Below are 71904 nucleotides of genomic sequence, written 5' to 3'. Positions count from 1 at the left end.
TTAAAATTTAAGGAGTTCTCGCTTAGGAACATGCTGGTTTCCTCCCTTGCCAGGTACTGCTGACACTCACTTCTGAATGATGCCTCCGTGACTCATTGGGGTCATGTTTGGACAGAAATATTGACTCAACGATGGTATTCTCATCATCAAGCTGGGAACAGGCATAGGTTTCAGACTCAGACAAACTTGGAATTTTATCTCAGTTCTAACAAAGCACTGAATATCTGTTAGAGCAAATACTTGCATAGTATATATATACCATGTTTAAGAGACCCGGGGGAGAGGTGCCAATTTTACCCATGAAGAAACTAAAGCACAGAAAGTATTAAGTAACTTTCACTGACTTCAGTCATGGAGTTAGTGAGTCAGGAAATCTCTTCCCTGCACTGCATTTTTCTCATGTATAAAATGAAAGTAAAGCAACTCAACTTGCTGAATTTAGGGGAGAACGTGGGGCAGTGCATACGGAGTGTGACGCACAAGTCCTGGCACCCAGCAAGTGCTGAAAAAAAACCTGTTGCTGTCATTTTGTCCTTTAATGACTTGGTCCTTATGGACTACCTGACAGTATTCCAGTTTCTAAAAGCAATGGGTCACTCACTGAGTTCACTGCGGAGTCTTCCTGCAGAACGCAGCATTAGAAGGAAACCGATGTAATCAGCCTCCCATTAAAACAAAGAAATTAAAAACAAAAAAATCCAAAACCACTGTTGGAACTGTAGTTCCAGCTCAGAAAAAAATAGAACTGCTGCAAATTTGTGTTAGAATAGAGATCTTGCTTCTTGTTTTAACTTTTTTTAAACTTGTTTTAACTGAAGTGTATAAAGCAGCTTGATACTAAAAAAAAAAAAAAAAAAGAAGAAGAAGAAAGAAAGAAAAAAGAAAACCGAAAATTCACCTTTCTTAGACCCTCCGTTTTGAGGGTGGAGACCCATAAACAGGTGACCAGCTGAAAGAAACTGGAGCCCCTGTAGGGCACTGAAGGGAGAGAGAAATACCCTTCTCTTCACATGTACCATTGCTTCTCCAGCTCCTTTCCCCTCTTTTATCCATAGCCAGGTTGCTTAGAGCCGTAGGATAGATTCCCCTTCTCTGACCTAACTGAATTGATGCTTACAACCAGAGCAGCTAAGAAGGTGAGGTGGTTTTTTTTGTTTTTTTTTTTTTTACTTCTAGCGCTAACCTCTAACCTTTAAACTATTAGGGCAATCCCATGACTTACACAGATCTGGACCAGCCTCCTTGTTATCTATTATAAGAATCCATGTGTCCAAAATGCAAAGAACAAGTGAAAATCAATTCATTCTGTTAAGTCATTATTTAGAAAGAACATAAGATCCGGGACCACAGTAGAGATGTAGTAGGCTGTCATTCTTGATTCTCAGAGCTTCTTGGGCAGTGAGGTGACCTCCCTGCCGGTCCAATGGTTTCAGGATAGATACTTTTCATTTCCTTTCAGCAGGCATGTCTTCAGCCCAGATTATTCCATTAAGCATTTTATAATGTCCTCCCCTGTAAGAATGTTTGCCCTTCTTGGTTGCTTTCACCAGGTGAAGCATTTCCTCCCAGGGATCAAAGTGTTATCCTTCAAGTCTTTCCTCATGTGTCTGCAACTCCAACCTGCATAAGTAAGTAACAGATGGGAAGGTATCATGAATACACCTTACTTGTGAACCATGAAATTATATGGTTCATTCATAAACCCCCTGGTGAAACAGGCTTTTATGACTCTAAGCTGGAAAATTTGAGGGAATTTCCACTTAACTTCAGGTTAGTTTCCATGGTTCTAATCAGTACATTCTAGCTGCATGTGGTTATCTCTATTTTTAAAACAATACTCTAAATCACTACCCTTGTAAATATAATACAAATTTACATGGCAGTAAAGTCACATTGAAGAATTCTTCACTTCTCAAAATAAATCATGTCTCCTTTTTTATTTTAAACAAATGATCTTTTTTAATGTCTTAAAAATATTCTTTGTTTTACAACTCCAAAAAAAGCAGCAATTTTACTAACCTGGATTTTGAAGACTCATTTTATCAGCTAATTAAGAACATAAGAAAAATAGGTGTTTCATATATTTATATTTATTTGATGGAAATATACCTTGTATTTTTATTTGCTTCCTGCCATAAAATACACGAAACTTCTGACACTTTCTTGAAGATATGGGAAAATAGCTTATATGTCTATGGTCTTTTTTTAAGATTCAAGTACAAATGTTATATTAGTTTCAGGTGTACAACATAGTGATTTGATATTTATATACGTTACGAGAGAGATGTGTACCACCGTAAGTCTAGTTACCATCTGTCACCATTTAAAGCTCTTACAATGTTATTGACTGTATTCCCTATCATATACATTATATCCCCATGACTTATGTACCTGAAAGTTTGTGCCTCTTAATCCCCTTCACCTTTTTTTCTCTCCCCCACATCCCCTGCTCTCTGGCAGTTACCCATTTTTCTTCTCTGTATCTGTAAGTCTGTTTCTGTTTTGTTTATTTGTTTTTTAGATTCCACATTAAAGTGAAATCATACAGTATTTGTCTTTGTCCATCTGACTTGTTTCATAACACCCTCAGCTCCATCCACGTTGTCACAAATGGCAAGATTTCATTATTTTTTATGGCTGAATAACATTCTATTGTGTGTATATATATATATATATATATTACATCTTCTTTATCCATTCATCTATTGATAAGCACCTATTGATTGCTTTCATATCTTGTCAATTATAAACAATGCTGTAATAAACACAAGAGTGCATATATATTTTCAAACTAGTGTTTTTATTTTCTTCAGGTAATACCCAGAAGTGGCATTGCCAGATCATATGGTAGTTCTATTTTTACTTTTTGAAGGAAACTCCATACTGTTTTCCATAGTGGCTACCCCAATTTTTATTCCTACCATTAGTGCAGGAGAGTTCCCTTTCCTCCACATTCTGACCAACACTTATTTGTCTGTGGTCTTTAAATAAAGAGCAAATGATTATCTAGGCTCAAAAGCTCCCATCAGTTAATCAGTAAATGTTTACTGAGGACCTACTGTGTTCCAGACACTCTTCTAGTCACTGGGGATATATCAGCAAATAAACTTATGTCTCTGCCTTCCTGGAGCGTATATTCTAACTTGTTTTACCTAATGGATGAGGAAGATCTAGGAAACAAGATTTTGGTTCTAACATTTATTGTCCAATTTATTTTCCATTAACCATTTCACTTTTCTTAGCCTTACGGTTTTTCTTCCTATTAAATAATTGTTTTTAAAATACCTTTTATCCACCTCATTTGAGTGTTTTGAAATTGAAAACAGCAGGGAGGGAATTCCTTTTTGGTCCAGTGGCTAGAACTCTGCACTTCCATCTCAGGGCACATGAGTTAAGTCCTTGGTTGGGGAGCTAAGATCTCATAAACTGTGTGGTGCAGCCAAATTAAAAAAAAAAAAAAAAGACACTTAAAAATTTAAAAAAAAAAACAGCAAGGATACAGAAAGCCATGTACACAAAAGAAGAGAAGAGGCAATTATGGGACTCACTGAGGGATAAGCTGTATTGTTTACCCTCAAGCAGGTGTTAGTCTTGTGCAAGGAGAAAGCTATGCCATGAGACATATAATAATCAATTACTAACCTGTGTGCTGCTGACTTTAACTGCAACTTGGAGATATCAAGGAGCACTAACTATTGAGGGACGATTCAAGGAGAAGGTGAAACTTGGATTGATTCTTAAATATTGTTGGAATTCTGCAGAGAGTAACAAAAGTCAGATACGGGAATGGGAATGCTGGGAACTGGAATAATGTAATCGATGTACAGTTATGGAAACTGGTTGATAAGGACTGAGAGAAACAACCCGGCAAAGGACATGGAGAAATATTTTGGGAGTCTTAAAGTCCAGACAGAAGGTTTGATACAATACAGTGGAAGTCTCAAGCATGGAGGGGAGATGTCCATAGTGCTGTCTAAGGTCTGAGCTACATACTGAGTCTACTGTAAGTTTCCCTCAAGAATAGGCATGTCCTGACATTGTCAGCCTCTCCCAGGGATCAGAAGCCTTCCCTTTCCAGACCTAGTGAACTTCTGAAGTCTTGGGAGGAGAGGAGAAATATATGCATCCCTGGTGCACAAGAAGGAAACTAAAATCACTATACTTCGGGGTCCTCCACCTGCAGCTTTTTGGGAAGAACCAAAGGTATAGCGTAAGTCTTGACTCAACCTCCCTCAACAAATAAACCTAAAGAATAGCTTGGTCTTTGGCCATGTACTCATTCCATAAGGCCTGCCAAACTTGAAAGACTTAAGATTAATTTAAGTTTGATATCTTTAAAAAGTAAGTGCCTGGAGAAACTGTCTTATCGAGAATCTCACAGTAACATGGTCAATCAGGAAAAGATTTAACAGAAAATCTGAAATATCAATGCCTTAAGTAAGATAAAAATTACTTCTCTCTTAGATAAAAGGAATCCAGAGGTAAGCAGCCCAGGGTTGGTATGGTGATGCCAGACATCAATGGCCCAAGCTCCTTCTATCCTTCAAATCCACCATTCAAGCCCTGGTTTCCATTTTTAAGATTCAATTCATGGTCCAAGATGACTGCCACCATACCCACATAGCAGGCAAGAGAAATGAAGAAGACAGAAAAGACTAAATGTACTCTTGCAGCCTAATCTTTCTTTGAGCATCCATCCTGAAGTTTCACTGCATGTTTAGTTCACTGGTCTATACATATATGACCTTCAGAGGCTGGAAAAGACAGCCTCTCAGCAAAGTTTACTCCTAGCAAACCTGAACTCATTAAGGTTGTAAAGTAAGAAAGTGAATAGAAAGTCTAGAAATGCATTAGAAAGCAAATATAAAGACTTTACAAATGAGAACAGATCAAGGTGAAAAATAGTGAGAGTGATGGTTACAGTAGTTAAAAAGTTAGATGCCCAAGTATTTTTCCCAGGGTTAGACAAGAAATCAAAACAAGGACCAGCTGCCAAAACTGGGCTTTTTCTTCTGCCTTATTGATTGCTGATGGGTATGTTAATATACACTTCGCCATATTCTCCAAATACTAACCATCTAGTTCATTTGCTTTTCGTATATCCATTTGAGAACAAACAGCAGATATAATGCTGCTTTATCCTGGAAAACTTCAGTGTGTTTCCTAAGTGTGATGGTATTCTCTTCTTTCATTAAGTTTTCTCTTTTCTTTTCAAAAAAATTTTTTTAATTTTCTTAATTGTTAAGATCGTTTAAATTTTTAATGGAGTATAGTAGATTTACAACATTGTGATTGTTTCTGCTGTATAGCAAAATGAATCAGTTATACACAGACATATATCCACTCTTTCTTAAAATTCTTTTCCCTTATAGGCCATTACAGAGTACTGAGTAGTGTTACCTGTGCTATACAGTAAGATTTTATTAGTTATCCATTTTATATCTTAGTAGGTAAAGGTATTCGCTTACAAAGCCATAACACAACTTTCAAAATCAGGAACTTAATATTGCTAAGATACTATTGATAATCTATAATCTTATTTAGATTTCACCAATTATACCAATAACGTCTTTTAAAGTGAAAGAAAATATCAGATTAGGCACCACATTCAGCTGTCTTATCTCTTTAATCTCCTTTAATATGGAACAGTTTCTCCCCCTTTTATTTCATGAGCAAGTTATTTTGTCATATATCTCTCAAATTGTGTCCCGTGTTCCTTCCTGATAAGGTAAAAATAACTCTACAGTGGAGATTGGGGCAGACACCATTTGAGCCAATCCATCAATGTTGATAGCACCAATCATGGCACAGGCTGACCTCAGTCACCTTCCAATAGCATGCAGTAAGAACATGGAATTTCTGTGCCGTGCTGTGCTTAGTCATTCAGTCGTATCTGACTCTTTTCGACCCCATGGACTGTAGCCCTCCAGGCTCCTCTGTCCATGGGATTTTCCAGACAAAAATACTGGAGCAGGTTACCATTTCCTACTCCTGGATCTTCCCGACCCAAGCATCAAACCTGGGTCTCCTGCATTGCAGGCAGATTCTTTACTGTCTGAGGCAAAACATTCAAGCAAAATGTCTTCACTTGCATTCTACCCTTGCCTATCTGTCACAATTGCAGGATGAATCAGGTGACATTAAGTCACAAGGACTGGGTTTTACCATCTTATTTACTTCAAAATCTGGAGAGTTTGCAACAAAAGGGTGAGTGCTACAAAGACAACTTTTTTTTTCCACTTAAAATCACATATAGGTTTCAAGACTCCCACCATCTCTTCATCCTTTGTATCTAACCAATTATGTTCTCACTATTTCTTTGTATGTACATATGTAGACCCATAACCTTGAAAGTTGAAGGGAATATTTAGTTCCCATCCTATGTTTCAGAATTTGAAAAAAAAGAATATTGGTTATTGTGTTATTTTTTTGTCCAATTCTTCGAAATTGGTATAGACATTTTCACTTGTATCTTGTGCTTAGTCACTCAATCATGTCTGACTTTTTGAAACCCTTTGGACTGTAGCCTGCCATGCTCCTCTGTCCATGGGATCTTCCAGGCAAGAATACTAAGAGTGGGTTGCCACTTCCTCCTCCAGGGGATCTTTCTGATCCAGAGAACCAAACTGCAGCTCCTGTGTCTCCCGCATTGCAGGTGTGTGCTTTACCCTCTGAGCCATTGGGGAAGGCCTTCACTTGTATTAAAAGACACAAAAAATTTTTTTAAATATTTGTTTGAATGAATTTATCTTTTCCCATGAATGCTTAAAGTATAACATTGCTATTATTTGCATAGAAAATGCAAGCTATATTTTTCCCATTGTTTAACAACAAATTATGCCAAAATTCAAATTTGCAGAGCCATATTGGAGAAGACTCTTGAGAGTTCCTTGGACTGCAAAGAGATCCAACCAGTCCATTCTGAAGGAGATCAACCCTGGGATTTCTTTGGAAGGAATGATGCTAAAGCTGAAACTCCAGTACCTTGGCCACCTCATGCGAAGAGTTGACTCATTGGAAAAGACTCTGATGCTGGGAGGGATTGGGGGCAGGAGGAGAAGGGGATGACAGAGGATGAGATGGCTGGATGGCATCACTGACTCAATGGACTTGAGTCTGAGTGAACTTCGGGAGTTGGTGATGGACAAGGAGGCCTGGCTTGCTGCGATTCATGGGATAGCAAAGAGTCAGACACAACTGAGTGACTGAACTGAACTGAACTGAACTGATAAAGTTTCATTCCTCATGAACCCTAAGCCACATGTTAACAAAAAGAAACATTTCCTTTATCAGTTTTTGCTACTTATCTTCCTTTGCCATATTTCACTCATTTTACTTTTTCCATTCTGTATCAGGGATTAATCTGAAATGTTTGATTTTAATTACAAATCCTCTTTATACAAAAACTTTTAAAATATGACTTTAGTATAATTTATTCCTAACTTCAAATCTTGTAGATAGGAAATGTCAAGGACATAACAACTTGCTTTTGAAGATTACAAAAGCAATGATTCAGGGAAGAGGCAAATTAGAACCACTGGAAAAAAAATCAAAGAGGTGAAAACAAACATAAACCAGTAAGTAAAAATAGAGCCAGATTTGCTTTGCAAAAATCTACTCCCTAATGACAATAGTCCCTGCATAGACCCAGGAGCATCTTTGAATCTGGCCAATCCTCCTGATTTCCTTAAGTAACAAAGATGAAAACTGGGCCTTTCTTATGATAGTTCGACTAAAGGTAGCCCCCCACCAGAATATTATGGTAAATTCGTAGACTATATTTTTTAACCAAAATGATTCTTTTTAAACATATTTTTAATAAACCACATAATGAAATTTCATACCTAGGCTTTAGGATTTTGTTATAGTGTCTCTAAAATAGTCAATATTATTTTAATGTAATGAAGTAGCATTATTAAAACAAGTGTGGTATTATTACTCCTTTTTAAAAATCAGCCCATATATATAATGTTTGAGTGAGATACACCTTTGAACAAAAATATTTGACTACATCAGTGAGCCTATTAGCCAGCATCCTATGCACATTTCTGGTCACCTGGGAAAATAGATAATTTTTTCCCTTTTTTTCATCTCACTGAATGAGATTGCTAGCTAGATGAAAAATAAACTATTGAATCCACTGTAGAGGTATGGACATCCATTTCTGTCTGAGAAGGGCACAGTCCCCTGCTGGAGCCCCTCGAAGCTCAGACTGCCTTCTGTCTGCCTTACTCTGAAAGACTTCAGGTCCCAAGGTCACGAGGATCAAGTTGAATTAGATTCATCTAGAGTCACTTCGTTAGCTTTAGAACTCCACCTTCAGGTATAACCATGGAAAACAATCTATCAACCAAGGGCATATTCCAGTATCTTTCACAGGGTTTCTCAGTTGCTGTTGGGAGGGGCTATCTTTATATTTTCAAAATTCCTGGGCACCCATTCCTCCTCTTCGTGTTTTTCCTTCTCCTCTGCTTCCCCTAAGTTTTAGCTGCATATTCACCTTCTCCTAGAAATCCTTTCTGATTAAAATCATGTTCTGACTAGTACTAGCTTTCCCTTCTATCCTTTTTCTCTTTCAGACTGAGTCAGACACTTCCATATATAAGTGGGTTTCAGCCTTGTATGCACTGCTTCTCAATTAAGTACATATTCCCAAAGGATGAAGGAATCCTGCTTTGATTTCTACTCATCTCCAGATCATCCAGTGTCTGCTACAGTACATGGGATAACACCTATAACACATACACTTAGAACTTTGCCTGGCACAGAAAAGCACCTAGTAAACGTTAGCCATCCTTATCATCATCTAAGTGCTGACGAGTCTGGACATGACTGAGTGACTGAGCTGAACTGAACTAAAGTGCTGATGACCAGTAGTAGGTATCTCATGGACATTTAGGGGCTTTTTGTTTTTTGTTTTTAATGGCCACACCATGTGGGATCTCAGTTCCGTGAACAAGAATAAAATTCTGCATTGGAGTTGCAGAATCTTAAGTGAGCTCAACTAATTACTGTACTTAGCTTAGGGCATGGGACATGAGAAGATCTCAACAGGTGGCAACTATTACTTACTAATAGGAGGTTACTAGGGAAAAGGAAGCCATACCTCAGTCATTGTGGAGAGATTTTAAGAGTAGAAGAGCTCACAATAGCAGTTAAAGCATTATTATTGTTAGTTGTCAAAACAGGTACAATCTAATTAGCCCAAAGAAAGTAAATGCAGAGTAAAGGGCAAATTTATTGATGGCCAATCAGTCTTTGAGTCTTTCTGCCAAGTTACACCAAAAAATTGCTAATGCCTTCCAAGTGTCTGTCATGGGACCGTTTCACAGGAACAACTGAGTTTATTCTCAAATATAAGTGTGTAGTACTAGAAATATGGGATTCCTTGGTGGCTCAGACAGTAAAGCATCTACCTGCAATGCGGGAGACCAGGGTTCTATCCCTGGGTCGGGAAGATCCCCTGGAGAAGGAAATGGCAACACACTCCAGTATTATTGCCTAGAAAATTCCATGGATGGAGAAGCTAGAAATATATTGGTATAATAGTCATTCCAAAAGTAATGACTCCCTTCTTCTATTGAAGGAAAAAATGATGCCTGGAAACAATAAGTTCACCAAGTAATGTCTGAAGAATATTTCTGAAACCCCCTAATTTCAAAAGGCTAGAGCTGATGTGTTGGTTCCCTTCATATAAAATATGGCTTGGGAGGCCTCTCTTTGTAGTCAAATTCATTTTTGTTGTTCTTGGACTCCTTTGGGTAATAGGTCGCTTTGCAGCCAACATCATCACATGTAAAATTGTATTCCTCGTTTTCTACTACTGTCCTCATGACTGGAGCTGAAATGAAAAGTATTTTCAAAAATAACATCAAGGCCAATGATTAAAAAGAGTTGCTGTCCCAAACAGTACATGGAAGCAACTTAAAATGTCCATTGGCAGACGAATGGATAAGGAAGTTGTGGTATATCTACACAATGGAATATTACTCGACTATAAAAAGAATGCATTTGAGTCAGTTCTAGTGAGGTGGATGAAACTGGAGCCTATTATACAGAGTGAAGTAAGTCAGAAAGAGAAACACCAATACAGTATATTCACACAGATACATGGAATTTAGAAAGACGGTAACGATGACTCTATATGCCACGCAGCAAAAGAGACACAGATGTAAACTACAGACTTTTGTACTATGTGGGAGAAGGAGAGGATGGGATGATTTGAGAGAATAGCGTTGAAACATGTATGTTACCACATATAAAATAGATGACCAGTGCAAGTTTGATGCATGTAGCAGGGCACTCAAAGCTGGTGCTCTGGGATAAGCCAGAGGGATGCAGTAGGGAGGCGGGTTCAAGATCAGGGGACACATGTACACCCTGATTGATTCATGTTGATGTATGGCAAAAACCACCACAATATTGTAATTAGCCTCTAATTAAAATAAATAATTTTTTTTAAAGGAGCTGTTGTCCCATGAAACAAGGTTAAGAATAAACCAAAGTCAGACTTGAACTCAAGATTTGTGAAAATCAGAAAAGCTGGTAAAGATGTTAAGTCCTGGAACATACCCTCTTTAGCATCACCAAGTAACTGCCTAGTTGCTGCCTGACCTAGCTCTCTCCATGAGCTGTCATTCAACACTGAGTCACAGAATACTTAGCCTGGATTGTGAGGCCCAGGGAGGTGAAAAGACCAGGTAGTGAGTACACTGGTGTCCAGGCCAGGACTAGCCTCCTCTTCAGTTCACAGTCCACAGCTCTTTGCTTTCCTTGGGCCAAGTGTCAAAAATTACGACGATGATAAGAGATGTGACCTTGAAGACAGACTTCTGCTAGTGTTAGTAGTTCAGTTGTGCCTCTTTACAACCTCATGGACAGTAGCCCACCACGCTCCTCTGTCCATGGGATTCTCCAGGCAAGAATACTGGAGTGGGTAGTCATTTCCTTCTCCAGAGGATCTTCCCAACCTAGGGATCAAACCCGGGTTTCCTGCATTGCAAGCAGCTTCGTTACTGTCTGAGTCACCAGGGAAGCCCAGGCTTCTGCTGCTGACTGTGTAAACAAGACCTGGGGTGCTCAGGCTGAGACTTCATGGGACACAGTCACCACTGGCAAAATATGGAACAGTTCCTCCTATTACTAAATGAAAGTTCAGGGCTCATAGAGCCTGATAGAGAACAAATAGATCCCACACACACACACACTTCATGGCAAATAGATGGGGAAACAATGAAACAGTGACAGACTTTATTTTCTTGGGCTCCACAATAACTGCAGATGGTGACTGCAGCCATGAAAGTAAAAGACGCTTGCTCCTTGGAAGAAAAACTATGACCAACTTAGACAGAATATTAAAAAGTAGAGACATTACTTTGCCAACAAAGGTCTGTCTAGTCAAAGCTATGGTTTTTCCAGTAATCATGTATGGATGCGAGAGTTGGACCATAAAGCTGAGCACCAAAGAACTGATGCTTTTGAACTGTGGTGTTGAAGAAGACTCTTGAGAGTCCCTTGGACTGCAAGATCAAACCAATCAATCCTAAAGGAAATCAGTCCTGAATATTCATTGGAAGGACAGATGCTGAAGTTGAAACTCTAATACTTTGGCCACCTGATGTGAAGAACTGACTCATTGGAAAAGACCTTAATGCTGGGAAAGATAGAAGGCAGGAAGAGAAGGGGATGACAGAGGATGAGATGGTTGGATGGCATCCCCAACTCAATGGACATGAGTTTGAGCAAGCTCTGGGAGTTTGTGATGGACAGGGAAGCCTGGTGTGCTGCAGTTCATGAGGTCGCAAAGAGTTGGACACAAATGAGCGACTGAACTGAACTGAACCCACACACATACACACATAAATGCATTTCATTTACTAACACTAATCACAGTTTTTGTATATTAAAATAAAACAAAACTCTTAGAAAGAAAAGCAAAATTTGTCAGAACTAGGGTTTCCAAACTCTAGATAGGGTGTGATAAGTTATTTAAGGCTTTACATTAGAAAATAAAATAACAATGTAGTTTCATCACAAAAATCACAAACTCTTATCCTATTTCACTTCCTTTGCCAGACAGAAAAATCTTTCCAATTAACTTCCTTCTCTGATTTACCTTTATAACTGTATGCTGCTGCTGTTGCTGCTGCTAAGTCGCTTTAGTCGTGTCTGACTCTGTGCGACCCCATAGACTGCAGCCCACCAGGTTCCCCCGTCCCTGGGATTCTCCAGGCAAGAACACTGGAGTGGGTTGTCATTTCCTTCTCCAATGCAGGAAAGTAAAAAGTGAAAGTGAAGTCACTCAAGCGTGTCCGACTCTTCGTGACCCCATGGACTGTAGCCCACCAGGCTCCTCCATCCATGGAGTTTTCTAGGCAAGAGTACTGGAGTGGGGTGCCATTTCCTTCTCCAGGGGATCTTCCCAACCCAGGGGTTGAACCGGGTCTCCCATAGCTTCAAAAGTTGAAAATATTACCTAATGGAAGTTTCCATTTTGATTCCTTGGAAGCTTTCAGATAGTTTTCAAGCTGAAAACTCCATATTTCATGTATTGACCAAAATTTTGAAGGAAATTGGTAAGAAAGAAATTATTAAAAACATGCTGTCCATACTTAGTTGGGCTTTAAAATATTTTTTCACTCTTTGTTTAGGTTGTGATCATGGCATTAATAAAAACATTTTACATACAACAGGAAAAGAATATATTCCATAATTTCTTGAGAAATAATGGTGAAAGCAATTAAAGAAAGATTTTAAAAGAATGACTTTTCTGGGCTTCCCTGGTGGCTCAGCAGTAAAGAACCTGCCTGCCAATGCAGGGGGCTTCCCTGATAGTTTAGATGGTAAAGAATCCATCTGCAATGCAGGACACCGCAGTTCAATTCCTGGGTCGGGTAGATCCCCTGGAGAAGGAATAGGCTGCCAACTCCAGTATTCTGGCCTGGAGATTTCCATGGCCTGTATGGGGTTGCAGAGAGTCGGACACGACTGGTTCAATCCCTGGGTCAGGAAGATTTCCCCAGAGAAGGAAATGGCAACCCACTCTAGTATTTTTGCCTGGGAAATTCCATGGACAGAGGAGCCTGGCAGGCTACAGTCCATAGGGTTGCAAAGAGTCAGACACAACTTAGCAACTGAAAAACACAAGTTGGATAAAATAGAAAATAAAAATAGTAAAAAAAAAAAAAAAAGACTTTCCATTATTGTGTGTTTGTTAAACTGTCTAAAGATTTTGTTGTGGTGCTGTCATTGTTTAAAATTATTTATTTATTTAATATACCTTTTTGTGAGTTGATACAGTATTACTGTAGCATGGGGAGGAAAAAGATTTGCCTATCCAAAAGAATCCAGAAATAAAAGTTACTGTTCGTTGTTTAGAATAACAAAGCACTAATAAAAGAGTTTTGAAACTGGCTCCAAGAGAATTTGGTTTGGAGTGTGGTCACTGGATAAATCCTTGGCAAAGGATTTATTACTTTTATGGATCAAACAAATGTCCCTCAAAAATGATTACAAATGAAAGCTTAAGTGCCCTTCATCCACATGCTAAATAAATTTCCTTTTATAATTCTATAAAACTACCCCCCAGAAATCCAATTAAATAAAGAAAAAAGTGATAATGACAGAAGCAAAAGAGTCAGAGACTGACAGACCAATAATATTATTGAGTATAATTATTAGGATATTAGTTCTACCAGTAGACATTGGGTAACATACACAGTATCTGGAAACCCGGGCTGAGTGAATGTGTGCAATCCCTCAATCAGATAATAGTCATACAGATGCAGAAATGACAGGATCTTCTGCATATACCTCTCAATGCGTCCTTTACTGCCAGTGATTAATCTGTTACACTTGCAATAGAATGTCAAGCTGAGCACATGGAGCAGAATCACAATACTTTGGCTTCATTAAGGACCTCCCACCCAGTTCTATACAGTTGGTGTTACCCCATCCCTGACAGAGGTCGCTCAGGCTAAGCTTACATCCTGAAGGGACAGGCAGTTCACCACAGTCAAAGCTGTCTTTTCCAGTCCTTTAAATTTTTAGAAAAAAAATTTTCTCACATTGAGTTTAATCAGTCTCCTGGTAACATCGCTCGACTGACCTTTATCCTATATCTTTACAGGAAAAGGGCATGATTTCACTTAAAATGCTTTGAGCACATCTGGGTGTACCACTTTGCTGTATGCTGGCAATGTAAGAATGAAAGAGACAAATATCAACTTCATCCTCAGTCTACATCTTCCTCAAAACCAGCCCCAAATACTGGAGGATAGGGTTTACAATTTTTAAGTTTTCTCTGTTCTAGGATGACGATCCCAGTCTCCTCAACTCTTTCTCCCTCAACATGATGTCCAGGACTTTCTTTAATCCGGTTGCTCTCTTTTAGGGACATTTGGGTTTACAAATGAGGTCTTAAGCACATCATCCCTGATCTTTACTAATGCAATCTGGGATTTCACTCACTCACTGTGTTTGTCAGTCTCAGTATGTTGCTGGGCAAGATGGTTATGTGTTTTTTGCTGTGCTTTGTGGCTTGCATGATCTAAGTTCCCCAAGCAGGGATTGAACCCACACCCGTGGCATCTTCACCACTGGATTGCCAGAGAATCCTCATACTGTACGTATTTTCATGTCTTCCTCTGTCAATTTCTCATCCTCCCCTTTAAGCTTATTTTTATTTTTATCTTTGTTAAATTATAGCCTTGAGGATTTTTTTCAGAGTATTAGCCTGTCAAAATATTTTTGAAACCTCATTCTGTAATGCAAGGTACTGACTCTAATGAGCACATCTTCTAACTTCTGAGTCACTAATTTTTAATATTAGAAAGGATAAGGCTAAGGACAAGAGTCCTATAGCAAATCATTGAAACAACTGTCTCAAATTGGTTTCTATTAGTCAATCAACCTCTTTGGGAGAGAATTATTCAAATAGCTGCAAATCTGGGGTGAAAATGGTAGTTACAACATACCAATTGATTTCCTTATGCTGGAGGCCATGATAACCATTTCATAAGTATTATCTTATTTAATCATCACAACCATGCCCATGCAAAGATTATTGCTATGCACGTTTCATATAAAGAATGTGTCTCATATATAGAGGTATGTTTCAAGGGTTTCATACAAGAAAATTATGGCTGAGAGAGGTTATGTAATTTTCTAATATCCAAGACAGCAAGGGATGGATCTGACATTCACAAATGTCCGTCCCACTCCAAAGCTCATTTCCTTAGTCTAAAGGCACACTGCCTTCACACAACATGGCATCACTCAACTCAGACTGGAGAGCCAGTGAGAAAGTTTTGAAATGTCTCTGTGAGCTCCAGATACATTATGGCCCTGATACTCAGTCTAGTAAATCTATAGCAAAAGATGTGCAAACACATGGAAGGATCCGTTCTTCCAGAATCCATGCTGGCCCCTAGGGGTGCCCTCTTGCCCTTCTAGACTGCAGGACTAACCATGCTGACAACTTAAACTATCATTTTTCTGTGGAAACAACAGCATGATTCCCCACCTGTAGTTTCTAGAGCCCCTCTTTCCCCCTCTTTCTGAAAAATAAGTTTTTTTCCAGCTTCTGCTATTACATATTCTTCCCATTTTGCATACATTTTCAAAGGTAACTGACCATAATTTCAAGATCAAAACTGCAAACTCTTGACTATATTAGGATGTCATTCTTCTAGACTTGACACTTGATCTCTTTCAAAGCGCCTATTAGGTACTATCAAAATGATTGCCTCTTCCTTCAAGTTTTATTCTTATCCTTTCTTCATTTTCTTCTAATATGATTTTCCTAAAAACTTTTGTGCATGTGAGCTAAGTCACTTCAGTCATATCTGACTCTTTGCGACCCTATGGACTGTAGACCGCCAGGCTCCTCTGTCCATGGGATTCTTCAGGCAAGAATACTGGAGTGAGTTGCCATACCCTCTTCTGGGGGATCTTCCCGACCCAGGGATCAAACTCGTGTCTTTTATGTCCCCTGCATTGATGAACAGGTGGGTTCTTTACCACCAGCACCACCTGGGAAGCCCACGTGTAAGACTAGTATTTATCAAAAGATCAGGGTCAGTTCTCTTAAACTCTCCCCTAGATGGCCTCAGAGAGTTCAGATTTTGCTGTAACATGTTCAGAAAGAAATACTTTTGTTTAAAAATTTTCATTAATTACCATTAGTTGCTTTTATAAATGTCATTAAGTCCATTTCTAAGGAAAAAGAACATTGATATCATTCATTAACTTCACCTAATTTTGTAGATGAGAAAATTGAGGCATGGAAAGATCCAAGGACTTGCCCAAGATGACATAGCTGGTAAGTGAAAGAATCTGCTTACATTAAAGAAATAAAAAGTCATAGAATACATGTAATTCTCCATTTTTCTCTCCATTTTTCTCAAAGTTCATGAATGAGAGTTTTAGGAAATAGTTCCAGTGTAATGCTAATTTCTCCTGAATGTTCCTTGGACTTAAGAGACATTTCAGCTCTAATGTTATATACATCATATGTGTTTACTCATGCTTTAAAGGTTAGATTTCTGCTCTACATCTTTCCATGTCTTTATTTGCAAATTTTTCCTCACAGATGTGTATTGGTCTATTGGTTGCATTTTGAAACCAAATTGTTTAGTGTTCTCACCCTTTGAGATTGCTCCTTCTTTAAGCAATAATATGGAAAATATTCACAATGATGGAAATACCTGTCCCCCTGCATTTGTCACGCCAGGGAAAATGAGCACCTCTCACATTTTGTATGTGAAATATCCACTGGTGTTGGAAACAATTGTTCTCTGGCTGTTTGCACCATTTACTCCAAGCCCTACCCCATGTTCCATTCCTTAACCTCTTTATCTCCAGGAGATAGAAATTTGAAAAGTGTTCCTTTCTGCAACTTCACAACCCCACAATTAAACAGAAAAGCCTGAGGACATCCGAACATCCAAAATAGGCAAGAAAATTACTGCTGCTCCTCAAAGTCCAAGTTTCTGTCGTTACAGTGATTTTCATCCTTACAAGTGATTTCAGTTTAAACATCACTTTAGAAATTCACAATATTGACATTGATTAAACATTATGGTTAAAGCAAGAAAAGCTGTTTCCTTTCCAGTGTTTGCCTCCATCTGTATAATCATGAAGAATCATTCTAGAGGTCATTCCACCCCCGTTTAATTTTTAAAAAAGAAAACCTTTATGCAAACATTATTTTGCTCTCTCATATCGAGATCACTGACACTTACGTGGTATCAAAGTCTTATAAATCTAAGGGCAGGAGCTTGAACTGTAGTTTCACACATTCGATAGTAAATTTTCCAAATTGATGTTAAAAATATATAATCAAGATTCCCTTAATATATGGTTACAAGAAAGCTTCCAGATAGAAATGTGGTAAATAAAAAAAATTAGTCAGACTATCACAGTAAAACATGCACCTGTAATGCCTGATTTGGTGAGCGATTATGCTTTTTGATGGGTAAGAGGTTGAAGTAGTATTTGGGTATGTGAAAGTAAGTCAGTGCTCCTTTTTCTTGCTTTCTTTTGCCTGTTTATGAATCCAGGACAAAAATAACTCTGGAGAAAAGTGATAGTCCAAAAATATTGTCTCCTTCATTTTGGAGGAAGGGAGGAAAGAAGGGTAGGAGGAAGAAAGACAGCATCATAGCAGAGTGGAGAAAGTGCTGAGTACTACCTAGGCGGGAGGTCTAGGTTGGAGTTCTCACCCTTACTTTCTAAGCAGGCAATTATGCACATCCCCAGCTGATGAAAGCCTTCATTTTCTTTACACCCAGTTCGGGGTTTTGAATTGAGGACGGGAAATTAAATTGTTTTGCAAAGTGACAGTATGGAATGGATTCCTTCCCATGTGTGATCCTAACGAATTCTCACCTGCATTCCCATTACACAGCTCAGTACGCTCGCTCTTAAATAGTTTACTCCAACACCCAGGATGAGAGGGATCCGGGTCCTAAAGTGAAACGGGAATCCTAAATCTTGGTGTTCCTCCATTTTACTATCTTTGTGGCCGACAGCGTATTGTGTAAAAGAAAAGGCAGTCACAGGGAGCTACAGAGAGAGAGAGTTTATGAAACCTTAAATCACAGGTGCCAAGGTGAGTAATAGGGGAAGGAAGGAAGTCGGAGAAACTTGGACAATTCTTAATTAGATTTTTAGAAGAAAGAAGTGAGACATGAGAATAGTTGATTTAATAAAATATTTTTCGGTGACATTAAAAAAAAAAAAAAAAGGTTAGAAATCTACTAGAAAACCGCCAGCAGAGGGCTCCATGCTAAGAGCATTCACTTCATGTGTGGCTCCTACATTTATCGGAAAATAGTCCCTCTCTCTGAGACTGAGGAAAGGGGAGTAATATCAGCCGTCCTTTCTGCTGTTAAAAACGGAAATAAGTTTAAGTGAGAGTGGAGAATATGAATCTGGGATGTCTCCAGAGCGCTTCTACTTAGACTAGCATGTGCCAGCCTTGAAAAAGTAACAAAAACAAATATATATATTTATGTGTGTGTGTGTGTAAAGCATGATGAAATGGAAAATGAAATGATGATGAAAATACATATATTGGGTCGTTTATCTTCCCTTCGAAATCAGAGTTTGTTTTGCCTTTGCCTTTATTTTGTTTTGCATTTATTGAGTCCTTGTGGGAAGCTTTTCCTGCATCACGTGATTGGAGGTTAAAGCGAAATGCAATGGAAAGTTAGAGAGAAGATGGCTCAAGTTAGGAAATTTTTCTTAGAAGAGAATGAGCTTTTATTTGTACATACTTGAGGCATTTGGAATTTTTAGATGCGGAAAAATCATTTCTAAAATTAGTAGATATGATAAGACTTGAACTTTTAAATGTCCTCAGTAATAACAGGTTTCGAAGAACCGAAAGAAATCTCTCGAAAAAAAAAAAAAAGCTTTCGTGCAGAATTTGCTTATACAAAACCCCGACAGAGGGCGCTGTTGCCCGTTCAATGACTTAGGGAAGGCTTCCTAAAAAAATTTCCCTTGCAATTTCAAGGATTTTTTGAATAATGCCCACGTTGAAAAATTGACTCGGACTTTAATGATAAATTATGTATTTCTTTGGGTATCTCTTACATATATGTATATATTTTAAAATTTATGCTTCATTCCTAATAAACCAGATTTCCGTTTTTCTGAAGAATTTACATAAATTTCAACAAAATATTTCGACATTTCTAATTTTTAAAATACACAATTGTACCACAAAATAAAATTACACATGGAAAAATTGAAATTCTTTATATACGGCTATGTAAAATAGTTACCCTAACAACGTATTATGTATCTTTAAGTAGTTGTTTATATAAAAGTATCCTTCTCAGGCTTGTTTGTTTCAAGCTTTAGAGTTTATTTATTTTAGACTAAGCCATGATATACCAAAAAGAGATTAAAAGGTGTTAAAAGCATTTAGAGAAAAAAAGTTAAGATTTTTTTCCAAGTGCTTTTTATTTGGGTTGGAATGATCTTTAAGTAAAAAAGATAAAGGAATTATTGACTTGAAAGGGAAAAGACAGCAATTCCCATTAATAAATTTTGTCTAGAGAATTTTAATTTCCAAGTCTATATTTGTCTCGGACAATATTGATCCGAGATTGGTTTTAGTTCTGGAAAGTCTGGAAAGAGAAGGTAAAAGCCCGTTTCAAGTCCCATCACACAACAAAATTAGGAGGAATGCCTGCCCATATCCAGACTAGGTCCGGGAGCAAAGAAGGAAATCGCTCAGGCTCCTAGCCGAAGATTTGTACAGATTTTGTATAATTTAAGGTGTTAATATTTAAAGTAGAGAAGAGAAGGGAGAAAGGAAGTGGGGAGGAAGGAGTCAGGAAGGAAGGAAGGAAGACAGGATGGAGGAAAAAGGAAGGAGAGATGAGGAAGGGAGGGAAAGACAACATAAAAATTAAACTGGAAATGAGGAAAGGGTTCGTTTCTGAAGTTCCTTTTGATGCACCTTCTTCGAGTTTCTTTCATGTGACTTATCTTTTTAAAAAATAAATTAAAAATCTGCAGACTTGTTCATTCTGCACGATATGAAGCGTCTCCCCGGTTTTGATCGAATCGATATCCACCGCGATTGTCCGGAGCCCTCTCCTCCGAGCGCAAGGCAGCGCTCGGCAGTCCAGAGGTTTAGAGACAATCGCCCTTTGCAGATTCACTCTTATCAGGTTTAATAACTTCCACCCCAAATTGCCCTGGTCCCTCCTCATTCCCTCCTGTCATTTATTTTCTGCCCCAGGGGCAGAGAGCTTCCACTGGACTTCCCTTCTGGCAGTGGGAATCCTTCCGCACCCTGGACGGTAGTAGAAAAATAGAAGGGGTGGGGAAGGGGGCAAGGAGGTGAGCGTTCGCTTCGGTGAAATTCGGAAACCGTGTGCCTTAAAGGGCGCCCATTTTCGAGGTTCGGTTAACTTTGTTCCTGTTGATGTTTATGTTTTTCTTAAAAAAAAAAAAAGCTATACAAATCACCTTACCAAGGAAAATACACTCAAACGAACAAACCCCCACATATCTTAAAGTATTTTTCAGTATCTTCTTGAAAAACATTCTGCTTAAACCTTCCAAAGGTTCAGGTGACCATTTCTTGATTCTCCGTGATTAAAACCACTTAAAAGTTATAGACAACAAATGCAGATATAAAATATCCCATCCCTCTGCAAAGAAGGCTTGAAAATAACAGTGCGTGATTGTACACCTATGTTGCTTCCGACATCTGAAAAAAAAAAAAAAAACTTCATAAAATGGAGACTTCAGCCAAAGAAAGAATGGCACATGGAATCCGTTGAAAATACAAACAACCCTTAAAGGATGAGCAGGACAGATTTAGGTGGTTATACAGTATTTAAGTTTGTAAATGTGTTGGGCAGAATGACTAGGAAAATATAAGAAATGGTCATTGTGGTGAGCCAGCTTTTTTGTTCTACAGTGACTAAGGTACAGTGAAGAGAAAAAAAAAAAAAGTTGTGCAGCCATCAACACAGGGAGATCACCCTTAAAATCCCCAAATCCAGCTTTCAAAAGCTTCCTGCTGAACAAACAAGAACAGGAGATTTTGTATTTAAAAATCTCAGTAATGGTCCCCTTTTAAAATCTGCATAAGAAAATGGGGGAACTGTGGGCACCCTGGTTTCCCCAAATGAACTGTAAAGATTTTAAATCAGTGGGTACAATGATTCATCATTTTCAATATAGAGGTTTTAAAATGTGTATATTTATATTAATCATGCTGACCAACTCTCTCTCTCCTTTAAATGCATGTTTAGAGTTTGTAGACTCTTCGTGACCCAGGGGTGCTTATATAACTAAATGTGGGTGTCTGGGTGTAAATACGTGTTTATGATTTTTTAGAATATATATGTCTGTGGGTTGCATCTAACTCCAGTGTGTGTGATCATGTTTTTCTCTCAGCTGTGGCTTACTTCTCCAGCCTATTGTTTGAGACAACAGATATAAGTTGCGATGGGAGAGGAGCGTCGGATTTGGTGTGTATCCCCCATTTCCAATTATAGATGGATCATTACAGACAGCGGAGTCCTGAGAAGCCAGACATCTGCTCCTCACATGAATGCACTCACCTCCTAGAGACCAGGCTGCCATCATGCTCTGGAAGCTCGTGGAGAATGTCAAGTACGAAGATATCTATGAGGTGAGCCGACACCCCCAGATGCATCTTAGAGCTTTGCAGATAGAGAATTTGAGCTTCTTGACACCCCAACTCATCTATATTTTTAAGCTATTTGCTTGTAGATTTCCGGCCGGTTTTCTCAGCTTTCTCTAACTTTTCGAAAAGCTGGCTTGGGGAGACTTCGACATTCTGAAAAGGGACTTTAAGGTGGAAATCTGACTACTTTAACCTAGGAGATTTCTCTGATTTTTGGTATTTTATTTTTCTTTCTCTTTTCCTCGCCCCTCCTCCCTTCCTTCAGGATCTGAGGAGGAACGGGTGCTAGTGAATGTGGGCAGAGAAAATAGAGACCAATAAAGGCAGAGGCTCCTCGTTTTCAGTGTGGGAGAGAATTAGACTTTCAAGCCTCCTTCGCAACAGACTCGGGCTTTGAATTTTTATTTTTAATAAAAATTTTGAGATCGATAACAAACGGATCCAAGTAGCGCACGAAAAATTAGAAAGAGGGTGGTCAACGGACAGACGGATAGATGGATGTAGAGAGAGCGCAAGCCAAGGAGCCGTAGCAGACAATTTTTTAAATTTCCTTTTCTTCTTTCATGTTTCTCTTCTTTGAGACTCGGGGCGTACAAACGGCCCCATGTCTTCGCATTTTTAACGAAATTTTCTACCCGGGCTGAGTGCGCACGGTTCGTTAGCGCTGAGGCCAAGGGGACTCCCCCTCGGATGGAGATGCTGTCTGCAGCCCCGCGGGCGTCTGCCTCCTTGGGACCGGGCGCGCGGGCCGTGCGCTCGGGTCTCGGGCGCCGACGGAGCGGCGGGGCGGTGGGGCTGCGCGCGGGACGGGCGGCCGGAAGGAGCGGGGACAGCGGCCCAGGCCCGCGGAACTTCGCTCCGAGCGCACCAGCCGGGGAGCCCCCGAATTAGGGGCTAAGGGGGAAAGGGAAAGCGAAGATTCCGAGGAGACGTCGAGAGAGGGAAGCGAGAAAGAAAAGCTTGGAGGAAGGTGAAAGGAAAGGAGCAGAGGAATTGGGGGAGGGGGAGGTGGAAGCCGGCGAGCAGGCGGTGGCTGGAGATCGGGAGGGAGTCGGAGAAGGGAGGTTGAGAAGCCAAGGCTCGGGCGCTCGGCGCGGGAAGCGCTGGGTCGGACGAAGCGGTCGCGGTGGAACGCAGAGGATCCCCACCCCGCGGGGGACACGCCACCCCGCCCGCTCCGGGACGATCCCAGAAAGCCGGACGGGGAGCCGCCTTGCGGACCCTGGGAGTGGGCTCCTCCCGACTCCGCCGGCCCAGCCCCGCGACCCAGACCGCGGCTCCGAGGAGCCGGCGCGAGCCTTACTGCCACTGGTGGAGTTTCAGAGGCAAAGCCCGGCGCCCGCGCCAGGAATCTCCCAGCTCTGCCCAGCCCCGAATCTTGATTTTGGGGTGTGTGTGTGTGTCTGTGTGCGTGTGAGAGAGAGAGAGAGGAGAGAGGGAGAGAGGAGATTCGTCTTTCTGCGCAATGATGACTTGGGGCTTTCCTTTCCTCTTTGTGGTTGTGTATTGACTGTAACGAGAGAGCCGCGCCTCCGCCTGGTGGGGTTTGTTTCGGTTCGGCCTCCTTTTCTTTCTTTAACAGCCGGGATAATGGTCAGTCGAAGGGGCTAGAACAGTCCTAAAGAATGTGAGCGCCTAAAGTGGGCTTGGCGCGGGCTAGGATGGGACCACGGTGTAAATAGCTCCGGGTATACAGAGGGGCTTCACTGGGTTCCGAAAAGTAAGCAGGATAAAACTCGTTCTAAGAGTCCAAAAGTAGACTAGCTAAATGGGAGGGAGGAGGGAGGAAGAGGGAGGGGTGGAGTGGAAGGGGGAAAGAGGGGAGAATAAAGAGGGTGGGAGAGAGAAGAGACCGACGGAGAGAGACAGGAGATACTGCAGGTACTCCTATCTGCCTAATTTTTCTGCTCAAAAAAATATAAGAGAACGCGAAGCCGGTGGAAGGAGTCTATTTAAGTCGGGAGGAAGGTTGAACTTTAACAGAAATGGCAGTCAGGCCAGTTGAACGGGTTCCTGAAACATCCAAAAAGGTTTTCTGTTGCCCCTGGCTTTGCCTGGAAAGGATAACTTTAGTGTACCTGAAGATTGATTGCATATATTTTAAATTGAAGTTTAAAAAAATCACAGACTGCAGGAGCACTAACGAAGGAAAGGCTACACAAGGGATGGAAAGCCCCCCATTCTCGCCTCTGTCCTTTAATAAATAAGCATCATCTCCAGTATACTGTGAAAGTCTGTAAACGTCACTGTAAACAGCCGGGCCCACCGGTTCCTTTGCTCTTCCCTCCAAAGGGGGAGGCAACGCCTTTTTATTTTGTTTTCTAATCTGCACGCCAAGCACCTAGGGCGATCAGTTCTTCCCATTAGGAAAGTCCCTCTCCAGGAACCTAGACACCTACGGTTCAGCACAAGACCCCAAGGATGCTCTCTTCTTCACCGTCTGGTCCAGGGGATCAGGGGCTGCTTTACGCGCGTCCCCGGCTCAGTTAATTGAAGTTCTGCCTCTTTCCTGCTAAACTTTTTCCCCCGGTCTGCCTTGCCAGCCCCCTCGTCTGATTACATCTAGTAATTCTCCACTGAATGAACGTCATTTACAATAGTAGGGGAGCTCTGCGCCCGCTGCTGCTTCACGCTCCATTTGTCCTCCATTCTCCCTTTAAAGTACTCGTGTAATATTAATAGTCATGAATATCAATTATTATGAGGCGGTGTAGGCAAGCGGAGGGAGGAAGGGGCGCCCGAGCAGTCTGAGCCCAGCTTCGGGCGGAAGAGGACTGCTCCTGGAGCCCCGAAGAACCGCAGAAGAAAAAAGGCCAAAAAGACAAGCAAGAGGCCGATGAACAGCTCTGTCTGTGTGTGACAGGCGTCGCCAATCTCGTTTGGGGGTGGGGGGGGATTTTTTTTTTTTTTTTTGATGGCTTGTCCTGGAAACACCTCAAGCTCGGCTCCTGTGTCCAGCTCGTTTCTCTGCTGGACTCCTTGATTTTTTTTTTTTAAATCATTGTTTGATTTTGAGCAGTAACCAGGCTTTTTTTTCCAGATGTTAGTCCACACCTATTCATCCATGGTGAGTCTGGATTCACGTTGTACCAGAATTGCATGCTCTCTCCTCTCACTGTCTCTCTGTCTCTTGTGTGTGCGTCTCACTCTCTCGTCTCTGTCTTCCTTCGAGCGCCTTTGGCTTGGTAATTTAGCACCATAATTGGAGGAGGCTGCAGCTGCTTCTCTGCATTGTGTGTTCGTCTGAGCTCCATGAGTCAGCTGGGGAGTAGGGGGAGGCCGAACAGAAAAACTTTTTATTTGCCATTGCAGTTGGGAAATTTAGGTGACTGTTTCTCCAGAAAGAACCATGGGGACTTTACCATGGCATTTCCAGAGAGGAGAGGGAGAAACACTCACGCACACCTACCCCTTTCACTGAGTTCAGCAGTCCACTTAGGACCAACACTAAGTTGTCTAGGCCTTTTGTTTTTATTTTTTGGTCCCCCCCCTCCCAACCCCAGGTCTTTCATCTTCACACCCTGAAGTAGGGACAATATTAGATATTGAAAAGCAATCTTAGAAAGAACTCCTTTGAACCACAATTCAACTTAATTTAAGACGGACTCAGGATATGACTTTTGAATGAGATCCATTTCAACCCAACACTACATAAATTATTTAATTCCTCTTGGGGAGGAAGGGGTGACTGGAAACTCAGATCAGGCAGATTCCTAGGTGTCCTGGAATGACCAGGTGGTGTTGGGGAACTCCTGGCCAGCGGGCTGTGTTGCCAGAAAGGCAGAATTTGCTTTTGAACGAGAGGAGCAGCACAGAAAATAGTAGAAGTTTTATTTGTTATGCTCTGGACCTCTGGACGAGTTAGAAAAACACAGTCTAATAAAACACCCAGAAGAACAAATACCGTGTATTAGACTCCTGTATTTTTCATTAGGGAATTGATCATTTCCCCCTCCCCCATACACATTGTTACTTTACTCTCATCCCTTTTGCCAGCTTTGCACCCCAACAGAAGGCTTAGATGTTGGTTCAGTGGGTGAGTTGCCCCCATGTTCCCCTAAAGCCTCGCGTTTGGAATTGCTGAAATCATGTACCCTCTAAGTCAGCTTGGGAGGCTAAGTTTCAGACTCTTGTTTCCCCTGTCCTGGGAAGAAGATGCCCAAGCCGGGTTTCTCCATCTGTCGCTTGTGTTTTTTGTTTTTGTTTTTTTTTTTCCTTCCCCTTCTCTCTCTCTCTCTCTTTCCTCTCCGCTCCCAGGACCGGCACGATGGCGTCCCGAGTCACAGCTCGCGGCTCTCCCAGCTGGGCTCGGTGTCCCAAGGACCTTACTCCAGCGCCCCGCCGCTGTCGCACACCCCGTCGTCAGATTTCCAGCCGCCCTACTTCCCGCCCCCCTACCAGCCGCTCCCCTATCACCAGAGCCAGGACCCCTACTCCCACGTCAACGACCCCTACTCCCTGAACCCCCTCCACCAGCCCCAGCAGCATCCCTGGGGGCAACGGCAGCGGCAAGAAGTGGGTTCAGAAGCCGGTTCTCTCCTGCCCCAGCCTCGGGCCGCCTTGCCCCAGCTCTCTGGCCTCGACCCCCGGAGGGACTACCACTCGGTCCGCCGGCCTGACGTGCTCCTGCACTCGGCACACCACGGCCTTGACGCGGGCATGGGGGACAGCCTCTCGCTGCACGGCCTCGGCCATCCCGGCATGGAGGACGTCCAGGTAACGGCACACAAGCAAACAATAAACAAGTAACAAACGCCCAGGGATGAGGGACGGGTGGGGAGGGACAGCTCTGTCTTTTGGGGGGGTGGAGGGGAAGGTAGTTTGTATAGGGGCAGCTGGACGCGATGTGTGTAACTGTGTATTACCTGTATGACTCTCTAGTGGCATTTTCTGGGGTTTCGATGACGAAAGCTAGAAGTGTGAGAAGTGAAAGAATGAAGGAGAAAAGTGTGCATGTGTTTTGCTAGTTTGGGATCATCAGAGTCAAAGCTAGGTGTTTTTGTCTTGCTTTAGCTAGGGGACTCCTTCCTGTTCTCTTGGCTTTGTGTAACCAGGCCGGGTGCCCTCGCAACCTATCCCCCTGGGTCTGGCCCCCTGACGTGGCAGGTGGAATCCTGGCTGCCTGGAGGCTGGAGCTGCAGCATGGAGGTGCAGGGACCTCTACAGAGGTTCTTGCTCAATTTGCAAAGACTCTGTTAAGCATGACAATGCACACTGGAAGAAAAACTTGTTATTTTGTCCAAGCCAGGTCTTACTTTGAATGTCCCATAAGCTGTAGAACCCTTTTCCAAGAGAACTGAGCTCCAGAGGCAGCATCTGAGCAATGGAAGATTTATGGGGAGAGACCCAGAAAGTCATAATTCTGTTTGGGGGGTTCATGAGGACACATACAATTTTGGAGGTTTTTTGCCCCCTTTTGGACCATGAAACGGCAGTGGAACGACATTCTCTACGTCCTTCCCCAGTCCTTCTTTCTGCTAGTACCCTCCTCTCCCCAGTGTCACCAGTTGAAGAAGCATCACATGTTTGTTTCTTAAAACAAAAGGCTCCAAACACACCCCCATCCCATCACTATCCTATCTGCAACCTACACAATGGAGCCTGATTTGGTGGAGAATACTTGGTTAAATTAAACAAAGAAACATCAAAGAAATGATTTCTGAAAACTAGGTGATTCTGAGCAGATCTCCTTTTGCTCTTTAAATAGTCTCTGGAAAAGATAAATATGGTTGAAAGGTTTTCAAGTGATTCTTCAATCTCATTGGCATGGCTGTCTATATTACACACCATTATAGACATACATCTAAAGCTAAGGGACATGAAATGGGAAAGAGAAAGGGTGCATGAGTCCCTTCTCTTTACCTTGCTGAAGAAAATGTATTTTGAATAGTTAAAATGTGGCGATAGAATTAAATGCTGTCTGTGTCTCGTCTGTGATGGTTTACTGATTTAAGGGAAATTTAGTTATTTAGTATTTCCAGAAATAATGGAATCACCTGAGTTGTGGCTGGATTAGCCATAGTCTTAAGTGGTAGTTTTGTTGATTTAACCAAGTTTAACTGTTTCTGTCTTGGAGGTATTGCTCATTTCAGAATATCATATGAGAAAGGAAATATTCAATAGTGTGTGTGTGTGTGTGTGTGTGTGTGTGTGTGTGTTTTAACGCGTTGGGGTAATACTTGTCTGGGGGGAAAGTTTTTAAATTAACCTTTGTGGGTATGGTTCAAAGTGCTAGATAATGAAAGTGGATCAACTCATCAGCATTGCTGTTGGCAACGCTACATTGGCTGTATCACTACCACTCTGCAGGCGGGGTGGTCAGGCTACTAAACCCAGAGACTGCACCCAAAGAGGGAACAGATTTCTTTGCTTTTAGTCATTTTATTGTATTTTAAAGATAGAATTGTGAGAACTTTGGAGGGTTTGGTCAGATGCAAGAGGCAAGAATAAAACAGGTCAGGTTGGTGTGTGTTTGGGAGAATACCCTTGTCGAAGTTGCGGCTGGAGCTCAGACCCGGGAGGTGGAGAGAAACCAGAGCAGAGAAAACACAGGCCTGGGGCCCTGGCTGCTCCCCGCCCACCCCATCTCTCCCCGTCCCTCCCCCGGAAGCATCTCAGCAGGTCCCCTGGTGAGGTGGGGAGGCCCGGGAGACTTTCTCAGGGTCGACCCTCGGTGTCAGAGGTCAGGAGGAATTCACCCCGAGCCTTCCCAGGAGAAAGGGAGGATCTCTGTCTCCCACGCGATGACAGGCCTCCTGACGCCGGGTGTGCTTGACAAGACACGGGGCAGGTGACAAAGAAAGACAGGGGAGGAGATGGACCAAAGATGAGACCCCTGAATCCAGAGGCTGCGCCTCCTCTGTTCCATCCCAGAGGCTCCGCTTCTAAGTTAGGGATCAGGAGTGCAGGGGACTCTGTGGCAGGAGCGGCTGGCAGTTTGAGCGTTTCCCATTTCCTGCCTCTGCGGTATGGGTGGGCTGCGCCCCGCCCCCCATCTGTAAAAAGGGACCAGAGGTGCCTCAGCCTGGACCCCAGTCACTTGTTCCACCTCAGGGGCCTAGTGTGTGTCCGGGATCTATGTCAACCCAGCCGCGATCCGGCAGATACCAGGGAGCTGCCAGGCCAAGGAGGGGGGAGTGGCCTCTCAGCCAAGGGTCCTCACCTGGCCCAGGGTCGGAGCAAGATGTTGTGTGACCTAGACACACACGCGGGGCCACCGCCCCGATCGTGAGAGAAGCAAAGGAGAAGAGCTAATTAACCAAATGCTTCTAATATTTTTTAAATGAAACTATAAAACCCTGTCAATTTCTATTTCAATTTACTCACAGGGGCTATTAAACCAGCAAATCGCTGTTTGGGTTCTGGTATGCTACATTTCACCCATTGTGTGTGTGTGTGTGCGTGCGCGCGCGCACGGGCAGGCACGCAGGGAGTGGGGACAGTGTTAAAAACTCAGAAAAACAGCATCAGAAAGAAAGAGAGCTGGAGATGATACTTAGTTTGGAGTTTGTTCAGTTGCTGTGAACACCTCTTTCCTTCTGGTCTTTGCTCTCTAACCTCTCATCACCTCTCCTACCTGAGTGTAAACATATGAGGATGTTAAGTCAAAGCCCCTACACACACACACACACACACACACACTCAAACACACCCTACTGTCTTAAAGCAACCCCTGGTATCACTTTTAACTAAAGAAGTCTAGTAATTACGAGTCTGAGTTGTTTTTCCGAGCTTCCGCATGCAGTCCTAATTAAATCTTTACGATCCTCCCTGTGACGATTAAGCGCCAGCATGCTGCGTGAATATCCTGTACAAAAACCCAGCAGGCGGCCGTAATTAGATAGAAAATCAGACAAGAGCCTTCTCATTAACTACCACAACTACCCCACGTCGCTGATGAGGCGTATATACATATTTACGTACCGACGTGAGGGTGAGGTGTGGGGGCGCACGGTCCCGGCCCGTAAGATCGCGGGTCTGCCCGTCCACAGACACAGGCGAATATTTCTGTCCTGCGTGGACACGTCGCCACTGTAGACACGTGAGCACAGAAAGGCGTGAATCTTGTGTGTGCGCGCCCGGTGTGCATGGTGGGGTCTCCTGGGAGTTCCGAACAAGTTACATGAAGCATTTTTTTTTAAGCTTTTTCTTTTTACTATTTCTTTAAGATGGAGATGGCATGTTGCAACATGGAAAATGGTTCTTAGGGGGAATAACAATTTTCCTCATCTTTCTGAGAACAGAGGAGTGGCTATTAAAAACGAAAAGAAACAAATTAACATGCCCCTCCATGATTAGATCATCTCGTTTCTAATGTGCTGCTTGTTTGGGGTAGACAGTCTCTTCCTTGTGATGAACACACACCCTGTCTGGGGATGCAGCTTGAGTGGGTGGGAGGTGCTGTCTAAACACAACCTCCCTCTCAAGCCCTTTGCTTTTTACTGCTCTGTAGAGAGGGTGACAGATTGGTCCAAACTTAGGTTTGTAAGGATCAAGGAAAGCGGCTGGACATTGCAGGAAAGGCTAACACTGATTTTCACTGGGGAGTAGAGGGTGGGAATCCACTACTTTTGGATGCCCTGGGATGCACAGCTAGAAGCCTAGTGCATCCTGACAGCAAGAATATCATTCTAACAGCCATTTCCCCTCTGAAGTGCAGCCAACATCTAGGGTAGAAATTTTCCTTCTCTGGAATGCAACTGGCAAGAAAGGTGACTGTTCTTTGCCGTGACCCAGGTGCTGCTCACCGGGAGATCCTGTGTGTGTGTGTGTGTGTGTGTGTGTGCGTGTCTGTAGTTACTGCCTTCCTAACAGGTGTGCTTCTTGTTGGGCAGTAGCAGTGGAAGGGGGAGCAGATTGTCAGGTTCCTCGGAGGGACTGTCCTGCAGCAGGAAGCTCACACAGCACTGAGATGTGTGTGAACCGCAGTGGGTGTGCGGTCCTGACGGCCTGCAAACGTTTTCTATGTGTTGCTGTTTGCATTCCATTCCAAATTGCTCAGACTTTAATTAAAATCCTATAATGTAAACTATTATGTATTTGTAAAATGACTCTGGGGTTAAGATGTGCTGGGATAGCATAGAAAACAGACATTGCTCTGACTAATATTGGTGGAAATCTTTCAGCAGCTGCCAAATTTTCACAATTCATAAGAGCGAATAATATAAGTTTATGTGTCTATGTAATATCTATGTTTAATATAATCACTAAACCAATCCTGCATCCCAGATGCCTCTACAGTTTCTTCTTTCCTCTTCTTCCATTGGAAGAATTTATAATTTGGGTGAATTTCATTTCTGTGTCCATTTGGAGGTAATAATAATAATAATAAAACCTCCCTTTGTGAATTAATATAAATGGAAATAACAGAAACTCCAGTTTGGAATGACATGATTTATGTGTGCGATTCTTTAATATCCAGTCGATTTGAATAGTGATGTTTTTATATTCGCAGTCAGTTGAAGATGCCAATAACAGCGGCATGAATCTATTGGACCAGTCTGTCATAAAAAAAGGTATGGATTCTTCTCCCCCACCCCCTGCCCACCAAAGTAAGCAAAGTTTTCCTGTGCATTCATGTCTTTATGATGCGTTTTCACTTTGAAGGACTTCATTGTTTTATAAGACACCAGTGTTTGTTCACAATCATAGGACAGTGGCTATCTGGATGAAAATGCCTGTTGGGAAGAAGGGATGGGGGTAGGGGACTGAAGGCAGAAACTCTGATGAGAGAGACAGAGACCATTGCCATTTTTCTCACAGTACATTTGCTAGCAGTCCTAGATACATCATAAATAATTGAACTACCATTATGTGTGGTTGGGAAACACTGCTTTCAAAAATATGAGGTAATTATTTCATTGATAACTGGAGTTTGTTGAGCCAAACCCTATGCCATTGGGGCAGCTCCTTCTCTCCTTGCTTTTGTATTTTGGGGTGGTAATTTTGTTTCCAGTTCTCTGTGTTTTACCAGTTGTTTCTTCAGACTTTTTTTTTTTTTAACTGTGCCAAATGTGTCGCTAAATATGCTCTTCCTGAGAAACTGAGCTGGCCTCTGAACATTTCTCAATCTTCCTACATATGCATTCATGATTTAGTGTGACTGTGGAATCACCCCATACTGGTAAAGGGCATGTGATATTAACAAATGTTTGCAGTCTCTTGTACAGCTGTAAGCAAAATAATTAACTAATTAAACTAATTAAATGTAATTACAATAACTCATTTCGGGCGTATTGCAGCTGCTTAATTTTTCCCCCTCTTCTCTGACAGTCACTGAGAGAATGCCTGGTGATTAGTGTGGCTGCCAAAAGGCCCGAATGTCACTCACATGCCACAAATTTAGGAGCTTGAATGTGTAAACAGTGCAATCTTTAATTATCGCAAGAACCGGTATTTGGAGCTACAATTTTAACTACTGTAACCCTTTTTTTAATCGATGCTGGAAAAAGGCCTGTCCTTCTGTTTGGTGTCAACAATCCCTAGCTGCAGTCACTTCTGATTCATTTGAGCCAGATGACATTCACAAAAACAATTAAAAGGGAAAGGATGGTTTGAAAAGTAATGCAGAGTCAAGCCGGTAGAGTATGAGGGTTGTGAAGGAAGGATTGCAAGCAGGATGAGGTGTGTTCAATTTTCTGCTCTTACAAAAGCAGAAAAAGTCACTTTGAGAGGTGGGAAGTGGAGAGGGGAGGCTGTACTTGAAATGATGCCATTTGGCTTTTGAATGTAATATCCTGAAGAAGACTAGTAGGGTTTGGAGTAAAAGTATTTAAGTGTTCCTCCAAATGTCTCCGACTCTTCCTTAGATAGTATCGTTTCGGATTTTTAATGCCAGGGTTTGGGTTTGCTGGGACACTTGGGCTTGCGCTTTGATTTGCAAGTGCACTGACAGCTCACTTTCACCATTCCCTCCTGGGTCTTCTCTTCTGGTTAATTGCTGGTTGATGGGATGGGAGTGGGGGTGGGGGTTAATATGGGGGAGGAGGAGAGGCGCTTCTTCATTGGCTTTCTTGGTTTCTTTTCTAGTTTCTGTCCCTTTTCATGGAAAGCTAGAATCCCTTAGCTTAGAGTTCTCTATGGGAGCTGAAACAGCATCGGGGCTGGCGGTGGGGCATGCCCAACTGATGACCAATTAGAAATATTACTAATAGGCCAATAAAAATATTTAGAACTTGCCTAACAAAATGGAGCTGAAAATATTCTTAGATGTGGGATGCTTTGGTTTCAGGGCTTGGGTATGTTTGTCAGTGAAATGTGAATATGTATGTATATGTGAGGATCTCCAGGAATAAGAAAAGGAGAATATTGACTAACGTGGCGGTTTCTGGTTTTGGAAAGATGGACTACTTTTTATGCCCCCCCCGCAAACTGTTTTAAAAATGCACAGCCTAACACATCTAAGTGGCACCCTGGTCGTTCTATTGATTTAAGGAGTGTGGTATGAATATGAAGTGTGAGGTCAAGTCCATTATTTAATATTTCAGGTATTTGCTTTATTACATGATAGAAAGATCCTAATATTATATTTTTATCTTTAGAGAGCCATGGGCAAAAGTGGAATAAATGGTTGATTTACTTTTCTAGATCACTATGAACCACTTAAAATAAGGTTATGGATTCATTAGCTCTTTCCCTGCCCTCTGGTCTCCCGTCTTTGCCCCTCCCCCACCTTTATGAGGAAGAGATTAATTTCATAAAAGAGGAGGTGAGAACGTTTCCTGGACGAAATATTCTAAATTTCAACAACTGGCAAGGGACCTGGTTGCTTTATTTGTTTTCTAATGGGCTTTTAGAGAGATTTTAAAAGGTCTACCTTATTAATAAAGTGGCAGCAACTGGCCCAGGTTTAGGTTTCTCCGCCTCTGTGTGTATTTAAGGGAGAAAACTTAGACATAAAGGATATATGTCTCTGTGTGTGTGCGCGTGTGTCTCTCTAATTATGCAAGGTCTCCGTCCTAAAATTTAACCCTGTCCAGGTTTTCACCCGTGTTGATATCACCCCATTGATTGTAGGCTAGCTCTCTTGTTATGTTTGCTATCTGGGCTTAGCTGACATTTCTGAAGTAATTTAGTTAAGAGGAAATGAGTTGTTCCCAGTAGAGAGAGCAAACGAGTGGAGTGAAGGTAGCCAACGTGATAAATGGCTCTTTCATTTGAAGATCTCCAGAGCTCGTTTACGGCTAATTTTCTGTATTGGCCCCCTTTGAGCTATTAATGCAATCGGCAGGGACTGGGGCCCCTCTCCTCTTAGCTGCCCCATTAGAGCTCCCATTAAGCCAGCAAGTCTCAACTCCATGGCAGGAGTTGGGGGCGGGGGGAGTAATGAAAGGTGCTTTTTAAACTCTCCTAATCTAAACCGGCAGAGGGTGGTTAATACGATTTGAAGGGGGCTGGTCAATGAGCAATCAATAAAGTAATAATGAGAAGGATTCGGTACATTAACAGTCTAAAAATCCAACGAGACATTAAAAAATCATTCTTAACTCTCAGTTCCATTAAGATTAGGAATCTGGGCCGGGCAGGGGGTGGGGGTGGTGCCCAGCTCCTATAAATGATCACTGCCACTCTCCTACCAGACTAAAGAAGGCTCACCTAGGCTTTCAGAAAAAGTTTTTGGTACAATTAGAGGCCAATATGCAATCGACTGGACATCTTAGACAGCAGAAAAAGATGCTGGGATTTCTTGGGATGACTGGCATGGCTGGAGTCCAAGGCCCAAGTGTTGTGACTATGGGGCATTTTCACTGGTCTTAGGGATATCCTGTTTGGTTAGTTTCAGTTCAGCCTCTTGGTTCTCTCCCACTTTTTTCCCGTTAGTTCTGGCCCCTTCCCCACATACACACTTTGATTGGTGTGGATTTTCTCTGGGTATGAGGGGAAATAGAGAAATTGCCAATTTCAATTACAAGGGGCTCTGTTGAGATTCCGCCTTCTGACCTAGGAGGTCAAAGCACCCAGAGTCTGTCAGAACCTTTGAGAAGGCAATGAGTTTCCTCTCAAAGGGAGAGGTTCACGTTTTCAGAGCTGACTTGGGTCCCCATCGGCCTTTATTCAGCTAGAGACTCTCAGCTACATTCCAGCCACCCAGGGAGTAATCAGAGTTCATAGAATTTCAAAGCTGGAAAGGTTAGACACTCTTCTCCAACTCCCACCCCCACCTTCCAGTGAGGAAACTGAGATGGAGAGAAGACAAATGATTTTCTCAAGGTCCCACACACTGAGTTAAATGATGGGATCCAACCCAGTTTCCAGCCTCTTAGGCTTTGCTCCTAAAGGATGCCAACACTGGATGTTTGTAGTTTTCTTATGTTCTGGCTTTCTCTGTGAGAATCCTTTTATGTTTTTTCTTTAGGATTTCAGTGCTCATGATTATACACATGCTCTTATATACATATGGAATAACATTTAGCCCTCAGGTAGATGAGAAGCAATGTAAGTATGAGGAAAAGGGTGATCTGCTGGTGAGAAGTAATTATTTCAAGCAATGCTCCACCAAGTGAAAGTGAAAGTGAAGTCACTCAGTCGTACTCTTCGCGACCCTGTGGACTGTAGCCCACCAGACTCCTCCATCCATGGGATTCTCCAGGCAAGAATACTGGAGTGGGTTGCCATTTCCTTCTCCAGGGGATCTTCCTGACCGAGGGATCGAACCCAGGTCTCCTGCATTGCAGGCAGACCCTTTAACCTCTGAGCCACCAGGGAAGCCCCAAAAGATACTGCGAATAGCAGAGGTTGCCATATTTAAGTCCGAGCACCTTTCAGAGGGACTTAGGCTTCAGTCCATTAGATGGGTTCATTTCTTCCTTCTCTCCCACCAACAGATCAGAACCACAGAAGACCTGCCTCCAGTCAAACACAAAGATATCAGAGCTGTGATTTCATACTTAAGTGTAAAGAGTAAAGATGAAACGCTACCTTATTAACACTTTAGCTCTATAGAGTCCACTAATGAATAAGATTTTCTCCAATCGGTTTTCCTTCTACTCTCTCAAATTAAACTCCAGTCCCTGTAATGAAATATTGATCGATTTTTAAACCTCTGTTCTTCTGCCCCCATATAATGCAAGTTAAAAGGGAGGGGGGCAAGTTTTGTGGGTGTTACGTCCAGAAGTTGGCTACACTATCCAACTGAGAACTGAAGAGGAAAAAAAATCCCACCCAGTTTTAATGTATGCACAGAAAATTGTAAACATGTAAAGAACTGAAAGCTTCACGCTGAGTTTTGCTATGCTCCATTTCCTTACCATTTCCTGCTGTCGCTTTAAACCTATCTTAGTCATCTCTGGGTTCCGTGAGCAGGAGCAGTGTGCTCATAATTACTAACAAATCAACCGGGCCCTGTTGCTCCCTGGGTTTATTGATAAGCTGGAGGAAAGCAGAAGGGAAAAGACAAAGAGAATAAAATATGGGGTTAATCAGCTGAGGAAAGCAGGTGTGAGTGGAGGGGAAGGTAGATTTTAACAGTAGGCTGGACTTAGAAGAGTGTGAGACAAGACATGTGCAGAGTCTAGTTTAGGAGACCATTCAAAGGCCAGCATTTAGCACCTGAGGATGAGAAAGTGGAGGGTATGAACAAGATTGATACTTAAATTCAAAAATAGAAATATAACCTGAAGTGCTTCAGCTCAAACAGTCTTGTTGGGCGGGGGTGGGGGAAGAAGGGGAGTGAAAAAACATCACCACTTTCTCCTTCTTTCTCCCCCTAGACAGCAGAGTGCTGAGGAATGCTGCCTGGGTGGGTGATATTTAGGTGATAATATATATGCAAAAAGTACAGCCTTTGAGAGGGAGCTATGGACATTCCCCAAAGGAAATTGCTCTTGTCAGGTAAATCAGGCAATTAACAATAGTGAAATTGAGGGCAGGCTATAAAATGTCTCGAAAGGCCTGGCTTTTCAAGAGATTTGGCACCTGGGACTGTGAAAAGCAGGCAGAATTCCAGTTCTCAGCAGATATTCGGTTATCCAGTATGGTAAACAGGAATTAACTTACTATTTTCAAGTTGCTTGGCCGTGGGGGATGGTTGGGGGGGGGGTTCTGTTACAATGTTCTTTCTAAACACAGTAGGATTTAAATGTTTAAATGTTGCTGAATATCAAAGACAAGGCTTTTTTATACAACTTATTTCTATAGTTCATACCATATTAAAACTACAAAGGGCCATCTGTATTTTGCAGAAAAGTTTTCCAAGGTTACCATGATCATACATTATTTGTTTATAGTGCCTGCATATGAATCTGAAATACAGAAATCAGGACAGTATTGAAAAAAAAAGACATACTGAAATAGATGTGGATATTGTGTAAGAGAATTAAATGCCAGGGTGTTCCCACCCCAATCATTATTTTTTAAGTGACTTTAAATCCATATTTTACTCACATTTCCCTCAAATGGGAAGCACTTCACTGTGATGAAGGGAATCAGAAAGAAAAAAGCCCACTTTGTAACTGCCCCACCACCGTGACAGTGCAGAATATTCACTTGGTTACCTGACATCATTCATTCAGCCCCAGGAGAGACTATATAGACAGATCAGAAATTCTAAAATGTCTACTAAGAAGTAAAAAAAGGGAATGCTTGTCTCCCTGTCCACTTTCTTCAGAAAACCCTTTTCTCCAGGCATTTGTAAAGAGCCAAATGCAATTCAAAGAAATAGATTTGAGACCTACCTTTTAGGAGTCCCTAAAATATCATGAAGGTCTGAATGCTGGTATCTGTGGTAGAGAGAATAAGCTGTTTCAAGAACACTCAGGGCGGTTAGTTTGTTCTAGTAAAGGGAGGTTATATAACTTGCTTGACATGTGGGGTTCTAGGTTCCAGGGAGTAGAAAAAGCATATCTTTCTCTTACCAGGATTATAGAGTGAGACAGAGTCTTTATTAAAAAGGAAGAATTGAAGCATCCAGAAATTGAATTGAAGCCAGAAACATTGCATGTTTCAATAAGTCCCCTGGCCTGGTGATCACTGGAGAGGTGCTTGAGATCCCCATGGAAGAAGCTAAGGTTTAGGGCAAGCCAGCAGGGAGTGTTGCCTGCCCAGTGGCCTGCAGAAAGAAAATGGGCATCAGCTGTGTAGAAGTCCAAGGGAGGGAGACTGCCAGGGGACTAGGAAGCTGACCGTTCACTGTTCCTGGCTCCCAGCCTCTTGTTCTACCAAGCCCCGCCTCTTCCTAAGGTGCAGATGACACTGAAACACAATTAAACAGAAATACAGGCTGGAAAGCCTGAATGCGCCTGGGTAGCAGTGGCAACCAGCTGTCAGCTCTTATTAACTTCTGCATAAAACATACCTTGAGTGCGGTTTGTTATCAATTACTTGCCGAAATGAAACAACTGGGGCAAGGCAAGACCGCCGCTCACATGAATTAGAGTGATTGGTTGATTGATCAGGGCACCTGTTGTAAATCATAACTGCTCCAAACAATCACCAGTCGGGCGCTTTACGTTAATTTGTAAACAAAATTCATGTCACCGCGGAATTGCTTTCACTGGAGAGGCGCATTTGGGTTCATTTCTAAATGAATCTGTTGTTAGGATATAGCAAAGAATGGGATCCACTGTAGAGAAATGAGCAGCTCTTTTGGGCCCAACTGCCCCAATTTAATGGTATTATTACTTGGCTGTTCTTGGGCAGAATGACTGATGGGGCTCACCATCCTGATCTTTGCCAGTGATGACCACAGATTTGTATCAAATAGGAGAGGAGGGAAGGGTTCCCATAAAGACCATTGGTGTTACTATTTTATATCACTGATAGGGAGCATCGCCTTCAGGTTTCGGCACCAAATGTGATTATCAGGAGACAGATGAGGACATTAAGATTCAGAGAGGTTTAGTGAGATGTCTAAGGTCACACAGCCAACACGTGATGGAATTGGATTTGTCTGGCTTCACAGCACAATCCAAACTCTGGGTTGCGTGCTTTTCCTGATTTGTGTAGTGAGCGGGACTGTGGCAAGCCACTCTCACATGTCCACACACTTGGGGTAAGTTTCCAGAGGTGATGGCTTTTGCATTTTGTTTGTACACAGAGCTCTGAACGCACCTCGGAACCATGGGAACAAACACTTCCTCCTGCAGCTTTCCTCTTGGCGCCTGGCCTGTGGCCTCGCCCCTGCGCAGGCAGCGACACATTCATTCTATCGGCGGTCACTAGGATCGAAACCCGGTCACCTTTATGGCATATTTTTTTTCTCTCTCTCTAGTTCCGGTTCCTCCCAAATCTGTGACTTCTCTGATGATGAATAAAGATGGCTTCTTAGGAGGCATGTCCGTCAACACCGGCGAGGTGTTTTGCTCGGTCCCAGGCCGTTTGTCTCTGCTTAGTTCAACTTCAAAATACAAAGTAACTGTGGGAGAAGTTCAGAGACGGCTGTCGCCCCCCGAATGCCTCAATGCGTCTCTCCTCGGCGGCGTCCTCAGAAGGTAACCCACCACCCAAACCACCTTTTAATGCCGCGCGGTTGCCTAGCAACCGAATTCTGTAGCTTACAGCCGCCACCGCCGCCGCCACATGCTCCGCGCCCAGCTCGCGCTGCCTTGCCCTCCCGCCAGCCTTGCGGGCCTGGGGACCTTCCACTTTTCCCTGCCCTGTACCGGGCGCCCCTCTTCCTACTCCCAGGACACTTCGGGGCATTCTCTACCTTGAATGGGACCCAAAATCTGCACACACTTACCTAAAATAGGAGTATCATGGCGCAACCCCCTTCTCACCTGCAATGTGCTCCGATCTCTTATTTTGTTTTAAAGTGCACTTGGCGCCGACTAAGTTGATCCTGTCCCACTAATGCATTGTACCCCGCGGTTTGAAAAGCTTTGTTCTAGACTTGTGTGACTTCCTTTCCTCAGTACCACTACCAAAAATAACAATGACACCATTTTAGAAGTATAGACGGGTATTCCTTGAGGCCTTTCATATGCTCCCCAGTGTTGGAGAAAGACAATCCATAGACTCCTTGTGGAAACTGGGGGAGAAGTTGGCTTTTATCTTAAAGATTCAAAGCCTCCCCAGAAGTCCCTGCCAACACCTGAACTCTTCTCTTAGTGCCTCTGATATGAAGGTGTGACATTGCATGACATGAACTTTTCAAGTTAGCCTATCTTTGGAGTTGAAACTCCCCTTCTTTCCTAAAAGTGGCCGGGTGAACAGCACAGCAAGAGAAGTCAGAGAAGGTTTTTTCTTGTATTTTTAGCACATAAAGGGGGATCACTGGGAAGAAGTAAGGGTGTGACCCACAGACATTTTCCACTTTGAGTTCTTTTGCTCTGCTCTACTTTTTAGTTCAATTTCACATGAGTCTTTTGAGCTCTACAGTGTAGAAGTTTCTTTCAATCAGCCCTAGAAATTGAGGGTGTGTGTGTATGAAACTTACTATGAGATTAAGTGAGATGATCAATATAAAGTGCTTATCATGCAACTAAACTCCTCTGGTGCTAGTTTTACTGTTATTATGATTGCTAACATCATCATTAGTTTCATGTTTCAGTCTTCCTTCCCCTTTTAACCCAACTCCATTTTATTGTGACTCTTGACCTCTTACTCTCAAAGCCCACCTGTTTGAGGCTGAGCCTTCTCCTTTCTGAACCACCCAGTTCTTCCCGTCTTTCGGCAAGGTTGTACTTGCCGGCTTTGGCTCACCTCTCTGGCTCCATGACCAGGAAAGAGCTGGGCTTGTGCACGTGCAACTTCTACCTTCTCTGGACCCACAACCTACACCCTAATTATTCCCATCTGGTGTCATTTTTTACTCTCATGAGATAAAAGAACGAGTCGATTTTTTTATGCTTTGTATTGCAGAAATTAAGCAAACCTCAGCAAACTATCAGCAAATAACCAAAAGGAAGAAAAAAAAAAGTGCTAACCTCAAGTTAAAACCTCTTCAAGCTCCACTGGGCTTTAGATTGCTAAATCTAAACTTTGTTTCAGGAACACTCTGAGGTTAATCAGAATGTTAATTCTTGCAATTTCAGAGCCAAATCGAAAAATGGAGGGAGATCTTTGCGAGAAAGGCTAGAAAAAATCGGTTTGAATTTACCCGCCGGCAGACGCAAAGCAGCAAATGTCACGTTACTCACCTCCCTGGTGGAAGGTAAGCAAGACGTGTGACCATTTTACGAAGTGGCAGAGTTTAACTGTTGGCTGAAAGCTGACATTTTACACGTTTCACGATTAACTGGAAATCATTGCATTTGTTGTGCCCTTATGAGTTGGATGTCAAGCGTTTGCTTGAAAAGTTCAAAGGTCTTTTACTTAGAGGGAGTGGCAATTGTCCAGAGGCCAAGGGATGTGTGCACGGGTCCCTGAGCTCTGGAGAGTGCTCAGGTCTGGCCTCCAAGCCAGTGCAGGTGCCTCCAGGTGCAGGACATGGTACCTGAAACAACCTCTAACAAACTCAAGAATAACTCTGTAACCAGCAATCCCTTCTATACTCCTCTCCTTCCCAAATTTTACCTCTGAATCCTCAGTAGTAGTAAACACACTGTTGATTTGTGAAATTATTGTTGCATTCATGATCTCTAATGGTTATTTTAAAACTCATGTCACTTCCAGGGCCCCTATCTCCCACTGATTACCTGGGATTTATTGAAATAGAGCTTCATAAGACCAGTGACCTAGGAGAAATACGGGTTGGGGATGAAGGGAATGGGAGGGGGCAGTTAGGAAACATGGAGGGGAGTCATGTATGATCTTCAGTTGTAAATTTAAAGGCCCATACTTATAACAAGCACATTCTAGTTTGCTCATCATTTTGGGATTGGAGATGATATTTATGGTATGTAATAAACAGGACCTTCTCCAGAATCTAGAACAAGTGGATTTGCATTTGAATTTGTGGGTTGTGGAAGACACAGGAAATACAGCCAGAAGGGCCTAATAGAGGAAGTTGTAGAATCTTCTCTAGAGTCTAACATGCAGGTTTTGGTTTTTTCTTCTATTTCTATGGATACGATATTATGACACTCCTTCAGGGAGTTAGTTTTTGGAGCAGGGGATCTTAGAATATTTAGGCAGCAACCATAAAGTCATCACATTGACAGGCATTGCACTTTGCCATCTTTCAGGCAAAGTTGCCTGGCCCAGACTTCCAGACCACACTTATTAGTGGTTGCCTCTCAGCCTGGGGGTTTTACTTTTTGCCCTTTAGCATATTGCTAAAATCACAATCTTCACTTTGAAAAGCAGTCAAGGTAATTTCAGCCCAAGACAGGGATTTGGGTGGAAAAGGAAAGGAACTGGAAAACCCACTGAAATGCCAATATTCCATTGGCAGTTTTCAGTGTTATGAGTTGTTGTAAGTTGGAAGTGTTTGGTTACTATGCTAATGATGATTAAAAGTAGTCATGCTCCTTACAAATAATGTGGCTATGGGATAATTCAGCACATCTCTTTTTTATGTTAAGATCTTCCCTTAAACCCCTAAGGCTGTGTTTTTAAAGGGTAATAATGCTTTATTCGAAAGGGGTTTCCACGTAAATTGAGGAGTCTCTCAGCTGTCCAGGTTTTCTATAGCTGCTGTGTCATCTTTGTGCAGTAGAAAGTCCTTAACTAGGAGAAGGATGGCAGGAACTTCTGAAGAGGAGAAACCTGAAACCTACCTAGCAGGAAACTGACAAGGAGAATAAATATTTCATTGCTGGATAGACACTGATCCATATATGATTTACATATTCTTTAATATATGTGGACATAGGCACACAGGGATCTATATTTGTATGTATTAATTATAGGAAGATAAAAAAGTTAGGAAGACTTAAATTTTATTTAAAGCAGGAGTTAACATGTTAGATGCTTAAAAAAGGGGTGGGGGGGCATATCTGGCTTGAATGTTCAGCACTGTCTGTCTAGGGGCAATTGCAGGGTGGCTTCCAAAAGTGGCCCACCTTTCCCTTAGGGCTGGGGTGTGGGAGACCCGAAACTATTCAGGGGATGCCTAGCTAGGATTTGACTGGAAGCGTGATCAAGGAGAGGCTGGAAGGAGCAGCAGGAATAGTTTGTTCCATCAACTTTAATCATGGCCTGAGAACCATGTTCATCTGGGCATCTGTAGCACCTTTGCTGCTGCCCCCAAGACCTGTTTTGTGAACAATAACAATAGACCAGGGAACACCTCCTAATCTTGGGAAGGTCTTGGGTGCTGATTATTTCCTCTGCGGCTGTCTTTTCAGGAGAAGCTGTTCATTTAGCTCGGGATTTTGGGTATATTTGCGAAACGGAGTTTCCCGCCAAAGCTGTTTCTGAATATTTGAACCGGCAGCACACGGACCCCAGTGACCTGCACTCCCGGAAGAATATGCTGCTGGCCACCAAGTGAGTGTCCTAAACTCGTCCCTACCCCCAACCTGCGCAGCCACCTCGTTTGGGAGGAGGCGGTGGGAGCTCCCAGCTCAGTGGCGAAAGCCCCTGGATTGCTAGTAGGAAGCCCTCCCAGCTCCGCCCCGCTGCGTGTGCCCACCCCTCAGCGTTGGTTAGGGCTGTGTGTGTGTGTCAGTCTTCTCTGTTTCCTAGATTCTGAGAAGGATGGCTTTATTAATCGGAATCCAGGCTTTTTAACAATTCACATCCCCAGCCCTGGGGGTGACAGGCAGACCTTTGCGGGGTGGGGCCTTATTCCAGTTCTTTCTGCATCCCTGGATGCTTGTTTCTGCCCAGGTTGCACATCTTCCTGTCCTCCTCACACAGCCACGTGTGCTTGCTCAGGGTGTCTGTATGTCACCCACGTGTACCCATCTCTACCCTCAGCTCTAATTACTCTCTTTCCAACGTTGCTGTTTGGCATCTTCCACAGACGTAGAATTTACTACAACTCCAGAGGGGAAACTAGTAAATCTCTGGCTAAATTTAGGTCTAGAGCTCATTTGAACTTTTACAGTGGGTTTTCTATTTATTTGATTTACTCCTGTCTTTGGCTTCGATGTCATATTGCTGGTGTTTTATGGCCGGCTCAGGCCTTCAGTGGGCGGCGCTGCGTGCGCCCGCACGTTTCTCTCGCAGGCGCGGCCCAAGCAGCGGCGCTCATTTATTTAGTGCTCCAGGACGCGGTTTGTTCCGTTGACAGCGTAATTTAAAGAAATATATGGAAGGCTGAAAAATCATTTGCTCAAATTTGTCCAGATGTTTTTGAGACGTGATTGGAATTTGATTGCCCCTTTCCGCAGGGTCAAAAAATATTAATGTCCCAGAACTTTAATTGCTTACAGACCCCAGTTTGGGCTTTGAAGATTTAAAATGTTTGACTCTAAGCATTTGTTCTCCACAGTTCAGAATTTCCTTTTTGGCACTTTGGTAATGAGTACAAACTTCAGGAAAGCCTTTAACCATCCCTTCCAACGATCAAAACCTGGCACCCACCTCTTTTTTAGAAGGTTTTCCTTGATGTACTAACTAGCAATATAATAGATCTTTGTCAGTAAATTGCCCTCCTACCCCTTGCCCTTGGTGGCTAGCAGCAGGGGAACTGTTTGGTGTTTTATAAAAGAGTAAAGGTACTTTGGGGAAAAAATAAAGCCAAACTGGATAAATTAGATAACAGGACTCCACAAACAACTCTGTGGTTTCCCTGAGGAGTGCTTGTGGCTTCTCTTAGGCCAGCATTTCTTAACCTGAGGTGAGCATCAGAATTGTCTGGGGAGCATTTCCAAGATAATTATTCGTGGACCTAGCCCCAGGCTCCCTGAATGGGAACCCATTCAGGGAGGGTGAGGGTGAGAGTGGAGGCCTGGATGTGTTTGTTTGAACCCCACAGGTGATTGTGAGGAACTTCTGACTTAAGAAACTGCCCTATTTAGGTCAAAACTGTTACCTGTTTCTTCCTGGTTGGGATGATGTATGCCTGCATTTTGAACAGAGAAACCAGTGAGAGCATGCCTGGTAGTGTCTTCTACCCATCAGTCTTAAAACCAAAAACCTTTTCTGGCTGTTGCAGGTGGGGGAGGAGGTGTTTTCCACTCCTTTGGCTGTTACTTCTCCTGGGAGTAATCCCCTTGGAATAGGTGCCCCAGAGTCATTCACAGGAGCCTCCAGGCACTGGCCGTATTCATCTGTTGGCCAGGCCAGGTGTCACCAGGTGTCAGACCATTCCAGGGAGGCCTGGGATTGGAGTTCTGTAGTTTTTCTTTTCTCACCACCCTGGAGACCAGGTGGAGGAAGGCTGACAGAAGCCTGCCAGTCTGTGAAAGGCTATGACCTTTGGGATGCCACGCCTCTGACCACGGCGAACCAAGCCTTTTGGCCTTCAGGGCTAAAATCCTTTTGTCCATCTCCTATATTAAAAATTTCTCAAGTAAGTTCAGTCGTAGTTAGGCATGCAAGATTTCTAAGGCTGGGAGATTTGGGTGCCTTGAGGAATTAAAAACCTTCAACAAATAAAAATCTTCCCTCCCTGGAGTCTTAACCATCTACCTTTAGGTTTTATTTAAACAATGTGGGACTCCTTTTATATGGACAACAATCCTGTTGTACAAAGATCTTCCGTAGCCTACACTTTAAAAGAAATGGGAAAAAAGGGGAGATGGTGGTGGTAGGAATACCTCCCTTCACAAATACTGCAGGTAAACAGCTTTTTGCTTTAAATGGAATCAGCATTCTCTCCTGGAATAAACAGTTGCTTGCCCTGGGCCATGCACAGCTCCAGCAATCTGCTTCTGTGAGAGGGACAGGCTTGTGGCCCAGGGCTCTAAATCTTTCTGGGCTTTCTGAGCCTGATCGCCAAGAGGTTGGAGAGGCAGGAGAGAGGAGGGGGAAAGGGCTTTAAAAAGAACTGTCAGGTAAGAGCTAAAAATGACTGAATATTCCAAATCAAATGCTAAAAGCCTAGCGATTTTCCCAAAGCAGGGTTTATGCAATTTCCTGCATAATGAAGGGGTGGGGGGGGGGTGGGAAATGGGCAGGGGAGGGGGCTGCCGAAAAGGCCAGGCTTTGGGATGGAAGGGGTGCCTCACCTCCCCACCCTCGCTTTCCTTGCAGTCCCAGCTGCTCGAGAAGGCCGGCCGAGCGCTGGGAAAGGAAACAGAGCGGAATAGCCCACATTAGCCTCGCTCCCCGGCTCTCCGGTGACCGGGCGCCTCTGGGCTTGTGTGAGCAGTCTCCTTTCTAATGCCAATGACAACGACATTGAGGGTGGTGTTTGTTTGTTTGTTATTGTGGTTGTTGTTCCTCTCCCGCCCCATTTGCAGGCAACTTTGTAAAGAATTTACGGATCTGCTGGCTCAGGACCGGACTCCGATCGGGAACAGCCGGCCCAGCCCCATCCTGGAGCCGGGGATCCAGAGTTGCCTCACGCACTTCAGCCTCATCACGCATGGCTTCGGCGCCCCGGCCATTTGCGCCGCGCTCACGGCCCTGCAGAACTATCTCACCGAGGCGCTCAAAGGCATGGACAAGATGTTCTTGAACAACACCACCACTAACAGGCACACGTCTGGGGAAGGCCCAGGTAGTAAAACTGGCGACAAGGAGGAGAAACACAGGAAATGAAAAATTAAAAAAAAAAAAAAAGGAAAAATGTTTTAAATACAAAAGGAAAACAGAAACAAATTTTAATTTTAGCTTTAAAAATATTGGATTGGCTTTGGAAGAATTATATTAGGTAGATACACATACAATCAAAATTTTAACAAACAAAACTAAATAACTTAAAAAAAAAAACAAAAAAACAAAACAAAACTGAGGCGTACCACGGAGCAACAGTATCGGTTCTCAGTGTCTATTTCAAGATACACTTGGAGACCACCGTCCGGATTTTCCACTTCGGTTCTTTCGAGCTTAGTAATACTGATAATAATAATAATAAAAACATGATTTTTTTCCCTTTGGAAAATAAACGTAAGACTAAACATGAGAAAACGCTAACTTATTGGAAGAAAATCGGAGAAACCTTGTCGGTGTCAGTGCTTTGAGAGCTGGTTGACTGAGACGCACGAACTTTTTAAATTTTTAATATATTTTTAGGAAACTGGCAGTCCCCGCCTTTCCACCTCACCTCACCCCTCTCCCAGCCACCCTTTTCTACGCTGCCCTTCCTCCCTCTGGCTGTCACGGGAATCTTCTGGGATGAAAAGGCTTGTGGTTAGCCCCCAGGCACGGTGATTGCGGTCCCCTCGATGCCCCCGCCCCGCCCAGCGTCCTTAACTCACCGGTGCCCCAGCTCCCGGGCCGTTTGCATAATTAGGGAGGGCGAGGGCGGGCGGGGCGGGAGGCCCTCGGGGACGCTGGTGGTGGCTGCAGCTCTGGGGCCGGCCGGCCGGCCGAGCGGAGGCTCCCGCGGCCGAGGAAAATCCGGACCAATAAGTTGATTCAGACTCATCATCAGTTGCTTTCAGAAACCTTACTAGTTCCCAGCCTTGCTGGCATCTACCTACAGAGCATCTTGTATTTGTTATCCTATTTGTGTCATCTACCAATTTTAAGAACAATAGTAAAAGCAAAACACAATATGAATACGTTGATTTATGTAATTCCTTCGGAGGGGTATGTACCATTTCATTCTCTTCTGTTTTCCAAAGCTTTGCCCGCATGGTTTATGAGCTTCTTCAAAGAGGACTTGGGCTTCCTACACAATCTATAAGGTACAGAGAAAAAAAAAATCCGATCCCTTTTTAATCAAAGCCTGTGTGTCAGAATTCTGCAGGTGCACTTCTTTAAAGAAGCTCAAAGGGAATAATTTAGAAAGTGGCCAATAAGAGATTGAAGCAGCTTTGAGTCTAGTGGTTAACAGATACTTCAACATGGAATTCCGGAGGAGTGGGGAGCAGCTAGGTGAATTTTAGGGGAGAGGAGTAAGGGTTCTTGGAGCCCAATATTTTAATATTATTGACTCGCTTTTAAAATGGATTTCATTTCCTTGGGCTCTTTGGCAATTTTGGGAAAAGCAGCAGCTTTGCGGATGGTTGAGTGGTCCTGGGAAGAAGAGTGGTGCAAGCTCCTGTGTTTCAGCAGCAATTACTTTCTTACAAGATGCTTTATAATGTCCCCCCGCCAAGACATGCACTTGTTTTGACAATAATGGTAAAATAATGCAAAGTGAAAGGAGATGTACTTCAGCTTTGAATGTTACCGTCTGGATACACTGGGGCTATTCCTGGTGGATAAAGTCTCATGCACTTAATATCTCTCACTTCTGGCAGCCCAGCTCCTTTCTTGGGCTTTACCTGAGCAATATCATGAAATAAAATCTGAAATCCATTGTTCCCACCATCCCCAAAGCAGTGAGAAATCCCCAGGGTATAAGTGGGTGAGATAGATCTGTAAAATAAAATGTGAATGAACGCATCTCTTTAAACAAAGTAGGCATTAGGAGCTTTGCAGCGTCTCTTGAAGATAAAGCTCCAGAGGTCTGTTCTGCAGAATTTACAGTTAGGGCCCACTGGGACTCTTAGGCCGGCACCCCTGGGGCCTTGGCCTGGGGAGGGGGAAGGTTGAAGGGTGGGACTTAGGAACCTGATGAAAGTTTTGCGCTGACATGTTTATGGGGGAGGGAGTTAGGGACCTGGTTTTAGGTCACCAGGAGGGCCCAAGCAACGGTTGATGTCAGACCCCAGTCAATCCACTGTCAGCTCCTTTGAGGACTTCTGGATGTGCAGGGCCCAGCCATAGATGAGTTGATAAGAGTACAAAGGTCGGGAGCTAGACTTCGTGGAGCGTATAGATGCTCCATCTCTTCCTAGCTTAGAAGCCTGCGCCTTTGTCCGAGGGCCTGGCCGCTTGCATAAGACGTGTTCTGATTGCCAAAGGCAGAAAGGAGAAACCGCACTGAAAACCATCGTCTCCTTTCCTTGCAGGGCAACGCGCCCCACGCGTGTGACGTGCGAGAGACGCGATGGATGCGCCTTGCTCTTACTGTGCAGGTCCCGAGAGCGTGGGGGCCACTCGCGCCCAGTCGTGTTGAGGACATAGAATCAGCCGCTGGAGGGGCCGCGGGCCGCGCGGGCCCTTCCCGCTCTCGGTCTCACCCTAAGGGCTAAGGCGACCGAGAAAGCCCGGTGCTCCAGTAGGTAATGGGGCGGCGCCCCGCGGGCTGCAGGCTAGAGGGGTCTCAGTGCTGCTCGAGCCCCTAACTGCCAGCGGCTGCCCGGGGCGCCTGCTCCCCGAGGGCGAGTGGCCTAGAAATGTCCAGGGGATCGGAAGCTTACCCCGCCTTTGCCAGGATGAAAACTCTCCACCCTCAGGCTCCTAAAGGCGGTCATGGGTAGGAATTGTCTTACTGGGCTGCGCAGCCTCCTTCGTCGCCCTTCACCCCTCTCAGTGCGCGTTCCTCCCGCCCGGGCTGAACAGAGCCCTTGGCATCCCTTCCCTGCAACTCCCCACCCCACACCACACACACATGGATACAGCCCACTGCCCCCTTTCCCTCCCTCATTTCTCCTTTCATGTATGACTCCCGCCCTCTTGCTTTCGTTAGGCCTGCTACGTTTATCTGATAATTGAGTTATTAAAAGATTTGGTTTCCTTGGGCCCATAAATCAATAAACAGTGGGATTAACACAAGACTTTGTCTTTTAAGTCAAGGGAAACGTTTAAAACAAGCCCCTTTGAGCCTTGTTTTCAAACTAAACAGGTGAGTCGCAGCTCTCCCCTGCACCCCTGCCCTCTTAAGACACTGGATCCAAACCTCTTAAGTGCCCTGTCCCAAAGTAAGAGCTAAAGGTAGGAAGGAAGAGTCGGGATATGACAGCGCTGCCTTCACACTTTCCACTCTGTAAGTTCCTTTGGAGGTTCTAAAGGTTTTCTGACCATTGTCTGTCCAATCCTGCCTCCTCTTATATGTATGGTGGCTCTCCTGGGAGAAGGAGAGAGAGAGAGAGAAAAGAAAGGCTGTTTTGAGTGAGGATTTCATCATCCAAGTGATCATTAACTTCTCTCCCAAACTGGGAAGGTAACTTTCTCCCTCGCAGTTAGCTTGCATTTTCTTTTCCTTCTCTCTGACACCGCATCCTTAGCTTTCTCCACTTTCAAAGTTTCAAAGACATGGCTGTTTTATTTTCTTTGGCTAAGGAAACCACTTTCTCTCAAGCAACTATTTTAGATCCTATGAAAACTTTGTTCAAATGGAAATCCTGAAACCCCCAACTTATCTACACGCTGTTCCTCCTGTACAAAGCCTTACCTAAAAGGGCAGTTCATTCCTACTTAGCGTGTTTATAGACAACTTGTCATCACATCTGATATTCTGTATGCATAATACATTATGTGGAAAGGAAATAAACCATCTGATGTTGCCTCAAGAGCCCAAACAGTGTTTCCCCTCCTGTGCCGATGTATGTTAAATTATAGGGTTAAAAAAAATAACAAAATTCATTTTGTTTTCTTTTAAAAAGTAGAATGAACACCATTCTTGAAATGCCAAAATCGACTCCTCTGTTGAGTTGATCTCTCACTCACTAACGTTGTTTTTGACACACAATTGAGAAATATCAATCTATTGACTCTTCAGGAGAAGAGCTCTGGAGGGTATCCATGTTAAGTTTGTATATATTTATTTATGCTTAATTTAATGGGAATGTGTAAATATGGCGAGCAAGTAGTTTGGGATTATTTATCTGTGAATCTATACCTCTGTGAATGGGTGGTTAAAAAAAAAAAAAAACCGCTTGACCCTAGGTAGAATCCTCTCTGAATTTTTCTGTTCTTTATAGACAAGCTGTTATGGTAATGGGTAGAAATTGGTTTATTGTCCAGTGTTGATCTGATTTACATAAATAAAAGATTGTTGTGTTTTTGTTGTGTTTTCATCTTCAGTTTCTTGAACATACTGTTTAATTCTACAGACAGAAAGAGTATAGCCAAGGTTTCCTTTTTGTCCCTCACTCCATCATATAAACACAGGCAGTGTTTTCCTTACAATAAATACAATAAATTTTGCTTCTCAGAAAAATGGACACTTTTGTTTTCACTAGGTGTTTTTTTTTTAATTCCAAATTGACACTATTCTCTATTTTTTACCGAATTTGCAATAAAATCTCGTTAGTTGCATCTCTTGGCTTATTTTGCCCTTTAAAAAAATCAAGTTGTCAAATTATTTACTTCCTAGATAATTAAAAGACTCTGTGTCCCAGGCACTATGGATCTCTGGGTCCAAATAAAAGAAGGTGCTCCCCTCTTGTTGCTAGTGAGATGGCATTCTGGCATGATGTTCTTTGAAGGAGATGGTGCAAGAGAGTAGCCCACCAGACCAGGGCTCTTGTGCCTTACACCTTGGGATCTGGGGAAGTTAACTGGCTCATTTCAGGACTGAACCCCACCCTGACCTCACCAGCAGTGCCAGGCCCTCCGTATAAATAAGCGAGGAAAAGCTCCCTTGACCAGAGGAGGAAACAGGGTTCCTACCTTAGGCTCAGAGGATGACCAGAGAAGCCAGAGCATTTCTCATTTGGGTTAATGGGCTACAGCCCAACCCTAATGGGCTGCAGTAATCAAACATCTTCTCAATCTGTATTTCATCCCAAGGCTTGGTGTCTTCCCTAAGGCTAGGAAAGTAAATTTGTCCAAGCTGTTGCACACTTTGGACCAGTCACTGTTTCTTTCTGGACCTCAAAGTCTCTATCTGTAAACTTCCTTTCCAACATTGTCTAGGTTTAATTATAGACAGCAGGAACAACAATATGTATATATATTTAAGGGTAACTAGCAAAGTTAAACCTAGATAACTGGTAAACCCAGATTAGGAGAGTGCTTCGCATATAGTTGGTACTCAGGTAATTAATAATATGCCTTCTATATCAATTTTCTGTTTTTCAGATGACTCATTCCCACTTGGACTTCCCTATAGGGAAAGACAGAAGGGACAATGGAATCTGCTTTCTGTGAGATTTTCCACTTCTTGGCTTCCTTACTAATTAAAAAAGGGGGATTATCATGGCTAGAACTATAAATGACTGAATCAAGAAAGAGAAGGAAAGCAGAAGGAATTTTTTAAAAAGCGTGATTAAGAGGGCCTGCAATGCATTTATCTAGAAAGAAAATAGGTGTATGCCTTTGTCTCTGCCTCAAATATACTGAGTTTCGTTTTCTTTTGCTTTCTTGGCCAGCGAAGGGTTGGTTACTACTGGGAATTCACAAAGGCAGTGATGAGTAATTTCCATATCCTACCGCAAACTTACCTACTGAAGGGTTAACACCAGCTCTGGAGAAACAGACCGGCCATCTATTATTCCATAGGTAAATTCCAAATCATCCTCTCTTCCCACCACCATAAGACAATCACCTTTACTAGGCAAAACTCAAAGTCCTGAGGGGCCTGTATGTGTGGAAAGAACTGGAAGAAAGGGAAGAGGTAGGTACCCAAAGAGCCTTGCCTAACAAAAATGGCCCTGGGCTGCTAGTTACAGCTCCTCCTCCCGTGCTTTTGTTACTGCCTTAACCAGGCCGCGGAAGTAGTAAGGAAAGAAGGGAAACTGGAATCGCTACGCCGTGGACCCTGATCACGGGCCCTGCGGGGGGTCCTGGGTGACCTTGAAGGAGGTGTCTCGCCGCCCCCAGCCTTCCTGGAGGCAGCCATCCCGGGTGCGAGGCTTCCAGTGCCCCCGAAGTCAGCCTGCTCGCCCGCCCGCATTAAAGGCTTATGGGCCCATTAAAAATAATGCTAGGAGGAAGAAGAACCGATTATTACTTTTTTTTTTTTTTTTAATGCGGCCACGTTCTTTTTCTTCATTTGCAAAAAAGTCCCATGGGGGTCCTTCCACAGGGACCGCAGGCACCAGCGCTTAAAGCCACCACGGATGGGACGTGTAATCTTCTTGGGGGCGCTTATGACTCCCAACGAAGGCTGCCTTCCACGCCTGGACTTCGAAGGCGGTTACCTGTCACGTCGAAGCCTCAGAAATTAAACGTGCGGCTCACAAGTCCATTAATTTTAGCTTCCCATTAATCTATTTATAAGTGAGCCAGAGCTGGCTCTATAAATACAGTCCTATAAAATTGAACGCCTTCCTATAAATCTTTTACGTTATTTACATGTATTCTCTCGTCCTCCAACGAGCCTCGTTTCAGCTGGGGAAGACACTTCGCCATGGAGTGGGATCTCCCCGCCCCGGCTTCCCGGCAGGAATCCTGGGCTCCTTGGAAAGGAATTGCGCGGGGGCAGAACACGGAGGGAGAAAACTCATTTTTCCTTCTTGACTTTGTTTCCTTGAGTCTATCCCAAACTCACGTTCTCCGTATTTCCCATCACAAGCTCCACATTGATTTATACTGTCATAAACAACATTCTCGCGACTATAACTTCTCTTATAGCTTGGGGTGAGCTCCTTTTTCACTTCCCTGGCAGCCACTACTTTTAAATCAGGCCTCATAAATAATCTCAGCGCTTCCAGAAGAGGAGGTCAGTCAATCGCCTCCCCAGGTCCACTTTCTTGGCTCGGGTCCCTCCGTGCCCCTCCCCCAGGTCACAGGCCGGCGCTCTCCCACTGCCTTTATCCCACATTTCCAGGACACAGCCGCAGACACCAGTGCGGAAACTGGGCGCCCCCGCTCCGATATTCACACCCGGGGCCCAGTCAGCGTGTGCACGTACCGCGCGTGCGCCGCCGCTGCCCAAGTTGAGCGCAAGCACGCGGCGCCGCGGCCCGCGTCTAGGCACGCTCTACCAGTGCCAGGGCCGAGCGTCAACGAGCACGCACGCGCGGACGCCTACGCACGCGCACGCACGCACGCGCTGCGGCCCTCCCCCCCAGCGCGCGTATCTCGTGGCCCAACTACTGCCCAGGGCGCAGTCTGACCGTCAGGCTTTCTGCTGCGCGCCCTTGGGGTCAAGTTCGCGAATTGCCGCAGTGTTGGCAACCCTTTTTTCTTTTTTCAGACTATTTATGCTGAGATTGAGGGGGCCGTTTTGTCACACAAGTTCAACACATTTTAGGCTGGTTCCAAACTAGCAAGATCAGGTTGCGATTTCTGACCTTCTTGTTCGGAACCTATTTGTTCCTACCCACCGTGCTGCTTTTCGCTTTTTCTCTTCTCTCAGAAGGGCTGCTGCCTTCTGGAGCTGACTCGAGAGAGAGGCGTCAAGACCCAAATCGGGGTCACACTTGCTGCCAGGAGAGGCCTCTGCATAAAGATGCTTCTTTAAAATTTTTAAAAAGCCTCATAATAGCCAATGGACTTGGCAAAGAGTGACTTGCTCGGGCCACACGGAGGGCAGGCTTGGCAGTCATCTGTGACTGGACCACCAGTTAACGTCGGAAACGTGCCTGTTGCAAACGTTTAAAGGATGTGGCTGTCAAATGTCATTAGCCCACAAGTTTTACTGGAAGGAGGGTACGACCATGGCGTGTATGCGTAGAACATTCTGGGGAGGTCAGAGTCTACCCTCTGTAACAGTCACATGTCCCTTCCTGTGCAGACTTTTATCAAATGACTGGAGAGAAGCAGCCGGCACATGAGCAGTGGGGTACGGGGGTGTGGAAGGAGTGCCTGCAAGACTTTGGGGGGAAAACTCGGACCCAAATCAGACACTACATAGAATGAGGTGGAGGATCGGATCCAGTCAACCCAATGAGTTCTGGCACTCCCCGTGTGAACCACCAGGTCCTGAATGCTAGAACCTGGCGTCCAGAAGTGCCAGTTGAGGCCAGGCAGCTTGGAAAAACCTGGTGAGCTGGCTGTTCAGGTGGGCAAAGGGAGTGCGACTATAATCTGAGAGTCGAAAGAAATAGGATTCTAGATAGCTTCTACACAGCAGTGGATTTTACTGCTAAACTGACCACCCATGTAGGGTTGGGCTGGAGAGGAGAGAGGTTGAACAGAATGACTGAGAAAATGCCAGTCAATGTGAAGAAAACAAGTGTAAAACCAAATCTTGTGCTCCACTAGCCAACTCCTCTTTACCACCCCTGTGTCAAAAGGTGATAGTGCTAATTTTGAGAACCAAGTATCAATCTTGGACCAGTTTGAATTTTCTGTATACATTATCTTTATTGATAAATAATTCTACTAGAAACGACATGTGAGACCTGGTAGGGGGAGGGTTGTAGTTACACACACACACCCATACCCTACTGCTGCATACACACAATATCACAATATGGAAATTCCCCTAATAGTAGGACTACAAAAACAGTCACAACGAAAAAGCATTTACCAATGTGAATTTTCTTTTGCACAGGATTCCCATGAGTTAAGGGAACCCAGAAAAGTTTTTTTTTTTTTGGCGGTTTTTGTTAGCTTTTGTTTTTTAGGTTTTAGGGACTTTTAAGAGACTTCTTTTGGCCAGAGATTCCTAAAGATAGGAAACTACCAAGATTTGAGGCAGAAGCACAGTTGACTCTGGCTTGGGTTGTTTTCACACATTTTCCCTTTTGCTGTTTTTAGGAAGAGAGGCGAGCACAGGCGGGAGCCGTATCAACAAAATAGACCCACTGAATGATTTCATTTGCTTTTATGTGCAATCTAAATATTCTTTTCTTCTTCAAAGATAAGGGCCATTTCAGACAATGGGGTCAAATAATCCAAAGAGAGATCAAGTTGATCTGAGTCCCTGTGACCTTTGCCCTTCCTTTAATTCTCAATAGTGAACATCTGTGTTTGGTGGCCAGTGTCTGAAAGTAATAAAGACAATTAGAGCATTTTATTTTTTCTTGAGGGAGAGGGGTTTGGGTGTTGGCGTAGAGAGGTAGAAACTTTGATCATGATACTGCTCTAGGGATGAAATTAGGGAAGCAGCGGTCACTTGGCCTTGCTGCTTTGCAGGTCCTGAGGAGTTGAGTGTAGTGATGATGTACACTGAAGCTACAGGTACTTCATACTGCTCCTTTCTTGATGAGGCAGTCTTTTCTTACAGTCCCATCATTTGTCACCTATGCACCAGAAGAAGACAATGTCCACCTCTCTCTCCCTAGCCTTGCTCTGAGTTTGCTTCCAGCACTCACAACGGTTAATGAGGTTCCTGAACACGTCCTCACTTCCCCCCTACTCTTGTGAAGGCCCTTCTCTCTCTTGCGCCTAAAAACAAACTAAATCAAAGCCCAACCCAAACAACTTGACAAAACACCAACACCCACCACATGTTAATCAGCTTGTTGAAAAGTATTTCAGCTTCTACTGTGTAAAACTTCAAAGCCCACCCATCTTGAGGCCATTTGAAAGGGGCTCAAGTTCTGAAAGAATAAGATATTCCAGAGATGACCAATTAGAGAAAGTTATCTCCAGAACAAATGTCTAGTGAAATCACACATTTTCTTAGTCCATGGTATCCTCGTGGCACTCTACTGTGGGTTTTTCGTGATCCAAAGTTTGTTCCTTATAAAGGACAAATAGCTGATTTTGAATGAGAAAAACCTATTACTCATGCATGCATAAAACATTACAATTTAAGACTCTTGGGTGAAGTTAAAGTTGAAAAGTGATAAACTACACACACACACACACACACACACACACACACACACACGGATATGAAAGCTCAGTTGAAGTGAAACTTTTTTCCTAAGGGAGTTCTTTGGAAAAGCCCTATTTTTAATATTCTAAAATTCGTTCAAGGGGGTACGTCTAAGAATCAGAGCATGAAACCTTAAAATAAGGGTAGAGGTTTTTTTTTGTCAAGTAGACACTGAACGCCTCCTCTGCATGTCCTCACTCTTAACATGTACACAGGATCGTGCATCTTCAGTGGAATTATTCTGCATTTAATCTCATATGTGCACAGGCACACACAGAAGACTGTTTTCATTCATCACTTCTCCTTGATGTTAAACATGTGTTGGGAATTTTGGAACTCAGGCTTCTCCAGATCATATTTGTGACTTTGTTCTCACACATGCAGTTTAGAAACCTACAAGGTGATAACTAGGTTATTCTTCCTCTCTCTCTCCCCCTTTTTTTGCTCTTAATAACTCTGTCCTTCTTCCTTTCCTCTCCCCCACTGGTTCCCCCTCCCCAGCATTCTGTCAAGCAATAGGCTGTAAAATAGTTATCCAGACCAGCAGCCAGGCAAGTGCCGTTTGAGAGTAATTTCTGCCCCAAGCGTTTAGCCCAGGGCAAAGCAAGCGTGCTCTCTAACTGATCAACCTGGATATTTCATTATTCATTAATTTACTGTTTAACCAAATCCCACTCATTATCAGAGGCAACGCTTGGCAGAGCCCAGCGAACAGTAGCAGTTGGTGTCAGGCGTGGAGAATTGGCCCATTTGATCCTGGGCTGTTTTATTATTCAACACCACTGACTGGGAAAAAGGTCCATGAATAATAAAGAGCCAAAGCGTGTTTGAACTGAGAAGCATGACACAGCCTTACAAAACAGCAGTTAGAAAATTAAAGGCAAGGTGGCCCAGACTTTGCATTTTTTATCTTGGCTGTGGGCTCAGACATTTATATCCCTACATTGTTTTCAATGATTTTTTTTTTTTTTTTTTAAGTCCTGAAGACAGAGGCATTTGTTTCAGTCAGTCTCACCCTTTTAAAACAGACCATTGAAGAACTCAGGAGCAAACTCACACAGCAAGAAACAAACATGCCTCCAGATGGGAACTTGAAAACATAATTTCTAACCTCATAATCAGTTAGGTCCTTTGTGGCCCTTCTCAGCTATAGGGAAGAGGTGGGTGATTTTAATTCTTCTTTGGACCTGCCATCATTCATACCCTGGGTTGGTTTAATAAGATAATTCATGATGCTGATCAAATGCATGTTGAGTTTCCTTTCTGTCCAGTTGGTTTCTTCACAAGATTTTGGCTCTACAAGCATCTGGCCACAAAAGTACATATAGGAAGGGTTTTAGAGATCCTGTACGTAATATCTAAAACCTCATTAATGTGAGAGAAAGGTCTATGAAATATATGGATGTGAAGGGAAAGTTTATGTTCCCCAGAAACACCTTTTTTGAGTTTACACAGGCAAGGGAGGTCATGAATTTTTTCTAGCTCTGTGAGACTTTTAAATGAACAGTTGTATTGAATATACTTGTTGAATTTGTTGGTGGTGGGTCTGAAAGTATGACTGTCTTTTTAAAATTTTTTTAAATTTTTATTGGAGCATATGACTGTCTTCAGAACTGACCCATCCTGTCACTCTATTCATGCATCTTTTTTATTCACTGCATTATAGTCCCTGAGTAAGTATGATGAGACAGAAAACAGTAATGTTAACAGTACTTCTTGTATGTTGCCTTCTACTGCCTGAATAGACTACTTTCCATAGGGAAATAAAGCACATGAGCTGTGACTCTTTCATTTAGATGAACAATTGCTGTGTAGGAAGCAGTTTCTAAGGACCAATGAAGTCCATATGGGCTGCTTATGCTCATAAAAGTAATATAGATATCATCTCCAGGATTTTTCAGAACTTGGTCAGGGTAGAACTGCCTTGGTATTAAGATACTTAAGTGAAAAACCTGTCCACTTAAGTATAAACCTGTCCACATAAAAGAACCTGTGCAAATGGGGTGGTGAGATAAAACCTCAAATGATTTTTAATGTCAAAATCTTTAAACAAAGGTTGAAAGCACTAGGGGAGACCTGGCCTTTTCTTACATCAGGATATTCTCTTGCCTGACTTGGATGCATTTGGAAACTATTGCTAATATGTTGAACTTAAAGAAAGACAGAATGTTAACATGTTAACGTTTCTTTTAACGTCATCAGCCTGACCACTTCATTTTACATATGCTTAGAGAATGACTTGTTCAGTTTCATGCATGTAGCTCCTGGCAGAACTGCCATTAGAACTTTAGTTCCAAAGTGCCCTTTCCTCTATAGAAGTTCTTAGGACTTTGGTTTTTAGTTTAGATAATAGCATCAAATTGTTTTTCTACATATCTTTCAGTAGTTTTGAAGAAGAGGCCTTAACAAATTCTGATCCCTTAGGACTGAAGTACAGTATTTTAAAAGTAGATCCCTTAGAATAGATACTCTTCTGGCATCACAATTTTTTGTATTAGTTTCAAAAAGAGGGTGAAATTTGTTTCTCTAACTTAGTAGTTGAGATTGGAGGGTCAGGATCATCAGATAAAGAACTCCATAGTTTTCCCCTCCTAACGTGGTAGACCAGGTTGCTCACTTACTTTAAATAAGAGTGAGTGTTTCTGTTGTTATTTAGTTGTGAGGCTGTGTCCGACTCTTTTGTGACCCCATGGACTGTAGCCTGCCAGGCTCCTCTATCCATAGGATTCTCCAAGCAAGAATACTGGATTGGGTAGTCATTTCCTTCTCCAGGGGATCTTCCTGATCCAGGGACTGAACCTACACCTCCTGCATTATCTGGAGGATTCTTTACCTGTGAGCCAATAAGTTAACGTAACTCAGTGTGAAGGTGATTGAAGCTCATGATGGAGAAAGATGATGCTTTGCTAAAATAGCTTGTGGTTTCAATCCCTGTTGATGCACTCTAGATGGTGAGCCAGCGAGCAAGATGGTAAATAGAACGAAGTGTTTGTGCCTGCATGCACATGCTCGATTCTGTCCAGCTCTGCGACCCCATGGCCTGTAGCCTACCAGACACCTCTGTGCGTGAAATTTTCCAGGCAAGAATACTGGAGTGGGTTGTCTTTTCCTTCTCTAGGGGATCTTCCTGACCCAGGGATCAAACCAGAGTCTCTTTCATCTCCCGCTTTGGCAGGCAGACTCTTTACCAGCTGAGCCACCAGCAAAGCCCATGGATTTATAGATTTTTCCAATTTCCTTTACTCTGGCTTCACCTCAAGCTAGGACATAGTCTATTTTTCAGGTAATAATGAATTTGAAGTTTATATCTGGATATCTTCATATGGTACGCCTCATCAACATTTCCTTCTAAATCAAAGTATCGTTTATATAGCTAAAATAGTTATAACATTTGCATATTACCTTCTGAAGTATTTTCATTGACTGAAGTAACATCATTTAGTTTGATTCTTGCAATAAATCTGAGATGTAAAATGGATGCAAAGGCACTTCTTTTGATTCTACCAGGTGAGAAACCTAGGCTCAGATTGAGACTGAAGCTCTCCTTACAGGTAACCAGAGAACAGATAAGATCCATGCTCTTTCCATTATTCCATACTGCCATACTTAATGTGATGATGTATATGCAGGAACCACAGAAATATGCAAATACTGTTTTGTTATAGTTCTTGAAATGCAAAAACAACAAGGCTAGCATATTAATGTATAACAGCATGATATATATTTCAACACAGGCTAATTTATATCGACTGAACAAAGAGCTGCATATATTTGTGAGAGGTTTGAACTATAGAATATTTTAAAAGGATGCAGCTTTACCTCTTTCAAGTATACAGAAGAAGTGGACCTGCAATAATTAAAGAATCATTTTAGAAATTCTTAGAGTACTGATTAATGCATAAGATAGCTTTATAACTATACTATCAATTATTTGTATACAAATGGGTATACAAATGGGTATCCTCAAGTGCTCAAGAGCACTAAAGAGAGTGTATTCTCTTATACACTTTATGTACTCTCCCTGTAATCTGTAGTTTACACTGGCCGTTTGTTCAGCACATCTTTTCTCTATTGATATGGTAAAGAAAACTTCTGCTCAGCCAGACCTTTGTCAGGCCAGAAATTCTGATTTAAGTGAATCTGAATTAATGAGGTTTTACTTTACTTGCAACTTAACAAGTTTTGCACCACATATCTGCTTTTATATACACTTATAACTTTATTAATATATATATTTTTATGCATGTAAAAATATTCGGCAGAGCTACCAACTTGATTTACCAATGAACCTGAGACGTTTCAAATTATTTTATAGCTTCTTAGCATAGATTTGCCTTAGTCCATCTGTGGCAGTGGAGGAAAAATTCTGTTTCCCTAAGTCCTTTTATGAGGGTGCCAAAAGGTATAAAAATATGAAGCCATTTAATAGCCAGGCTCTTTGAAAATACCGAGCATACACAGTGTGCATGCTAAGTTTAATCACACTGATGGATTTACATGCAATGTCTCAATTCCAGACTCCCTCATTAGTGCAGTCAATCTTGAAGTTCTCCCTGGTGAGTGAAGGGTGAAGGTGGCTTCGACACCCATGAAAGAATGGCTGGATATTGCCAACACCCAGAAAAAGACAGTGGGAAAAAGGTCTACCATATGAGGCTATAATCCTAGCTGTGGTCAATGTGTTGAAAGCTTTATATTTCCTGACCACAGGATCTTTCTATAAAATGAACAGGGAGAAGGGATATTCCCAGGATTAGCCAGCTGGCTATTTCTATATGCTTATTAAAATTTCTGGAAGAAATGGTGGAGCCTTTAAACCCTTTTAAAATACATCCACTGGAGAAATCATAAACTTCCCTCTTCACCTGAATTTAGTATAAGAGGGCTGCATAAAATACTTTCATACTTAACTTTTGACAGTTGCAGCAAAGAAATGGGAATATAGAAAATGGTGGTAAAAACAGCAGTAGTAGTAGAAGCAAGGAGGGAGTCCAGATGTCACCTTCATAGGAAATCTTTTTCTGTTTTGAGGACCCGCAGGTCAGGCTTTTTAATTTTGGACAAAACACAGTTTCATTCCATCCCATGCAGGGTGCAGGGATGGTCTTGTCTTTTGGAGGCTGTGTTTGGAACCTACTGTCTCTTTGTATTCAATATCCACAGGCCATTTCCCTTGCTTGCTGAGAGAATACCCGCACAAGAGTGGTATTAAGGAAAGCACAGCACAGGCAATGCATTTGCCTCTTTGTTTAGGGAAGAAAAAGCAATTTAACAGTTAACCTTCATCAGTAGACACTGGTCATCAGGCATCCTATAGAAGTAGCATTAGAATCAGGTCCACCAGTGAGAAATCCTCAGAGTGTTTAGTCAGACCTGCCAGATTCAGGGATATTCTGTTTCATGGTATTCTTCCTTTTCCTTCTTCTCTTTTCTTTCTTTTGATAAGTGAAGCCTAGATCTTCACTCTTTCTCTCTTTCAATCTCCCTCTTTCTCTTTTCCTCTCTTGCTCTTTATTTCCTCATCTCAGATAGACATAAATATGGAAGTACCAAATGATCTTCTTTTCCTTCTTCCTCTTCTTTGACTAGATCACTGAATCTTCACAACCAAGTCTTCATTTTCAGATATAGGACTCTCAGGATATATGTAGGGGAAATCTCATTTCTTTTCTGTCTTGAAGTTTTACCATTCCAGTTGAGAGACTGTCTTTTTCTTCTAACTGGTATCCTCAAAACAATTGCGTAACACATGTGTTAGATTGGTGACTTAAACAAATTCAAAGGAAAGCTTTTTGTGGAAAAGTATAATGAAAGTAGTAGTTTTTATTTATTTAGGTTTTTACAGTTTATGTTGTGTTTCATTTAACTTTCCACAGCAAGTTCTCTGGAATATTACAAACTGCACATAGTTGGCTGAGTAAAGGGAAGTCGGTGAGAGTGAATAGGCTTCGTCCAGTGACAAGAAATGAAGAGATTTTCAGCTGATTCTCTGGTAGTCTTCTTTGAGACTGCTATACCAGAGTCCTTTAAATTACAACAGAAAATCACTTATCAGTTCAACTACAGTAATATAAGTGAATAATGAAAGGATGAATTTTCAGTGTGTATGTATGTGTTTCTAATCACCTAGTTCCTAAGGAGAGAGATGTCCAGGTCAAGAGCAGTGCTACAAAGAGAAAGAGAGGGCTCTGATTTTTGAGAAATATCTGTGCTTTCTGGCCTCTAATCATCAGGGCTTTGTTCACAGGAGGACAAAAGGTAGATTAAATGATTATCCACAGAGAGAAGAAATTAAGGGACTATAAGGATAAAAAAGAAAAGCAAGATGTCAGGACAGAAATAAGAAAAAAAGGAAAGACTGGATTCAGGAATGGACTAGTGAGATGGTAATAATACCACTGTTCTTTCTCATGGAAAGCCTGATATTTAGATTACTAAAATATTATGTTTAAATTAGAGTTGGCCAGACATTTAATAAGACTTTGAGAAAGGAAAAGACTTCCTCCCCTTTTAAGATCTCTTTTGGTTTTGGATGCCAGAAATTTCCTTGCCATCAGACAGTTTTTCAATTCTCTACTACAAATTTAAAAATTTAAATGACAATGTACAGGTAAAAGAGTATATAGTATGGATGATTTTCAATCAAAGTATAAAGGATGATTTCAACTTATTTCCTGTTTGGATATAAGAGGAGCATTGGTTTGGCCAAAAAGTTCTCTGGGATCTTCCGTAGTGTCTTATGGAAAAACCTGAACAAACTTTTTGGCTAACCCAATATTTATAAATATCCTTTGTGCCTTTGACAATGCAATGGAGTTGCTATTGAACTGAAAATGAGTGGAGGAAGTCAGGGAGCCTCTTAATACATCAGTGGAGTAAACCTAGCCTTAACTGTCTTAATCAGGGGGCATGAGTCTCCTGTTGTGATACCCTGAGAAGAAAATGACTTATTGTTACTGTGGACTTTGATATCTTGCCAAAAATGCATAATCTGATTTTGATCACGAGGAAACATCAGATAAACCCAAATCTAAGGATAATATGCATGAGAAGTGGTCTGTACTCCTGAAAAACACCAAACTGCCCTGGTTCAAGTCTGGTCACTTGTTGTTTTTTCTGTTATCACCTGGTGTCACATTGATCCGTGCCCCATGTTAATGCATTCCATATTACAGTGGCCCATATAGACATAGCCACTTATTTGTGTCAGAAATGATACATGAATTATGGAGAATTCTTAGCTCCTCTACAACAAACTTTAGCATTTGATGTGCAAACTCCTCATCTACTGATTTGTATGGCTTTAGCTGTTTGCTTCCTATCTCCTACTGTATAGTGAAAGTGAAAGTCATTCAGTTGTGTCTGGCTCTTTGCAACGCCATGGACTATACAGCCCATGGAGTTCTCCAGGCCAGAATACTGGAGTGGGTAGCCTTTCCCTTCTCCGGAGGCTCTTCCCAAACCAGAGATTAAACCCAGGTTTTCCGCATTGCAGGAGGATTCTTTACCAGCTGAGCCACAAGGGAAGCCCATCTCCTACTATATGGATTCATGTAAATCCTGGACATATGATTAGCGGCTCATTTGGTATTTATTTAGTTATACTATAGCTGACTGGAAATAAACGTGTTTTCTTTGCAATAGTAATGGAAAAGTTTTGAAAATTCTCTTGGATGTAAGAGTGGGAAATAGAACAAACTTCAGGCTGAGCACTATTTAAAAAAAAGTCTCCCCCACTACTCAGAAGTCATTTACTTTATTGTTACTTCCTGTGTTTTGCTATCAACGACCCCCCATGACATCAGCAGCCTTTGGTTAAAAGCTGTTCACTGGCTCCCTTGACAGGCTTTTACTATTTAACTGTTTCATGCCCACTTGAAAATGTCCTATACCCACACTTCCAAGTGCTCTCAGTGAGGTTTCCCACAGCATAGGTTCTAGATCAAAGTCTTAATCTTTAAAGACAGGCCTGTTTTTAAAACTAGCAGGTTTAGAATTGAGCTGTAAGAAATAAAACATGGCAAATGCACAGAATCCATGGGGCTTTCCTGAAATTTTTTTACTGTCAAATTTCTGCCCTAACTAAGGGTGCATCCGGGTAGTACAATGACATGGGAATTTGGGGATTAGAAAGGAGGAATGTGGAATGTCTCTGCCTCTCTATAAACATTCTGAGCCCTGCCTTGCTCTCAGACAACTAATGGGGATACAACTATTGAAGCTTCCACCTGAGCGATTTCTGCTATCTCTGAGTTAGCTCTGTGCCAGCATCAGTCACCATTAGCAGGAACTGTCACAAATATGGGGGCAGCAACACAGTGAGAGCGATTCTTCCTTCAGCAGCAGCAGGTCCTTGGGGTCTCTATAAACATAGCCTGCTATCAGGTTGGCTTACAGACTGTCAAAATGTTTATAGATTATCCTGAAAATGAGATGTCATGTGAGGGGTTCCCGGGGTACGGCTCTTGAAATGAATTCAATATGAAAAATTAAAGTGATGTGGGATCTTAGTACCAGTCAAAAACCTATGTAGAATCATAGATGAAAGGAGCTAGTACTGTCAATTATGTTATCATGGATGGGGAACATTTATATCAATCATAGGGCTGGAGGATGAGTTTATACTTGGGTAATTGATGAGTCACATTAAAAAAAATAGGGGGGCCAATATAGATAATAGGTGAGTAGAAAATAATGCCCCTAATGTTTGGGCCTAAAGTTGTTCTCTGAGTCACAGTAGCTAACAGTCAGGAAATTATTTTTTTAACTGTGTGTGTGTGTGTGTGTGTGTGTGTGTGTGTGTAAGAAAATGCTGAGTACCTTTTCCTTTAGACATCCCTGAACATCCTAAGTCATTACAGGTGCTGAAGTCATGTAAGGATTTTAAAGCACTACTTACAGATTCCAGAAGAGGAGGCCTGTGTGGTCTGTTTTACTGCAAGCACAGTAAAAATTAGTAGACCCTATTTATTCATTACTAATCTGGTGGCAGAGATGTATCTTAATTCCTCATGTGCTTTAAGTGCTGCTGCTATTATTTGTTGAGAAATTTTCCCTTTTTTTTCCCCTATTAAATCTTCATTCCAGGAGTTGTGTTTATTTGGCACTAAGTTAAAAGGAGAGGATGTTGTTAAAAGAAGGGACCACTTTACTGTTTCTGTTAACACAGCATCTCAGTACCTACTCCTACTAAAACCCAATTGATTCAGTCTCTGAAGTCTGTCATCAAAGGGTAATTTGGAAACTATTAGAATTCACAGATACAATTTTTTTTAAATCTGAAAATATATATCATCGTCAAATGGTTGAAATTTTGTGAAATGTTATTTTCTTTCTCTAGATTTTGGTAATGGCCACATCGTATTTTAATTTCTATGGGATTCATAGAATATGTTAGAGATTCTGTCCTAGAGGTGCAAATGCATTTTAAAAAAGAAAGGAAAACTTCTATTGATAAAAAGTTCTGTCTATGCTGACATGTAAGAGCATTTAAACTTGGAGCAGATGATGGGCAATTTCATACGATTGAAGTTGCTAAGAATGATATCTGGCCATGTTTTAAAACTGAAGTGCAGAGGGCAAACAGAAATCTACTGAAACCCAAAGGAATACTACATTCTTTTCCTGAAATGGATAATTTAATTCCTGAGATTTTCCTTTTCCCTGAAAGAACTTAAGTAACTAATAAGGTGAAGTTCATCAGAAGCATTTTAACTTTCATATTGAATTATGTGTAATTGAGGGAACATTCCCTCTATGGACCGAGCATTTGTGTATCTCCGCTTCCCAGATTCATATATTGGAACTCTATCCACACCCCCAATGATATTATTAGGAAGTGAAGTCTTTGACAGGTATTGGGATTACATGGGATTCTGAGGGTAGAGACCTTATGAATGGAATTAGTGCCTTTATATGTGTGATGAGAGAGAACATGCTTCCCCTCTCTGCTCTCTGAGAATATGAGGAGAAGCTGGGAGTCTGAAACACAAAAAAGAATCTCACCAGAACCTGACCATGCTGGCATCCAATTTGGATTTCTAGCCTCCAGAACTAAATTTCTGTTGTTTATAAAGCCATACAGTCTATGATATTTTTGACTGTAGCTGACTGAGCTAAGACACTCTCTGAGAAATCCCTTTACTTTTTAACCTGGGCCTAAATCAATGTTTCCTTCTAATGTGGGTAAATTATACCTCATTGTATCTCACCAGCTTGTGCCTAACTCCCTGGCTCATGTAAGGGGCTCAGAAAGCTTATCCCTGGTTACTGGCTTGTTTTGATCTCAACCCAAGTATCAGATGTCCTAGGAATACCAGAGTTTAAAGCTGGTACTATTTTTGAGGGTACCTGAAAGAGCCAGCTGAATACTCTGGTTTGTTGGTTTCTCCATGTTGTCATGGGTATTCTGGAAGTAGGGAGCTGTGGCCACTCACTGTGCCCTGGGCAGCTCCAGAGAGGACCATTTTATGACTAGCTAAGGTAAAAGACACTGAAAGTACCCTGAATCACATAAGTAGAAAACCATCCTAATAACATATTTTGGATAAAATGAAAAAGGAAATGGGACCAAAACACGTTTATTTTATGGGGGCTTAGTGGTACAGTGGTATAGAATCTGCCCGCCAATGCAGGAGACACAGCAGAACTAGGTTCAATCTCTGGGTTGGAAAGATCCCCTGGAGTTGGAAATGGCAACCTACTCCAGTATTCTTGCCTGGAAAATTCCATGAACAGAGGACTGTGGTGGGCTAGAGTCCACAGGGTTGCAAAGAGTCAGACACAACTGAGTACACATGCTGAGCACAACATAACAGTTGTTTCAGTGAACATCAGAAAGAACCATGATATGTGATTACTAGATATAATTAAGCTTTGAAAAAGCCAGAACAAATTGCTGTGTTATCTCTCTAAGCTATGAAAATAGGTAAACAGCACATTAGAGATTTTTTTCTGTCAGTGTGAGAAGAACACTAGACTAGTGGTCAAGATACTTGGGCATCAGTGCTGGCTCTGTCACTAAGTAGCTACTTGACCTGGTAAAGCTCTACTAACTTCCTCAGGCCTTAGTTTCTTCACCTATAAAATGAGAGAGCTGGGTTTGACCAGTTGGACTGTGCACCCTGCCTCTCTATGCCTTACAAAGGCATTTTAAGAAATAATAATCATCTGACCTTCTTTATTTTATTTAACTTTTTAGTTCTCCTGTTGGGGTATGTACCCAGGTGACAGCTGGGGGCTCTGTTCTGTCAACTTATTAATGAAAATATTACTGAGTTTGTTCAGAAGATCTACAGATATGCTAATTGGCAGCTGCTCCATTCTTCTCAGGGAGTGATTCCAAGTGAAATATTTGGAATTGGGTTTGAAATACTTCTTCCTTATTCCTGCCTGGGGGATTTATGTAAAAGAATAAAAAATTTACCCTAAGTCAGAAGATTCTCTGGTCTGATCCACCTCTTCCAGGTCTTTATGAGCAGGCGGGAAGGTTATGGCAGTTTTTCATTTTCTACAAGACTGTCAGAGCTTGAAACAATAATGGAGTCTGGAATTGCTCTTCATAAAAGTGTATGAAATTATCAGCAGAATGGAAGGGAAATGCAGCAGGTGAGATTGGAGATATAAAAATAAATTTCCTATTACAAAGTGGTTTTCTTTCTTTAAATGGCATACAGTGCTAATCCACCTTGAAAGCCACAGTGGGTATTATCTGGTAATATGTTTTTTTGCAAATAACTTCATGCTATATTCCCTGATGGCTCAGGTGGTAAAGAATCTACCTGCAATGCAGGAGACCCAGGTTTGATCCCTGGGTCAGGAAGATTCCCTGAGGAAGAGAACGGCTACCCATTCCAGTATTCTTGCCTGGAAAATTTCATGGACAGAGGAGCCTGGTGGGTCACAATCCATGGGGTCACAAAGAATCAGACATCACTGAGAGACTAAGACCTTTACTTTTCACTTTTCATACTGTATTACTATTGTGACAAATTCTTCTCTACCTAGAGCTTTCCCAAGTGGTCAGTACCCTAAGCAGAGTAGCTTCTGTCAATGATGCAGGTGATGGTGCATATTCTTTAAAACTCCAGACCGTGGACGAAGCACTCTATGAAACATGACATCCTCAATTCTAATCAAAATGAGTTTTAAAATCTTGACGAAGTTTGCAAGAGAAATGGGGATAAAGCAACTCGAGTATCTCAGGACAAGCCAACCACAATGCCTGCAAGGAACTGTGTTCATGTAACCTGAAGAATGTAAATTGAATAATAATTTTGTAGACTTTAAAGCCACAGAAGGATGCCTGGGGTCAATGTTAAATGTAGAAAAAAAGATACTGTGCTTAAAATTCTGTTATAGAAACTTGAAGACTTTGTCAGATTTCCAAGACTTGCTCTCTGCAGAAAAACCATATTCTGTTGAACACATGCATGATATATTATACATGCAGACATTCTAGGGGTTTATGGGTGGTGGTAGAGGGAGTAATTATGGACTGCTGTTCAGAGAAAAGGCAGAATAGTATCTTAATGTCATGTATTTCAAAGACAAGCTGAGACATTTTTATAAAGGGAAGAAGCTGAGCAGTAAGATGCAGAGTGGTCTCAGAAGAGATGTGTCCAGAGTTCTCCATATTATCCTCTGGAGAGTGGTCTTAGAGTCGGAAGCGTTGAAGACTTGGCCCTTAAACATCCTTCGCTGCTTAGTTTCTCTCTGGAAGTGGCCTTTCTTTTTTCTGTGTTTGCTTTTTCTCTTTTCAAGGAAAGATTTCAGCCCCGGCTATTAATTCCTCTTCAAAGAGTTTCTTTAATTTATAAACTTAAAAATTGTACTTCTTTAATTTCAATTTTTTTATATTCAAAAGTCAAGAAGTCAGGCCTATTATAGACAATTTCTGTGTAATTCAATTCCGAAAGACAGCCTACATTTCTTAACGTAGGTGTCAGTACTGGAACTGACAAGAATTGTTCTTCTGTTCCTAAGCTAGCTAGATGTTATGTATAACACTTAAGGCATCTTGTAAAGAAAAAACTGTCCTTTTCCGGAAATGAAACCTGTAGATTAAAAGTTTGGCAATAAAGTTTTGTGTTCTGACTCACACAAAAAGAAAGATGAGCAGCATTGGATAGTGTAAAAGAACAGTGACCCTGAGTCAGAGAGGCGTGTCTGGCTCCACCACTTACTAATTGTTAGATCTTGGAGAAAAGTACATAAAATGCATGCTTCAGCTTTCTCATCTGCAAAATGGGTTTATAATATTTACTTAATAGAAATATTCTGAACAGTTTAGTGAGTAGGCAGCATAAATCACTTGGCACAATGCCTGGCAGATTACAGAATTCAAATCATTGGTAGTTTAGCAAGTTCCCCCTACTCCAATCCCTCCTTCCCCCTGAGTAAGAACTGTCCTCACATTAACAGAATTATGTTCCCTCTACAATAGTTGACTCGAGTAGTGTGTAAGCAATGCAGCTGTATTTGGCTCTGAAGTGTGGTACTTCCAACTTCATGGGCAGGGCCCCTAATGTCTCCCACCTGTTGTGTTTCTTATTAGCACCTGCCTCTTCTACTTTTTCTACTCAGGCCACAGATCTCTGTTCTGAGTGTAAACTAACTCAACTCTTGTTGGTTATACAGCAAGGTTACTCTTTCCAAGTGGCCTTCAATGAATGGTTTGGAGGGTTAACATAGAACCCACTACCTGCTAAACTATAACCTTTTTTGTACTTTTTCTGCATTTAAACTTCACTCTGTTGTCTAACTTGCTTAATTAAAGATTTTATTAGTCTTTAACTTTTATATTAATAACTATTAATACATAAAACTATATACAAACTATAATATCTATAGAATTATATTGGTACCATTTCTTTTTAAATTTTATGTTTCTTGTTTCCTCTTTTTAAACACAGTCCTCTGGGTAGGGGTTTGATGTGGTGATTGGTGGGAGGGATGATATCTCACTGAGGCAGGCAGGTGTTTTCCAAATTAAAGCTACCTATGATGGGACTTTTTTACTTTGGTCAACAGATTGCCCCTAACATAGATGAAGACTGGAGGCCTTCAGTATAAATCTGGCTGACATAATTCGATTATAAACTCTTTGAATATGGTTCCCATGCTGTGCATGAAATGAATTTGTGATTTTTGCTATATGTGGCTTTTTGCTACGTATTTTAAAGAAAGAATGACACTTCATGGGCCTGTCCATTTAGGGCTCCAACCAAGCAACAGGCCAACTCCCCCCCATCTCCCCTAGGACAGCCCTGAGGCCACAACTTGCTCCCAGGGTGTGTTTGCTGTCCTCCCTCCAATCCACTGACAGACATTTCCTTAGCCTGCTGCTTCTGCTAAGTCTCTTCAGTCGAGTCCGACTCCGTGTGACCCCATAGATGGCAGCCCATCAGGCTTCCCCATCCCTGAGATTCTTCAGGCAAGAACACTGGAGTGGGTTGCCATTTCCTTCTCCAATGCATGAAAGTGAAAGGGAAGTCGCTTAGTCGTGTCCGACTCTTAGAGACCCCATGGACTGCAGCCTACCAGGCTCCACCATCCACGGGATTTTCCAGGTAAGAATATTGGAGTGGGGTGCCACTGCCTTCTTCTTCCTTAGCCTAGATCTCCCTTAAAGAGACTGAGAAAGGACTTGATTGAGGTCATTTTCTGGGGAAGTGAACCCAAGGAAAAGGAGCAGGGGACTGGGAGGTGAGAAATCAGGAAGACAGAAAAGCCAAAGGGTGCGTAATGGAACCTGTCGTGATCACAACCGTGTGTAGCTAGGAGGTGAGAGCAGTGTGCCCTCTAGCTCCCTACCGCATGGATCCGGAGGTGCCTGTGGAGTGGTAATTGCCGTGTACTTTGAGGGGCACGCCTGCCTGGGAGGCTGCATGTTTCCTGAACACCCCTCGTGGGGAGAGGCGAGGGATGAGAATGCCTGGAGGCGCTGCTGGAAGAGGCTCTTCCTGGCCCCTACGGAATGTCTGGAGGAAAAGAAATATCCTGAAAGGAATAAGAAGTCTAATCCAGAGTTGCGCTCTCCTTTCCAGCCAGTCAAAGAAGGACCCTGTTTCCTTGGGAAACTGTCTGATTTGGTGAGAAACTGGAAACTTCTGACTTCACTCTTACAGTTAAGGTCCCTAAGCTAAGCTTTAGTCACGTTAGGGTACTGTCCTGGGTTCCCCTGAGAGCAGAACCTGCGACAGATGTTTGGGTAACATTTGGGTGGCAGTCTTTTATTTGGGCATTTTCATCGTAAGGATCCAGAGTTCAGGAGAAGGATTTAATATAGGGAACGTGTGTACTTTGCGTGCTAAGTCACTTGAGTTGTGTCTGACTATTTGCGACCCCATGACTAGCCCACCAGGCTCATCTATCCATGGGATTCTTCAGGCAAGAATACTGGAGTGGTTTGCCATGCCCTTCTCCAGGGGATCTTCCCAGCCGAGGGATGGAACCACGTCTCCTGTGGCTGTCGCATTGCAGCAGGATTCTTTATCGCTAAGCCACCAGGAAAGGCCAATGTAGGGAACTGGGAGAGTGAACTCAAGAATGCAGTGAAAGTGAAAGTGGCTCAGTCATGTCCGACTCTTTGCTACCCCATGGACTATACAGTCCACAGAGTTCTCCAGGCCAGAATACTGGTGTGGGTAGCTGTTCCCTTCTCCAGGGTATCTGCCCCCTTCTCCAAGGGATCTGCCCAACCCGGGTATCAAACCCAGATCTCCCACATTGCAGGCGGATTCTTTATCAGCTGAGCCACCAGGGAAGCCCCAAGAATGCAGTAGATTACATTATAGCTTGGTTACCAGGGATGATGTGGGCTTCATCCTGCCGGGGCTTTTGAGGGAACTTGTGA

The 71904-nt window shown here is 42.6% G+C and overlaps 1 protein-coding gene across 3 annotated transcripts; it reads left to right on the top strand.

Moving 5' to 3' along the window:
• Positions 1–21425: 21425 nt before the first annotated feature.
• TFAP2B (transcription factor AP-2 beta) lies at positions 21426–50397 on the top strand. 3 transcript variants are annotated; one of them, XR_005722706.1, is made up of 9 exons: positions 21426–21667; positions 24723–24749; positions 25940–26398; positions 31137–31197; positions 38889–39108; positions 40654–40772; positions 42850–42991; positions 45856–47247; positions 48460–50397. XR_005722706.1 is itself a non-coding variant. In XM_040249476.1 (8 exons), exons 1-8 carry the CDS (start codon positions 21587–21589, stop codon positions 46154–46156), a joined length of 1410 nt encoding a protein of 469 aa, XP_040105410.1. In that variant the 5' UTR covers positions 21426–21586; the 3' UTR covers positions 46157–50397. The 3 variants fall into 3 exon arrangements, 2 of the variants coding, with proteins under 2 accessions (XP_040105410.1, XP_040105412.1); XM_040249476.1 differs by having other exon boundaries at positions 45856–50397; XM_040249478.1 differs by lacking the exon at positions 24723–24749 and having other exon boundaries at positions 45856–50397.
• The last annotated feature ends 21507 nt before the right edge of the window (positions 50398–71904 follow it).

The sequence above is a fragment of the Oryx dammah genome, unplaced genomic scaffold (genome assembly GCF_014754425.2).
Source record: "Oryx dammah isolate SB20612 unplaced genomic scaffold, SCBI_Odam_1.1 HiC_scaffold_11, whole genome shotgun sequence".
Taxonomy (NCBI): Eukaryota; Metazoa; Chordata; class Mammalia; order Artiodactyla; family Bovidae; genus Oryx; species Oryx dammah.
Note: the sequence above shows the minus strand (reverse complement) of the source record. Positions and strands in the feature narration are given on the sequence as shown.

Bases quoted from the DNA above. Each gene is read 5' to 3' on its own strand.
- TFAP2B (XM_040249476.1), top strand. From the start codon at position 21,587: ATGCACTCACCTCCTAGAGACCAGGCTGCCATCATGCTCTGGAAGCTC. The intron at 24,750-25,939 runs GTGAGTCTGGAT...CTCCGCTCCCAG, and splicing joins TCCACACCTATTCATCCATG to GACCGGCACGATGGCGTCCC. The intron at 31,198-38,888 runs GTATGGATTCTT...CTCTCTCTCTAG, and splicing joins CCAGTCTGTCATAAAAAAAG to TTCCGGTTCCTCCCAAATCT.